The sequence below is a fragment of the Leptosomus discolor genome, chromosome 1 (assembly GCF_034619465.1).
Source record: "Leptosomus discolor isolate bLepDis1 chromosome 1, bLepDis1.hap2, whole genome shotgun sequence".
Taxonomy (NCBI): domain Eukaryota; kingdom Metazoa; phylum Chordata; class Aves; order Leptosomiformes; family Leptosomidae; genus Leptosomus; species Leptosomus discolor.
Window position 1 is genome coordinate 179,642,891 of NC_141391.1, and position 72,089 is coordinate 179,714,979.

General features: G+C 41.0%; 2 protein-coding genes across 5 annotated transcripts; both read right to left on the reverse strand.

The window, feature by feature from the left end:
* Positions 1 to 1,078: 1,078 nt before the first annotated feature.
* Positions 1,079 to 7,299, reverse strand: YEATS4 (YEATS domain containing 4). Of its 4 annotated transcripts, XM_086471871.1 has the most exons (8): positions 7,234 to 7,299; positions 6,941 to 7,060; positions 5,651 to 5,717; positions 5,457 to 5,551; positions 4,621 to 4,734; positions 3,918 to 4,010; positions 3,753 to 3,840; positions 1,079 to 1,640 (listed from the first exon to the last, which is right to left on the reverse strand). In XM_086471871.1, exons 1-8 carry the CDS (start codon positions 7,282 to 7,284, stop codon positions 1,471 to 1,473), a joined length of 798 nt encoding a protein of 265 aa, XP_086327997.1. In that variant the 5' UTR covers positions 7,285 to 7,299; the 3' UTR covers positions 1,079 to 1,470. The 4 variants fall into 4 exon arrangements, with proteins under 4 accessions (XP_086327997.1, XP_086328018.1, XP_086328008.1 ...); XM_086471892.1 differs by lacking the exon at positions 4,621 to 4,734 and having other exon boundaries at positions 3,753 to 3,831; XM_086471882.1 differs by lacking the exon at positions 4,621 to 4,734.
* A 16,251-nt stretch (positions 7,300 to 23,550) lies between these two features.
* On the reverse strand, positions 23,551 to 54,831 carry CPSF6 (cleavage and polyadenylation specific factor 6). Its single transcript, XM_086480270.1, has 12 exons — positions 54,772 to 54,831; positions 46,085 to 46,294; positions 44,062 to 44,165; positions 43,161 to 43,306; positions 42,253 to 42,426; positions 41,289 to 41,360; positions 40,630 to 41,134; positions 39,325 to 39,417; positions 38,172 to 38,287; positions 37,686 to 37,839; positions 36,499 to 36,693; positions 23,551 to 28,919 (listed from the first exon to the last, which is right to left on the reverse strand). Exons 1-11 carry the CDS (start codon positions 54,829 to 54,831, stop codon positions 36,504 to 36,506), a joined length of 1,824 nt encoding a protein of 607 aa, XP_086336396.1. The 3' UTR covers positions 23,551 to 28,919; positions 36,499 to 36,503.
* Positions 54,832 to 72,089: the final 17,258 nt, after the last annotated feature.

Below are 72,089 nucleotides of genomic sequence, written 5' to 3' on the forward strand. Positions count from 1 at the left end.
TCCACTCTGAATAATAAGGTATCAAAAGAAAATTGTATAAATATTTTTTAACTTTGCACTGAAAAGTGTTCTTTCAGCCTTAAAATGTGTAACATACTGTGGCCTGTGCCAGTCTTTATTATGCACAGCTCTGAAAATGGCACCTTCTACTGTACTGAAATTGCCTAGCACATTCTTCTTCAGCTACTGCTTAAAAGGAAATTGTCTACCGAATCAATAAACCAAACCAGCTTTAGAAAAATTTGGATAGTCTGCAGTGCTGGGAAGGATCTGTGCAGACACCACTGGTACAAGCTGTTCCTCAACCTATGTGTATACATAATACCATAAACTAAATATGCCAAGTTTTAATGGTTATTTTTCTTAATTAAAAATGTGTCTACTTATTGAGTGTTGAAACTGTTTAAATTCTAAATCTTTACCAAGCCCTGGTAAAAGCCAATCATCATTTCAAATATGAAGGAATTTGTGCTTCGTTCTCAAAGCACTGACAATATTGTTTTCTATGGCAGAGGGGATGGGGGATGTTTGACTCTCTAGCAGAGGTTACTCAACATAGTATCTTAAAGCAGTAGAAAAGATGCCCAAGCCTTTTCAAAATCACCTCCATCAGGCTCTTTTACCTCTACAAAAGGAGGAAAAAAAAAAAAAAAAAAAGAGACGTTGCAGGCAAAAGACCACGTACTGATTTCTCAGGGGGATCACTTGCTAGCTACTTAATAAATGCAGTACAGTTAAACAAACCTCTACAAAAAAACAGGACCGTAGTAATTTCCTGCTTCTGGGCATAACTTGTAGAATTGATGCTTTTATATGTGTTAAAGCAGATAGGGGGCTAGAAACTCTTATCTGTAGATATACAAGTTATTTAGTATCCTGTTTCCAGAAAGTTTTTTCACTGGGCTGGTATCAGACCGACATGCAGAAATCCCTGTAACCAGACTAAAGCAATTTGCACACGAATGTATTTCAACCTCTGCCTCAGATCAGGCTATGCTATTCACAATTGCTCTTGAAGCCTGCAACTGGACAGAGACAAAAAATATTAAAATAAAAAACTGCATATTTTATTCTCAGCTTTAAAGATGCATCTCTAAACAATCAGTAGAAAAAAAAACAAGTAAAAAAGTAAACACCAGCATTTTGTAAAATCACATTGAACTAATATAAGACTTAATACAAAGTTTTTATACACCACTCAAATGCAGTTAAAAAAAAAAAAAAAAAAAAAGTAGTCTGGTCTCCAAGACCCCTTCTACTTGAAATAAATCGTTAAGTAACCACAGATTTTAACTATAAACCAAGGATACATTCTTTCTTCTTCCATTTACGAAGCCGACCGCCATGTACATCAACCATTTGCAAGTGAAACTCACATAGTCTCAGTTACAAAATTCAAGAGAACACATAAAATTCCATGACTGAAGTCCTTCCGTTTTCAGTACAGGCTCTTTATCTAGTCAACCCTTGTCACATATCTTTAGACTGATCATCTTCTTCAAGTTTTCTGATTTCATTCTTTAAACAGTTGATGGTTTCACGACTTGCTTTTAGTCTTTCTTTAAGCTCAGCAATTTCAAAGCTAGTTTTCTTTTTGGCAGCTTCCAGCTTTTCCCTGGTTTTTACTTCAAGATCTGCAACTGTAGTGGTGATAAAGAAGAATAAATACTTAAGCATGATGAAAAGTTGTAATTATTATTTATTTTAAAATTGCAACAGTAATTTGGATGGTGTGTATCCTGAACAAATCTATTACTGTTAGCCTTAGAAGTGCAATGATTGTAGGAAAATGGTATCCAAAAAGACCGCTGGAATTAAAAAAAAGGGAAAAAAAAAAAAAAGAAAGCTTGTTCTGTGGCCTCATTCAGCAGTTTTGTGGATGGATTTATATAAGTCACTAAATCATTTTCCAGATCTTTTTGAAGATTAAGTAGGGGGAAAAAAACCCTGACATGGCGACACAAATAAATGGGAGATTACAGAGCATTACAAGTAATTTATATGTGGTGCCCAGCGACAGCACGTGAGGCCATGGGCAAATCTGAAACAGAGGAGGTTTCCCCTGAACATAAGGAAACTTTTTTTCACTGTGAGGGTGACCGAGCACTGGCACAGGCTGCCCAGGGAGGTTCCGAGGTGGAGCCTCCATCCTTGGAGATATTCAAAAGCCATCAGGACACAGCCCTGGGCAACCTGATCCTGGTGGCCCTGCTTGGGCAGGGGGCTGGACAAGGTGGCCTCCAGAGATGCCTCTGCATCCTACCTGTGGTTCGTTTTCTATGTACTGTAACCACTTCCTACTCTCCCTCTCACTGGAGTTTTAATTCTACGTATCTAAAAGATTTTTTGCCTTTGCTTTTACAAATATCTGACACTAGGACATCTCGATCTGATTTATTGACATGTCCTATTTTTTTTTTTTTTTTTTTTAATTTGTTCATGAACAAGTTTTTTGACAAAGCTGATAAAACAAACAAATCCATGGAGGCCACAGATACCCTTCATATCCCATACATTACATAATTGTGGGCAGTAGCAAAAAAACACCCAAAATCTTAATTTTTTTCTGCTTCAGTGGCACATTTTAAAGAAGTATATACAAAACACCCACTAAAAGTTTCTATCTACTCTCAGGAGAAATATCCAGAAATTTTAAGTCAGAAAAAAAAGTTTAAAATTCGGACGAGACTTTTTTATTATTCAAATTATTGAACATTTTCTACACGTGAAGTGTAACAACATGCAATATAACAAAAACCCACCTCAAGACTGGCTAAACTGAGGTAGAAAACACATGTAGCTCACATGTCCACACACCCAAACAGACACAGGGCACACTAGAACCCTGGCTTTGTAGGGCTTCAAACTCATAACCACTCTCAGCTCTAGGTATTCACTGCCTAAAAATACCTGACACTTGTTGTTAGTGGAACATGCAGGTAAGCCAAAGGCCAGGTGAGCCGGACTACAATGGCATTAGTTAGTAACTAACAAGGCAGGATCTGGGCTCAATAAATATTACGTTTGCTTTCTGAGAGGAGAAGATGAAATGAAATTTCATCCAAAAAAATTTCATCAAAAGATGAAAATTTCAGAGATGAAATCTAGAAGATCAGAACAGAAATCATCACTAAATGCATTCTATTTTATGAATCAATGCATTTTGATTTTATTTCTTTAATTCCCTTAATATTCTGGTTTAAAGACAGATTAGACAAAAAGGACGCAAAGACCATGAAGCTATACTGAAGACTTATGTTATGAAATCACCTACAGTTACAGAATGAGACAGAAGGGAAAAAGACAGGAAGAGCTCTCAGACACTACTCTTCATCCCCAAGGGCTGCCGTTTTCACTTAAACTGTTCTGTATTTCAGTGCTTAAAGTGTGATCTTTGCTCGCAGTCAACATCCCGATGAGCTGAACGAAACAGTACCACAAATGCAGTGGCCTTAGTTTATTCTGTTTTAACTCATTTCAAAGATGTGAAACTAGGCACAGATCATGCCATCACTCTTCATACTGAATAATTCATAAATCCTCCCCCCCCCGCCCTGCAGGCATACAAATCAGAAAATCTTATGCTTTCAAATAAGTATTAGTATCTTTGCAGAAGTTGAAGCTAACTCAATGCAAAACCATCACTTTTTAGCAGCATCCAAATCCATTGTACTGTCACAGCCCAGAAAAAAAGAAAGTAAACCCAACTATTGGTAATTTATAAAATTAAAATATTCTAATTTTCAACTTACACTCTGTTTCATGCTTATAGGCACCTAGCGTTAGCTGACGAGACGTTGTTAACAGCTGCTGCATCATCGCAGTAGGATCCTGAAATATCTAACAAAAGAGAAAAATACATGGTATCACTAATACTCTCAAAAATAAAGTAAGGACTACATTAAAAATTTTCATACCATTTCGTCATAGAATTCAGAAACTACAGTTTTCTTTCCCAGGATGGCATTGGTATCAGACTGAAAAAGCTTCAGCAAGTGATACAAGGTTACCTACATAAAGACAGAATTTTATTAGCTTGACAGTTGTAGGGAAACACAAATCTTCTTCTAGGTATCAACAAGCAGTATTTGTTCTTATTGAACAATTGTATAGAATTTAAAAGTCTTTTAGGAGTGCAAAGATAAATGTCATATAACTTCAGCAGAATTACTTAAATATTTGTGGTAAACACACCAACTATCCAAAGGCTTCTTGACTCTTTAAAAAATGTCTGGGCAAGTGGTTTAGGATTGGTGTATAAAAACTACTAAGATGACCTTCTCGTAAACATTCCCCAACAGATGATTTAGTTCAAGCCAACTTTGCCAATTAATCAGTTAGAAAGCGCTTTCTGTGACCTTATCGTCCCTTCTTGGGAACGAAAAACAGCAGGGGGGGCGGGGGGGGGACGAGAATAGCTTTGCACTGAAACTTCCCTCTGCGGAGTCACTCTTCCATTACTGCACTGCAAATGGCAGGAGCTGGGGAGGACTGGGATCCTTCTGCCCAGCTCCAAGGAACCACGGACTGCTTGGACCATGGCCTGGGAAGAGGACACACAGCCCACCGTTCTTCCCTTCCACGAACAGGGCCGTGAACGGTCGTGGAAGAGAGCGGTACCTTACGCCGGCTGGTGCTTCCTGGAAAGGAAGAACATGGCAGGCACCGAAACGGCCTTCCAAGAACTGCCAGAAAAGGAAAACACCCAAACAACTTTGCGACAGCTTGCTCAAGCTGCGAACAGAATTAAATACAACAGGTCAGGATGCTACTGAGCACAACAGCACAGGGAGCCCTTTACAGTTTAGTATCAGTTTTCACACATTCAAGAAAAACATAAAATTCAGGTTTTGCCTCATTTGGCCAAAAAAAAAATTAATAAAGGGCTAAAGCAAAAGGATTGCCGTAGTTCACGTGCCAGAAGGAACTCAGTCCTTCTGTAAACATCTCCTTCCCCTAAAATATGGTAACTGAGTTTCCTACTTAAACCTGGATAAACAAACCTGCAAGATATGTCTAAAACACAGGATGGGAAGAAAGAAATTCATTCCAATGCTTTACACAACTAGAGAAGTGTCTTAACCTGTTATTCTTAGGAAAAAGACTAATGCTAGTAAAGTACCTTTGCTGCTTTTTGACCAAAGCCAACAGGAGAAAAAAAAATAAATAAAATAAAATAGCCAAATACCCTGAAAGCTACACGAAAGAGAAATCCTCAGTATGTGCTCAACCCAGGTAAGGTCACGTATTAGTAAACGTCAGAAAAGCCAAGCACAGGAAAAGCAGCCATGAATGCCAGTAGTAGAGCACAGAAATGGGAGAATGTGGCCAACCACTAAACGCATTACAAGAACATGCTTTATTACTTCCATGGCTGATGGGACTTATTTTGACCAGCAATACCCCACAGCACAGTTTTAGGCCATCATAATTAATTAAAAGTGCAATGTACTTACAGGTCTTTCATTTGGATCAATGAAAAATATCTTAATGATTATTTCAAATTCACCCCAGCCTGTTTCAGTGATTTCATATGGTGGTTTGGTAACAACTGCAGTAGGAAACAGAGGTGTTAACACAGGTGATAAAGCCTCAGTGGAACTAATCAAAATCTGAGGTCTAGGAACAAATGCCCAAATGAAAAACCCACCTCTTAAAGGATTACCGTAGCTTTCGTGCAACTTGAATTGAATTTTTTTCACATAGGCAGACATATCCTAAAACAGAAACGTTGTTATCTCTGATTATTGACACAGCACACCAAACTACTGTTCATTCATACCTCCTACACGCCTGTCATTTCTTCTGACGTAAACACTGCCTTTCTTCTGAGTTTAAACGCAGTAAGAAAACAAGCAGGAAAACCCGGCAGTTAGTAGTGGCACACAGGTCTGTCAAGTCTTTTGTCCCCACGAACGCTCCCCAGTTTTCCCCTGGCCTGGAAAGACCACTCCAAAAATGTAAGCGTAAGATGCACTCCCTCTCATTTTTCCCTTTGGAAACCCACCAGCCTTCTGCCCCTTCCTCCCTGCCGAGAGGCAGGGAGGCAGGGAGGGAGGCAGGGAGGGAGGCAGGCAGGGAGGCAGGCAGGGAGGCAGGCAGGGAGGCAGGCAGGGAGGCAGGCAGGGAGGGAGGGAGGCAGGCAGGCAGGGAGGGAGGCAGGCAGGCAGGGAGGGAGGCAGGCAGGCAGGGAGGGAGGCAGGCAGGCAGGCAGGGAGGGAGGCAGGCAGGCAGGGAGGGAGGCAGGCAGGCAGGGAGGGAGGCAGGCAGGCAGGGAGGCAGGCAGGCAGGCAGGGAGGCAGGCAGGCAGGGAGGCAGGGAGGCAGGCAGGGAGGCAGGCAGGGAGGCAGGCAGGCAGGCAGGGAGGCAGGCAGGGAGGCAGGCAGGGAGGCAGGGAGGCAGGCAGGGAGGCAGGCAGGCAGGCAGGGAGGCAGGCAGGGAGGCAGGCAGGGAGGCAGGCAGGGAGGCAGGCAGGGAGGCAGGCAGGGAGGCAGGCAGGGAGGCAGGGAGGCAGGCAGGCAGGGAGGCAGGGAGGCAGGCAGGCAGGGAGGCAGGCAGGGAGGCAGGCAGGGAGGCAGGCAGGGAGGCAGGCAGGGAGGCAGGCAGGGAGGCAGGCAGGCAGGGAGGCAGGCAGGGAGGCAGGCAGGGAGGCAGGCAGGGAGGCAGGCAGGGAGGCAGGCAGGGAGGCAGGCAGGCAGGGAGGCAGGCAGGCAGGGAGGCAGGCAGGCAGGGAGGCAGGCAGGCAGGCACGGAGGGAGGCAGGCAGGGAGGCAGGCAGGGAGGCAGGCAGGCAGGCAGGCAGGGAGGCAGGCAGGGAGGCAGGGAGGCAGGCAGGGAGGGAGGCAGGCACTCTCCCGGACCTGCTCCCGCCTCCGGCCCCTGCCGCAGCCCCGGGCAGGGCAGGGCACGGCCGGCGACCACCGTCCCGCTGACGCCTCACCTCGTTTCTGTAAGGCTTGACGTAAACCGTCCACTGGTGAGTGTGACCATCTTCTTCTCTTTTCTTCCCAAAATACCGTGCGACGTTTCCGTACACGATCGGCTTCACAATGGTAACGCCCTTAAAGAAAACCCAACATCACAGAAAGAGAACCACAACGGCCGCGTTGTGAAAGGCGCTCGCCGAGTTGCCATCCGCAGCCCGACTGTGCCTGCAGAGGCCCCGCGGAGCAACTCCCGCCCGCCGCGGCCGAGCCCCTCCCCTCCCGCGCCCCGCCGGGCCCGGACCCGCACCTTCACCCTGCCCCCGGAGTCAGGCCCGAACTCAGCCATTCTCTTGAACATATTGCCCCGGGGGGGCGCCGCCCGCAGCCGCGCCGCCCGCGCTCAGCTCCCGCGCCGCGGCCTCCAGGCCCCGCCAGGCCCGGCCCGGCCGCCTCCGCCGCCGCCCCGCGACCGCCATCCCCCGCGGCTTCCGGCGGCGCGCTGGCGTCACGGCGGGGGCAGGCCGGGGGAGCGGGAGCTGGGACGGTTTGGTGTCTGCTTTCGGGGTCGTTGGCAGCCTGCGAGCGTTAAGCCGGCGTTCACCGGTGTTGCTGCCGTTCCCACGCGGTGCCCGGTCAGACGAGACACCCTGCCCCGACGGAGCGGGGCCGGCGGGGCCCTCCGTGGTACAGCCGCCGTCCTGTTGTCCTCTAGACCAAACCCGAGAGCTGGAGGTGCGCGGCAGTTCGTGTGGGCCTCTCTTCCGAGTTTCTGAGGGAAAGCAAAGAATTTCCCTGTGGCGGCTTTCGGCTTTCAGCCACCAGAATGAGCAGAGGAAGCCCAGCGAAGCAGGTCCACAAATGATGCAAAATAAACTAGGCTGCAAGAGGATGCTGTATTTCATAGAACCATAGAATCATGAGGCTGGAATAGACCTCTGAGATCATCAAGTCCAGCTGTCAACCCAGCACCACCATGCCCACTAAACCATGTCTAGAAGCACTACATCAACACGTTTTTTTGAACACCTCAAGGGATGGTGACTCCACCACTATCTCCCTGGGCAGCCTGTTCCAATGTTTGACCACTCTTGCAGTAAAGAAATTTTTCCTAATGTCCAATCTAAACCTCCCCTGCCACAACTTGACGCCATTTCCTCTTGTCCTATCTCTTGTTAGTTGGGAGAAGAGACTGACCCCCACCTCGCTACAACCTCCTTTTAGGTAGTTGTAGAGAGCAATAAGGTCCCCCCTCAGCCTCCTCTTCTCCAGACTAAACAACCCCAGTTCCCTCAGCTGCTCCTCATAAGACTTGTTCCCCAAATGCGTTTGTCTTTGCAAGATAAAATATAGAATGAGGCTACTGGGGTGACAACAAACTACTTTCTGCCACCATTTTGTGGTTAATCTGAAGCCAAGCTCCTTTGCTCATGAGTAAATAACTGCATTGTCAGTTGGTCTTCTTGGTAGATAACTATTCAGTTGTGCAAATAGTTGTACAAATAGTTGTCCCCAGCAGAAGGGATATTACACTGTAAGCTAACAAGTTTCTGGTTCAAAGTTGTATGCAAGTAACAACCACAGGGTGAACAGGGATTAAAAAATAACTGACACCATTTCATGTGCTTAGGTGTGAGCAGCTTGTGAGAGTGGTCCTTGTCTTTGTCAAGACATGTTGGCTTAGCAGGACCCGTTATTTACCTTGTTTTCCCACGTAGCTGAATATAACAGAACATATGATCAAAATGTTTTCTTGTTCTTGTAGGAAGGCAGACAGCTTCCCACAGTACTCCAAACAGCAACGGAGGACAGAAGACTCTAAAAACCATGTTCACTACTGGAAGTGGCAGGCCTGAAGAGCATCTGACGTTACTTTTCATTATTGATTCACTTTGGGGCAAAGGAACGTGCCTGACCGTTGGGCTGAAGGAAGCCAGAGGTCCATGTTGACGTGGTTTTGTGCCAGGATCTCTGGATAAGCCCACCAGCTGTCTCTGAACTGCAGGTGACTGAGGAGCGATGCCCGTGTGGCTCCTCAGCAGGCTCACAGACAGGAGAGGGGGGCTGTGCTGACCCAAGGGTAATGAATGGCTCCGTGTCAGGAGGAGATGAGTCTGAGGGGGTTGCTGATTTGCGGGGTTGCTCCGTGCCCCAGCTGCACCCTCTGGTCAGCCCAGCTCTGTTCCTACAATGGACTGGAGAACTCGGGGGACTCCTCCAGGGACCTGTGGTTAGACTCTGCCTGCAAACTGCTCTTCAGAGCCCCTCCTTCTGTGGCCCCCCAAAGCGTGTGCTGGGGGGCTCCTGGCAGATGAGAAGGTGGGGAACACCATGCCTAACCTGGTCCCAGGAAGCAAAAATTGCTTGCCTTGTTCCTTGTGTGAACCAGATCCCACATGGACAGTGCTGCTCAGCTCTGAAGTATGCTAGCTCTTGTTAAAACGAAGCAAGTTGGCAAGACTGGCATGTGGGCCGGCCTTTTGCAAGTGGTCAAGCTTTCACTGTCTTCAAAGAAAAATCAAGTTTTCTGAGGTTTGTGTAACTTCAAATTCATAAACAACTTCTACAGGAACATTAAGACGGACATAACTCTTTACTCTGGAAACATTAAGACAAACAAAAATGGAAATGATGCAGTTCCAGCTGTAAAGAACCCTTTCCCCTCCACGTGCGCATGGCTGCCCTGCAGATCTCCCTTCGGAAAGGGGGAAGGGCGGGCTTGAATGTTGTTCTGCTTTGTATTTTGTTCTGCTTTGTTTTTTCTAGCTAGGGGTGTGACCAACCTTTGCTCATCTACTTGCAACTGGAATATGAGAGGGCAGCCCATCGCAGTACCACCTGTAGAAACAGAGCTCACCTGAGCAGGGGATATTGCTCACGCGCTTGGCCCTCGGGGTCCTGCCACCGTTGCACCACCAGCGGCTGTTTGGCTGTAAGGTCCTTGACTCTGATACAGAAAATCAGAAAGATGATTGTACAGGGAACGCTCATGATAGGGGGGTGGTCCTTTTATTCTTTAATCCAACCAAATATGCAAAACACATGCAATATGTCTTAACTTCAAAATATCCTTGGAAAACCCAACACAGGATTCCTACTCTTGGAAATAAATTCCAATATGCTTCTGTACCTTGCTCTCTATATCTAGAAGCACAAATCAAGCCCAACATATATTTCCACAAAAACACAGAGGAAAATACTACCACATCCAATTTATGCGGGTTCTGACTGTATTTAATCAATGCTGGCCTTCTGAACAGAAATGGAGTGCAAGTAAGATTTCACAAAGGAAACTTGGGAAACCAGCGCAGTGTTGGGGCCCTCTCACTGCCGTTACTGCCCTAAGGGTGAAAATGCAGACACTGAGAACGGCCAAAAAAAAATACTCTGCTAAAGATAACCGTGTCTCTTTGCTGGCTCCTGCCCGTATGAGCATGGGTGGCCCAGCTGCACGTGCATCTCATGGGACGTGGACTAGCGGGTGGGCTGTGGCAGGGGCAGGCAGGGTGTGCTCTGCAGCGGCAGCTCCTGTCCCGCTTTGAAGCCGTCGGTAGCCATAGCAGACAGAGCTGCTCTCACAGGTGGCGCCGGGGCTGATTTTGGCCACTGCAGCGGTGTCCAAACAGACCTGCCCACCTTGCTCCTGCTGCCAGGCATGCTCGTGTGGAGCTTCTTGCTGCAGAAGTACCTGCTCACTGAGGCAGGAGCAGAGGTTTTGGTGAGGGGCCGTGCTCAGGGCTTTGCCTTTCCCTTCTTACGCTGCCTTACCTGCCCTGCTCTGTCCTGTTGACATGCCACTGCAGCTGCGTCAGGGCAGTAGGCAGGAGGAGGGATGGGGACAGTGATTCTCGTTTGAAATGTGAATGTCCCATGGCCAACACATGGATTGCTCCCCAGACCCAGGATCAGAGCCCGTGTGTGCTTCCCTCCGAAGGAAATGGGTTTAACAGCGGCCTGTGGCCACCGCCCGCTACTCCTTGTCTCTGGGTCCCACAGCAGTGCCTCTGCCCGGCCGCCTGTCTTGCTCCCTGCTTGCTCCACAGCTTCACCTGCCTGCCCCGCTCCAGCAGCACAGCCACTGCAGGCGGATGACCATCAAAGGGAAGAGCTGCAGCAAGTAAAATCAGTACGATTAGGAACTGGGGAGGTATGATGAGATGGGCTGCTTCTAGGAAAGGCTTCCTGAAGACCATAGGTCAATTAGACTGTGGAAGAGGAGCAGGGAAAGAGATGGTAAAGAGAAAATCTGTAGAAAATACCTGTAGTCTGTGTCAGCAGAGATGGACTAACCTGATGGGTTCCTAACCTTTAAATTCTGGCTTTCACGTGGACCTGCTCACTTTAACAGAGGTTGTTAAATGGAAATTCCCACCCCATGTGCCCCCTGGACTTACGGAGTCCCAGGCTGTGTCCTCAAAAGTTACTTGGTCCAAGACACTTCAGAGCTGCTGCCAGCTCACACCTCTCATAGCCCTTTCCGGGAGCAGCCAGGGGTAGGAGGCAAAATGCAAGGATTAGCCGAGACTAGATGTTGCCAGGGTAGCACACACAGCCTCTTAACACGGAGAACTGCAAGCTCTCCCACACTTATCTCATCCCTTAACTTTCTCCCACCTCCTTTTGGTTCCTCTGCTCTGTAGTAACCAGAAACGCAGCCTCTTCAGCCCATGGGCATTTCCCAATACTTAAAACATTGCTCCAAAATTGTCAAATTTCTTATACAACGTGGAAAGCCATAGGAGGACAGAGTAACATTATCTCAGAAGAATTTTGTTTAAACTGTCTCAATACCTACCAAAGAGAGACTTGGCTATCAAAACTCTGCTACACAGATTTGTTAGGAAACTATTATCAAGTCCTGGTCTTACTGCACAGTTACTGCTTGTCATAAATCTATTGCCATTAATGGCCTAAGGAGATAAAGCATTCTAATTGGCATAATTTCTATGTTATCCTCTGGCTCTGCAAAGGTGGTTCTTCTAGTCAAGTGCTGAAGTATGGCAACACATCATTTGTGTATCGATATGAGCAACCTCATCATGCTGCTGGCGGTGTGTTCCTGCACGGCATTGGGAGCAATGCTGGGTTTATCAAGCTCAGGGTGCGAGGGGGCCATGGAGCCACTGTCTAGCAAGTGAGATGGAGCATCACGCAGGAGTAACGGGGAGGAAGAAGTACATGCAGCCTCCTTAACACCCATTATGAATCAACCCTCGTCTAAGGTCTCCCCAAATGGTGAAGCATGAAAACGCCTCCACACTAGCCACCAGCACCTATGTATTATTCATGTTTTTATAGTGGAATTAATATGGAGAAGTAGGTCTTACAGCTAATCTGGAGCCCTGAGGTTCATATTGTACACGTTTTTTTTCAGTGGGCATAGACAAGCTGAACTACCACGAGCAGATTTACTTTTTAATGACATTCAAATCTGGTTACTTTTCACTAGACTTTGAAATTCAGTGCTGCTAAATTCATTGTAGAAGGAAAGTGCTGGCAAGAAACAGTGACCCTGCATACAAACTTATTTGATTGGAAGTGTGCCGTTAGGGCAGCTTTGCTTGGGGAATTGCAGGCACTTTGATAGGTGGACTGGAAAATCATCTCTGCCATGTTCGGCAACCTCTTTTAAGAGATCAGCTCTGCAGAATGTCCCACTTCAAACTGCAATTCTGTTAGAGAACAGCAGCTTCTAACACCAACTCTAGACTCCATCTTCCACACTAAGCCCCTTGATGGTGCTGATTGCTTCACGATATCAGCTAGTTCACTTTAACAACTGTAAATTGCACTTTTTTCTCCTTTTTGAGGATTAATGTTGCCTCAGACTCAATCAAGTTGCCTGGGAGACCCGGGTTCTTATCTGACCTCTGCTGAGGGCAATAAGTAACTGGGCAAAGGTACACCTAAATACCACAGCTATGCAGTAAAGGTCTCAAACTTTTCATGATAAATGCAGCTAAAACCTTCTTAGTCTTCAAACTTAGATTTGTTAAACTCAATTATTTTTATCTTCTTATTTATAAGTTGACTCTTAACAGAACTGTGCTGTCACCAACAGGGAAGACACAAAAATCTTAAGACACTCCTGTCTCGCAATCCACAATTAGTATTTCCAAATACCAGGTCAGGAACGTGTGGCTTTCTGTTGGTCAAGCAAAAATATTCCCCGTTACTGCCACATTCCCCTGCCAGTGGTGGTCTGCCTGCTGCAGATGTACCAACCCTGGCTGATCTGCTTGTTTTGCTGCTGAGTAACAAACGGGGTACTTGAAGCCATGGATGGTTGAGGAGGGAAGGGATCTATGGAGGTCATCTGCTCCAACCCCTCTGCGCGAGCAGGGCCACCTAGAGCCGGTTGTCCAGGACTGTGTCCAGGTGGCATTTGAAATCTCCAAGGATGGAAAATCCACGTCTCTGGGCAGCCTGTGCTGGTGCTCGGTCACCCTCACAGTAAAGAAGCGTTTCCTGATGTTCAGAGGGAACCTCCTGTGCTTCAGTTTGTACCACGGCCTCATGTCCTGTCAACCGGCAAACCTGTGTAATCAGAGATTCGCTCCTCACCAGCTATAGCCACGTACAGGAACGAACATCTTTAAGCCACAACAGCCCGCAGCACAACCCGGGGAAACACCTTGCCCATTAGGAAGGTGAATAAGCACAGCCCCAGCAGGAATCTGATTCCTGTTTGAACCAATGCTGCAAATTCCTGTGAAGTCTACTGAAACAGCAGCGTGTGGCAGGAATTTTTGCAAGGTGTCCATGAAGCATGTTCTCGTTAAGCTTCTTAAGGGTGATGCCCTCCAGTCACCCTGCCCACACTTCCTCAAATTGAAAGGAAACAAATCCCAAACCTCCTTTACACCCTTCCCTCCATGCTAGCCCATTACCACCATCAGCACCTTCTCCATGGCCCTTTTACCTCCACCTCACAAACAACTGCATGCTCTATCCCTGCTGTTGCCCACAGCACTGCAGCGGAAGGGAGTAGCCTTGCAGGTGTTGTCCTCTAATCTGTCCTGGAATTCTGGAAAACAATACTGCTTCGATTATTTTAGGATATTCTTATTCCTCAGGAAACTACAGCGTTTTGGGGGATACAAAGGAAGGTTCTGTCTGTCTTTCAACGAAAGCTCAGAAAGGTGAAACAAAATTATTTGCAAGAGCATTGACTGAAAATTATATTTATGGGCAAATCTCCCCAAAATTATCTCCAACTACAATCATCTGGGAACGAACCAATTTTCTAGGTCTTCTGTATAGCTGTTCCACTTTACCTTGTTAGCTGGAAAATAACCCCAACACATCCCAAAGGAAGTAAAACTTGAAAGCATTAGTTTTACTTCCGGTTCAGGTTGATTCTATAAACCTGAAACATGTTATTCAGAATATGCTTTTGTCACGGCTAAGTGACCGCATTCACTACCCACTGACACTTCAAGGCACTCCTGCGGCTGGAGCTGAAAAGTATTTCCCAGCCTATCTTAGTCTTCACGATGGATAGAAGATGCCACTTTCTCCTTCATCTCTTTGGGGTGCAGGAAGGAAAGCAGAAGAGGAGAAACTGCCTTCATTTATTGTCATTCATCCAGGCGGTCTAACACTCTTCTACCCCGAGAACACTAACTAGTATCTTGGCCAGCAACACCCTTCTTTCTCAAAAGTTGCATTTAAAGAAGCCTAATGAACAGCTTCTGACTGTCTTTCAGACCCTGAGGCTATGAACCTTTGGGACTTTATCCTTTATTTTGTAGGTGCTGAGAAGAGCACTCCTCTTTTTCTCTGGTATTGAAAATGTTCCTGAGTGCACGAAAGAGAGAAAAGAGGAAAGGCAATTCTACATTCACACACAGAGAAAAGCTCACAAGAAGTATCATCATTAAAGGAAGACCTGGCCTCAGAGCTAACGGATAAATTCCCAGCTACATGTTCCCTTTTAATCTGGCAGTTCTGACTCCAGATCATAGAGAATTAAAGATGTAATGAACTACACATCAGCACCTGGGTGGCATCAGTCAGACCAGCAGCAAAGGTTCGATGATGTACAGAAAATAAGCAGCTTTGCTTCAGCTTGGGCATATTCTTCGGATGGGTTGGTGCACTCCTAGGTGATGGTAACAAACAGGCAAGACAGTAACCAAACATCACTGCCCATGCTACCGAACAGCGGACAGCATCCCACATTTCCAGTGTGCAGATGCAAGTGCAATCACTGCTTGGATGGCAGAGAACAAGTGTTACCCTGCTGACTCCTATTTTACCATTTCACTGTAGTAAAGCAGCAGGAAATACTGTGACAATTCTACAGCAATTCAGGGGAAGGTTAATTATGACTTGTTTTACGAGTGAAGTGTTGTGGAGTGGTTCTGGCAAAGTGCTTAGGGTGTGCCTCTATAAATCCTGCAACACTGTTTGCTGCAGCTTTATTTTTGGCTGTGGATGTCATCTACGTGGACTTTAGTAAAGCCTTTGACACTGTCTCCCACAGAATTCTCCTAAGAAAGCTGGCGGCTCACGGCCTAGACAGGTGCACACCAAGCTGGGTTAAAAAATGGCTGGACGGGCGAGCACAGAGTGGTGGTGAATGGAGTTCAGTCCAGCTGGCGGCCGGTCACAAGCGGCATCCCCCAGGGCTCAATGTTGGGGCCCGTCTTGTTTAACACCTTTACAATGACCTGGGTGAGGGGATCGAGTGCTCCCTCAGTAAATTTGCAGATGACACTAGATTGTGGGGGGAGCATTGATCTGCTCGAGGGTAGGGAGGCTCTGCAGAGGGATCTGGACAGGTTGGATCGATGGGCTGAGGTCAATTTTATGAGGTTCAACAAGGCCAAGTGCCAGATCCTGCACTTGGGTCACAACAACCCCATGCAGCGCTACAGGCTTGGGGATGAGTGGCTGGAAAGCTGCCTGGCGGAAAAGGACCTGGGGGTGCTGGTTGACAGCCGGCTGCACATGAGCCAGCAGTGTGCCCAGGTGGCCAAGAAGGCCAACAGCATCCTGGCCTTTATCAGAAACAGTGTGGCCAGCAGGAGTAGGGAGGTGATCGTGCCCCTGTACTCCGCCCTGGTGAGGCCGCACCTTGAACACTGTGGGCAGTTTTGGGCCCCTCACTGCAAGAAAGACATTGAGGTGCTGGAGCGTGTCCAGAGACAGTTAGCTGCCCCAGGACAGGACTGAACTTCATATCCCAGGTGACATTTTCCAGTCTGTATTGCTACTTCACTTCATCCTGTGGCCTTGCAACGAAGTATGCAAAGCTAAAAGACACCCACCTGGCTCCCAGCCCCTTTTACCTGTAATTTCCCATGCTGGGCATAGCTTGTCACAGAGAAGACTGATATGGGAGAATGAAAAAGAATTAACTTCCATTTTTTTTAAAACCTCATACAAATATTTGATCACCGAGAGAATACTTAATGGTTTTGTTGTCTGAATGTTCACAGGCTTGAATGTTGTTAACGGGATAGAAGCACATTTAGAGAGAAGAAGAGGGGAGGGGAGAGGAACTGGAGAAACGGGCACTGGATGTGTGCTCTATGCCTACTGAAATAAAGGAAATCACCTCACAGGGAGCAGTCTTCAAAGCAGTTGCTTTCAGAGTCACAAGAAGGTTGTGGCATAGGGCCAGCCACGGGAGAAAACCGTTGTAGGAACAAGTGGAATGAAAAAAATCTGCGTAACAAGATGACAGGGGAAGGACTGGAAATGGATGGGATTGTTTGAACTAGACTGAGTTACTCAGGTTCCTGCCTATAGCAAAGCGCTGGAAGTGCCCTGAAGAACACCCCTGCTGAACCTGCTTGTAGGAGCCTATCTTTGGGGGCTGCTGTGTGTGATCTGCCACCATGACATTACTGTTGAGCCCAGCCTCTGCTCAAGCGTGCAGTTCAGGTGAAGCTTTACCATATGCCGCAGTTGTGAAAGAAATGAGCTGTGTACAGGCAGACGGCTGCTCCTCACAGAGCTGAGTCCTTCACCTGCCAGCCGCTTGTACAGTTCACAGCTCCCTCAGATGGCTCACGGATACTGGCGTATTCGATAAATAAAAAAACTCCCAACTCCAGATTATCAGCAAAATTCCCAGGTGTTCCAGCATCCTTACCCAGGTTAGGTCAATCCAAGATTTAATTCCAGAATTGTGGTTTTAAATTTGCCAATTTTTTTCAAGTTAAAAAAAAGTGGGAGCATTTTTAGTCTTTGTAAAGGTATTATATATACAATCTCACGGGAGCTGACCTTGCAGAAGTGTCATGTAAGACTTTCCTCAAACTTCTTTCAGTCCTGGAAAGGACAAACCTGAGCGGGGGAAGAGGCCGCCGGCTCCAGGGATCAGGCGCAGCTGGAGGTAGCACAAACCTGGCTCCAGCAATGACCGCTATACCACCACCTCTCTTGCTAGACCCAACGGTTTTAACAGACTATTAATTTAATTTGCTGTAACACTTTTTTGGGTTTGTCAACTTGCCAGTATTCTAAATAAGGACTTGAAAATTTAGAAACCTTCCCTTCTTCTTCAGTAATGCACCCAAGCCCCTCACAGTTAAAAATGTGAGCTAGTTATTGCTGTAATTATAACAAAACGCTGAAGGAGGTGATAGTGTGGAGGTTAAGAGTTTTATTTCTATACTCATTTTGAGTAAAAGGCATAAAATAACTTTTTTTAAAAGAAAAATTAACTGAATGGAACAGCCAGGGGATAACTCAAAATTAGGAGGGCACAGTAGGGATCCCACACTACAGAAAAAAAAAAGTTATTTTTCTGAAGTATTATACTGTTACCGCTATGAAAGAAACACCAAGAACATTTTCCGGGACACCAGCTGAGATGGAAGCCAGCCAGCAGATAGAGTTTAATCATTATGGAGAATTTATACTTACACAGAGAAACTCAAAATACAGCTTTTCTTGTCGAGAAAAAGGCTAATCACTCTCGTATGTTTTTATAGCTGCTAATAAAACATTGGTCTTCTCCGACCCTTTTCATTCAAAGTACGTTATGTATTAAGAAAAGAACCCACCAGACAATTCAGACATTATTTCCAACAGTTTCTTCTGCAGGGCTCTGTTGGCCATTCTACACCATTCACCATTTTCGTTACCCTTACACTATGGGTCTTTGAGAAAAGGGGGGCTGTGGACCTACATCTTGCAAAGATTCCAGGCTAAATGATTTAGGAAAGTGAGAACTGCAGTTCTAATTACGTATAGGCTCCAATTAACTTTTTGAGGTGAGAGCCCAAGTCCCTTACAGCTTGACCCATGAATGAGGATTCTGTTTGGGATGAATGGTCTCTGTTCTCATCCCCTCCCACCAGCGTGGAGCTGTAACACATCCAGGCAGAGCCGTGTATTTTTTCAGTGAAGCACAGTCTGCAGATTGTAAAAGGTGGTGAGGGTAGCTGCCTGCCTGCCTGTCAAAAAGAAGCAGAGGGCTAAACAGGGAAAGGGGATACCAGCGAGCTTTTGAAATCAGTTTTACGCATCAGTTTAACCATTCTGAAATACAGTAACTCTGTGGAGCTCCCTGCTCCTTCAGAGGTGAACGCTGCCTGTTCCACACAGGAACCCACCCACTGGGTTTTGGAGATGTGTTCAGCTACAGCCAACATTTTCTCTGCCTATGCGGACAGTCTCTTCCAGGGTTTTCAGTGTCAAAGAAAGGCTTCTGAGCTTTAATTATTTCTTTCACCCAAGTGTGTTATATAGGAAAACATGCACAGGAATTTAAGAGCAGTGCACTCAAAAGGCATCCAAAATAATATGCAGAAAATAAGGCAAGAAACAAGGACTTCTCCATGAGGTGTCAAGGCTAGGACAAAAAAGTAAAACAAAATCAGCTTGTTTATTTTGTGCAAAAAGGAGAAGCAGCAACTGCCATCTTACCTTCTTAAATTTAGGGCAGTTGAGGATTATCACATCTAGTTCTGCTGACAAAGCTCAGAACTCATAAGGAGGTGGATATGTGGGATAAATGACCAGTGTGTGGAGATCACAGTAATTAGACGAACAGGGGCGGCAGACAGAACAATTCATAAGAAAGAGGAGCGGAGAGGTGTTTTCATGCCGCTAGATGGCAGGAACAGACCCTTTTACACCACTTCTGCACATTGCACCATTTTGAAGGTATCCTTCCTTGTGTGACAGAACACCTAGGGGCCCAACTTCGCCATCAATATACAGGATAAACAGAGAAAATCTACTCGGTGAGTGCCAGTGCTAAGTAGATTCAAGTGTTTTGGAAAAAATGGTCAGCAATATATATGTATTTTTTAAAAACTCCTGTTTACACTGGGTCATTTCTGTAAAACTGGGAAACCCTGTTTGACAAGAAATTAATTCTATTTCCCACTTACGCAAAGGGCACAACTTACAGCTACTGCAGCCTGATGGGATGCAGAGTGCTAACATAATTTTCTGGAAATTGTTCAGAAGAGATGAATAAACAGATTCAGATAGTTACAAGGGACAGCAATCTTCAACCTGCTGCAGAGACCTGTATTTCTGCAAATAAAAATGATCTGCAATTGTTTTTTCCACCGTGTCTCCAGGAGCAGAAAAAGAGCACAGTAAGAAAGGCAGAAAGCTTTTGATCAGTTCCTTGAACACTGTGTACTTTGGGTCTCAGCATTAAAAGCATGAACTGACCAGCATCTCCCTCTTTTCTATATTATACATTATGTTACATGAATAAAAGAGAGTTTCTTCTCTGACTCACTTGCAGCTCACACTTAACCAGGAAAAAAGTCTGTCCAGCAAAAAAAGGTAACCCGTTTCATTTAGCACCAGCCCTTCTCGCTCCCTCGGCCCAGGGACCACACCGCACCTCTCAGCTTGCAACATCCTGGAAAATAAACGTGCTGCCCTCCCCTAACTGCCACTCCATCACACTGCTTCTGCACCTTTCACCAACCCCTCATTTCATCTCCAGCCCAAGGAAGGAAGTATGTTCCCACCTCTCTCTCACTGTGGCCTCCTTCTGTTGCCTCTCTAAAGGCTCTCTCCCACAAAGTTACTTCACTTGGATGTGGAGCAGGCCTACCATCTCACCTTTGCCAGCCATTTACTCACGTTTTTCAGAACCAATCACTTGCTTTTGTATCTTCTAAGAGGTAAAATAGACAAAAATTCAATGTGACTGATATATTTTCTTCCTCTTGCAGTCCCAGTTAATCTGTCCATCTCTTACATGGCAAGTTCTCCTGAGCAGCAGCGCCCTTACCTGCTCTCATAAAGCATGAATGAGCATCAACTCTTTAAAATTAAATTCTTCACTATGTTTGGAATAATCTCTTTGTTAGCCAAGATGCATTCAGAAAGTCAAGTAGTGTCATGCTTTAACCACTTTAGAATATGCCAAACCCGTTGTCAGAGGTGTTGAGTGTGCAGACTACACTCCTTTAACAAATACGCTACCAGGTGGCTATCCCTGGAAAAATGCAGAGTTTAACTTGGCAAACATCCTTTTGCAGTTGACTATTTCTGAGAGTGTGATGCTACAGGCCTTCAAAAGGACTTGGGCAATTCCCAATGCAAAACAGCTTCTGGCCCCAAAATTATTAAATCAGGGTTTCCTTGCCTGGGATGTCATGATTTACTTATAGTCCAGCATTTCAGGGTAAGTTGGGTATAAAGACACTCAGATGCCTGCATCGGATTTTCCTCTAATAACGTTTGTAAAAAACATGTCTTTGTGATCGGATGCTGCACATACACCTCTGCCTTTACTCAGCCTGCACTGGACAAACTGACCTTTCACAGCTTCATACAGACTTGGCTTTGCTGACTGTGGTGTTTGATTTGCTTTCTGCTGCTCCTCTCTTTTGCAACTTACCATCTCCCCTGGATCAGCTGCAGTACTATGAAACGGTCTGAAGGATGAGCCACGGGAGAATAAAAAGGTAGAGAACAGCACTAACACTCTGAACCTGAGCAACTCTTCCCACCACAAACGTAACAGGGGTCAAAAAGGACACTTCTAACTGCTTACTCAATGTCTGCTTCCCAGCAGGTGCTTGGATGTCTTTCATTTCCATAGAGACAAATTTCAAAACCTAAACCCTCTCCCCGACCAGTAACCCTCCTCTATCGCCAGGAAGTGAAGCAAGACACCAGCTTGGCAAGAGGAGAAAGTTCAGTTGTGCCTTCAGTGAGGCTGGCTCAGACCGGCTGCAGCAGCAGAAGGAAAGACTCTCTTTGCACAGATATCCTGGGGACTTCACTGTCCCGCTGCCTGGGCTGCAAAACCCGCAGCAAAACATCTGCACAAGAACTCCAGAGCTACCTCACAGAAACAGCTCCTGCAGTCCAGAAATCTGCTTTCAATTCCAGCTGGCGTAAGAACGCACAGAAGGTTCACAGAAGTGACTATTTCAGGTTCCCCTGCTAAACCTCACAAACGCCTTCCTCCTCTCTCTCCTCCCCAAAAACTGCCAGTCAGTATTAAGGACCACACAGCAACGTTACTCACTCAGGAACAGGTTTATCCTGGTGTGGGTCATTCTGAGTTTTGGCATTATATTTTCATTTGCAGCCCTCAGAGGATAGGGTAGATGGGAAGGGTTAGCGCTCTTTTCTGAGGCCAGCCAGCCTGCAGCAAGAGGCGGTGGAGAGGAGGCTTCTGCACCAATTTCCACATGATAGGCACTGGAGGGAGGAGCAAGGACAACAATATTCTGCTGAAGTCTGGATTCCAGCAGGATCACTCCCTCCAGCTCGCCTCAGGCTCTGGGCCTTTCAGTCTGCAGCAGCTACAGAAAAGACACTGAAAAAGTTTGGAGGCAAGGTTCTTGCAAGTAGAATTGAGCAATGAGCAGTTTTCCTAATAAGCATTATCAAATTATTTCCTTATCTCCAACTCAAGGGATGGTATTTCCCCCAGAGAGCTTACGTGGAAGAAAAAAACCCCCATACTTGGGGGTGCTCACCTTCCTCGTTCTTCTGATACCATTTCAAATCATTCCTTGATGATCTGGCATCCTGGTTAGTGAACCTACACTTTAATGCTTCCACAATGAATTCATCCACGTACTACTGAATCCTCACTGTGTTTATCTTAGAGTATACATCCCACGTTTTTGGGGACGAGATGCTTTACAATTCTCTTCCATTCAGCAATGGGAACTGCTCAACACCCTAACCTGCAGGAAAATTGCAAAAAGATACCTTAAAAATCATGAGTTAGAACTGATTTTCCCCTGTGCTCGCCTACTGGAAGGAAACCTGGAGTCCCCTGAACCCCACCAGCCACAGCCCAACACTCCTTCTATCTCTGTCCGAACCTCCACTTGGTCAATGAAGCCTGGCTACAACACTCATGTCATTAAAAACTCAGGTTAACTGTGAAAATCAGACACAGCGCGTAAATAACTAGTGGCCAAGTTAGTTTTGCTATCCTGTTGCTTGCTATTTTGAACAATTAATGTCTGAGCCTTTTAGAGTAAGTGAACGTTATTTTCGTTATTACATGTTCAGAGCACTAGCAAAGAAATCCGGGTTCCTTTTCTAACGAGCATTTTGTTTCCTCTACACAGACCTGTACAATCGCCCACCTTCATTCACTCAAAAATCAGGTTTAAATAAAATCATGAATGTTGTGATTTTCCAAGCCAATCAGATTGCATTTCAGACTTTTTGAAGCTGTAAAGATTAGGAAAAAAATATTTTTCCCAAATGAAACCCAGTGTTCTCATATAATCTTACCACTTCCAAATGCCAGATGCTCATCACAGAAAAAAAGTTGGAGCTGACAACACTATAAAATGGTACCAGTGATCTAAGATGGTACAATGGATATGGCTCATTTTGTGCTACAGTAAATGAACTTCAACAGATATTATTAATTACAAAAAGTTCACCACTAGTATGGCACGGTATGGCAACACTAACGACTTTTTGTCCATAACATACAGATGTGAGTTTTATATAAAACAGTGTTCTTATTTAGCAGCAGAGTAAAACATCTGCCCATGAAAGTCCAGTGCCGCAAGAAGTTCTAAATCATTCCCTGATGATACTGCCATTGGTACCAGACCAACTGTCTGCATGAGATGAGCCAACAGCTCAACCTGCCGCACAGCTATTTTATACCACTTGTTTAACACACACATGCTTTGTAATGAGTAACATTTGCCAAATTTAGTCAACTCAAGAAGCCAGATTAAAATCAAAAGTTTTATCATCACCGATTTAATGCCTCCTATATAGCAAGCCCACAGCTCCAAACATTGGTATGCTAATGTTTGATTCTGAAAATGTAGTTCTAGGAGACTGGAATTGCTTTCCACAGCATGCTTTTGGGTTGTTTTTTTTTGCATTCAGGTGACACAGTACACATGGGTCACTGCATTTTACAGAAAAATGACTGACAAAAAAAAAAAAAGTCTGCACTTCTCACTAATTTCAACCCTGCAAAAACTCTTCAAAGACCAGATAAGAAGGACAACAGTTGGCAAGAACAAAACTATTTCTAGATTCAGAAATAATTACAGCACAGAATCTAGCTACAACATCAGAATGACCACGTTAAAAGTTTTAATGTCTGAAAATTTGAAAAGACTCTGACAATAATGAGCACCGCAAAGATATCAGGCAAGCTGAAATGAAGACAGACAAAAGTATTTTTTAATATAAAAATGGTCTTTATTTCTTCAATACAAGGTAAACTACTATTGCAGTTTAAGACCAACACAAAAGTTGGACAGCAAATTGCTTAACAGTCTCCTAAAGGCTGAAAAAAAAGAGAAACCCATGAAAGCTAAAAGTTATGCAATATTTCAAGTGTAACATCTAAAAAAGATGAAATGATCCCTAAACTTATAGATTAACTAAATACCTCTGCTGAAAATGTATTAAAATCCACATTTGCTAGGATACCATCTTACCTTGTTGAGAAATATAGGTCTCCAGAAACTCAAGTATTCAACAGACTCTTTGGCCTGTATCAGGAAACTGTTTACTACATATATAAAATCCTTTGGAGTCCGACATTCTGACAGGCATCCATTTCCTTACATTTTGCATTGCAATTCTGCATTCCAACCCAGAGAAGCCCCCCCTGCCATATTTTGAAACCATGTCTTGAACAGCTTACTCATACATCCTTGTGCAAAATGGGAATCAGGAAATGGAATGGTACAGGAAGACAATACAGCCTTTTGTTTAGAAAGTCAGCAGTGTTGGTAATCGTCACAAAAATGTTAACGGTTTAGCAAATAGGAATGTATTTCACCTTCAAAACACTTGCCTTTTTTTTTTTTCCTTTTTTCTAAAAAAAATTTATTTTAAAAAAGGACACCTGCAGTAGTAAGGAACTGAATTTGCAATCACTTGTATTTATAAAAGCACACACATTCCTCATTTTCTTACATTTGAAGATCAAGGGAATGTCTGTTTCATAATGTAATAATAATATGCACAGTTTAAAATATTTTCTATTACAAAATACAGTATACAAGAGGGTGAGGCCAAAGTATATTACTTGAATATACTCCAAAGTGTTAGCAGGAATCATGTAAAAATCACATTACATGGTATGAATAGATGGGAATTTTTACAACTTAAATGCTCCATTTAATTGGCATCAAAGGTACACCGTTCACTAATTTCAAGAGACTTCAGCAAAACTAGTGTATTTCCAAAGAAGCTTTAAAAGATTTCAGCACAGGCATAGGTCATATACCAGAATCTAGAACCCACTGCAACAACTGGGGCTATAGAAAGGATTCAAGAACTAACAAGTGCATAATATACAAACATAATGAGCTGCTTCATCACATTTTGTCCAACATGGGAAGGGAAAAAAAAAAAAATCCCATGAGAACATCAATTTGAGGAACTTCTATGCTCCGAACTGCTGCTTAATAATTCAACCTCTAAAGCTAAAATAAATCTGTAAGTACACAGCATATCAGATCTTAATTTGGGGGGGAAAGTAACGACAGCAAAACCAAAAACCCACCTCAACACCCCCACCCACCCCAAATCTGTCTGCAATATTAATTGCAAGGCATCGTAGTAAACAGTTGCAAAAGACAGTGTTTCTACATAAACACCATGACTAATTAGCATGCTGCAACCACTATGTTTAAGACCTGTGCAGTCAATTACCAAAATAATTTAAATCCTAAATAAATCCATGTCACTTCTTTCCTACATCAAAATACTTAGTTTGGAAAGAATTTAATTTGCTTTAAGTATATGCACACTGACCTGCATTTTCCTTCTCCAAGATCTTGAAGGGTTTATCTTTCAATGCAGAAGCAATTTAGTGTCTTGGACTTTTGAAGAGTACCAGTCTTAAACATGCATGTTTTATACTTGAAACTACATGACTGACGGTATCTTAATGAGCATTATGTAAGAAATTTAAGGCTGTATCTCAGTTTACACAAGAACCAATAGTAACTTTTAAGAGGCTATGTATGAAATTCTATAAATAAAAATAGGAGCAAAGTCTGTTTAACCTGTACACAGACAGCAAGTGGGTAAGAAAAGGAAATCAGGAATTAAGTATTTCTAGAAAGAATGCCATGTATTTTTACTAGAAACACATATGACAAGTATATACAACACCGAAATCTCCGATTATCCACATACAACTAGGAACACATTTACAAGGGTTTGGGTATGCAACTGAACAACCAGGTAAAAAAATACACTTAGAAAAACTAAGCCTCACCAATTTCAAAAAAACAAAACCAGAAAACACTCACTCTTTAAAAAAAAAAAAAAATCAAGCTAACGCCTAAACTTAGTAAGATACCTTAAAGTTTCACACAAAAGCAGATATCCAAGCTTATAAGCCACACTGTAAATAAAAATTTGAAAAAGTTCTGACAAACACTTTTCAAAACGCAATCAGAACTAAAATTATTGGCACAGAAAGCAAAAAGGGAGTGAGGAAAAAAAAAAAGACTGTACAGTTTCCAAAATGCTATGTTCTTCTTCTGAAGAAGTATTTTTGACCTGTCAAAACATATAGTCCAGTAGAAATTTTACTTAAAAAAACCCAAACCTTTCTACTTCTAAAAATCAAGTTTCTAGTAAAACAACTTCTGTTGCTAAAGCACCACCACCCCTCACAGTCCCTACTTGTTGGTTTTGTCTTTCAAGATAAAGGACACAGCCTTACAATATTATTGTCAACATTACCTATAAAATCAATATTTGAAAGAAATAAAGTATTTCATTAAGAGTATTTGTCCTTTCATCAGCAAAAGGAGATGAAATACAATTGGATGAATATCAAAGAGCACAGCAGTAGCCATCATGGCATCATCACCAGTCAGCAATACCAAACTGCTACTTCCTGAGTGTGCACAGGAAATTGCCAGTAATGTTTAATACACAGAAACCTGGTAAAAATTCTACTACAGATTCAGTTATACATGATGTGCATTAGGCATATTCCTTTTTGGTGTCTATCAGGGTCTTTGGATTTTTTCTGTACATTTTTTTATTTTGCTAAAAAAAAATCTAACAAATGAAACTCACAATAACAAGAGGGTGTTATCTAAATTGCAACACAGTACATTTATCAGTTAAAACTATTCAGAGAATAGGCAGAAATAAGGGGCTTAATATGGGGACTTCGTCTCTCAAGTCACAATGATCACTCAGTTTAACCTATGTTATTTCCCCCCTGCTATTCCCTCCCTGCTATTTCCATTGCCAGCAATGGAAATCTATATGCGAGTGAGAAATTACACTCTGTGTAAAAAGAGCAACAGTCTCCTTAAATCTATTTCAACGTGGAGTAAAATATCAGTTCCTGCATAAAAAGCTTGTAAATTTACTTTTTTTATTTTAAGATTTAATTTATCTATGCAATGGAACATTACTTACCTGCCGCCTCTGCAGTATTAGCTGTTCCCCATGTAACAGCTACAGGCAGGTTATTTCTTCCTTAAGCTTATTACACACAGCAGTAAACAATGTTTTTAAGTAAAGAAAAAAAAATTACAACAATACTGTTTGTAACCAACACCTATTCACAAAAAGCAGGAAATGAGCCATGACTTGTTTGATACAACTTTCAGTTTTACAAAATTTTAAAAGGCAGTTTTCAGTTTCAAACAGGATTAAACAAACATGTCAAATATCTTCTCAGTAGCAAATAGTTCAACAAACACCAGTGATCCCATGCATGAGGAACTGAGGTACACACTTTAAGAAAAAAAAAAAAAAGGAGGGGAGAGAGTCTGAAGCTGTAGCCAAGTCCAACAGCATCAACCTGGCTGCGGGAAACCTGGCTGAGTGGTAGGTGACAAAAATATTTCAGACTTCTGCAAAACTTTCGCAGTTGCACAGGCTACTGGTCCCAACTCAGTAAAACACAAAAATCACGCACGTATGCAAATACAGTACTTAAAGCATATGTTTACATTCCCTGAAACCTAGGGAATGTAAGCACATGCTTTAAATGCTCTGGAAAACCAAATGGTTTCCTGAACAGCATAACATTTTAGGTCAGCTGTCAAATCTTCAAAATCAGTAAAAAAAGAAATCAAGGGTGGTCTAAGAGGAGTTGCCTCTTAAAGCCATCTGAGGTCTTGAAACTTAACTTAAAACATTAAGTGCACTATTTGAATAAGTGAAAACTCCAAAAATAATTCTGTGACATAACGATTTACAATAGACTAAAAGTGAGCCTTCATGCAAGGCTGCCAGGAACTAAGTTTTTGCAACTTACATGAACTCTCTATTCACTTGCATTTCACACTTCATGAAATTTGAAACAAATTCTTAAATTTGAAGTCAACTTTCACTGTGAGGTCCAATAATTTGTTTTTAGGTAAATTTACAAAACCTCATCTGACAGATTTAATTAGCGCCACTTTTCACTACATTTAAATATTGCCCATCACTGAACAAGGACATACAAGTGTTCCTTCTCTTGTATATGCATGTGTGAATAAACCCCGAAGTATTAAGAAAATACCAAACCCATAAAGTCTGAAAAATGGAAACATCTGTTTTCTTCTGGCACATTTCTAATATACAACTATGTACAGACTGCTACAGCCTTGGGGGTGGAGAGGGAACACACACAAGCACTATAAAACTGTAAACAACTGCAGGGTTTTGTCTTGTTTTTTAAACCTAACTTTTCCACCCTTTCTTATGGACAGTTTAAGTTCATACGAACAGTTTAAGTTAACTGTAGCATCAATCAGGATCAAGGCTGTACGAGGGAGAAAATTTTCGGTGTGCTAAAAATCACAGACCTAGGATCACCTCTCCTCTAAACAACAGACTACAAAGAGCTGCAGTTTTTACAGTTTTATATGTCAATTAGCAAATTCACAAGCCACCTAGGTAAACACTGCTAGAAAGCAAAATAGCATTAAAGGTTTTATGTAACCCCCTGTTTTCATATCAAAATGAAATGTGTGAGAGCAACATTAGTATTTTTAACTGACTGAATGCAAGATTAGGTTGAGGCATATGCAAGAACTATTGCGATGTTTTTAAAGACAGCATCAATGTTTTCATTGTAACATTATCTTTAAATATTGCTGAACACAAGACTTTCCCTGAGGTGTAAACATCAAATAACTTGAACAGCTTTACACATCAGCCCCATTAAACAGTTTATTACAACACTACATCTACTGTAATCAGTGGTGCTGTGTACAGACATTATCATATGAACAGTTTAACATGAACAAACTACTATAAAAACAAGCATTTACTTGACTTTTTCCAATTGCTTGCACATTATAATTGCCAAATGTATATAACCAGTAATAAAGTTGCAAAAGCTATAAGGTTTAAATCACACAGGTTTCCCTCAAATAAAACAGTTAAGCAACATAAAAAAGTAAAAGAGCTACTGGTTACCATGTATGCAGATTTGCTTTATTCAGATCTATTCCTGTTCATTTTATCCATGAATCCTTACAGGCTCAGTTCAATCACATGAAGCAAACTGCTGGACAAGCATCTTTCCTTGAAGAATGTATCTTGTCTTGCACGCTGTTCCTCTTCCTTCAGCTGTAATGTGTCAAAATTTGTGATGTAGATTTTGCTAGTCCCCATAATACACAGAAAATTGTTGGCTTATCTATACATACATGACTCGTGCATTTACTTCACCGTAATGTAAACTAACACAAAATACCCAGAAGCAGTAGCTACTTGTTTGTGCACGGGATTGTTTTCTAATACAGTAGTTAAAAATAAAATTAATGTTGTTGTACAACAAAGTTGGAAGAATATAAATTTCACAGTTGAAGTATTGAATGGTAAAAGAAGAAATAGCTACTGTTCCTGTGACTGATGGAAACATTTATATAGAACATTTCCTAAAGTATGCATTCTGCAAGAGCAAATGAACAAGCACGTAAGGTAGTTTTGCCACAACTAGATTTTTACATTTTTACCTGCCCACTTACAGAAGTTTTAAGCTGGTTTGACATTTAAGTAATGCACTGATTGTATAATGAAGTGGATGGCTCACAGCTCAGTAACATTTAAACGCACAGAGTATCTGATAGCAGTACTTCAAAATTTTCAGACTAGTGGCAAGCAGGATGGGCTTCACATCTAAAAATACACGCTTGCAGTTTAACCACAAGAACCCACTTTTCAAATAATACAATATAGATTTGCAGGTTTCCTCATCTACTTGCCCTAGAAAAAAACCCAAGCCCTACTTCCTACTCTCATCTATTTTGGCAAATTAAGGAGCCACATCATTCAGAGTTAGTTACTGTAAGAGTTCACAAAATACTTGCGATGGTATAATTCCATACGCTGGATTTCAGTTGAATTCCATTACAAAACAATTAGCTATCTTCATTTCATTAATAATTCACAATTTTCAACATTCAATAATTTCAAAATAGTTTAAATAAAATTGATCAAAAAAACCAACACATTAAATTGTTCATTTGAAAAACAAGACATTTAGAGGAGCAATTTCATGAACGTGCACCAGTACACAGCTGTCAAATATTCTTCTACTAGTATAATAATTTCAAAGCAATCGGGAAAACAAAGTACCCAATTTTTGCATGAATAATTGACAGATTTCTTCATCCTTTCCTCAAAGTGACTGCTAATAACAACTTTTAAAAAAACCCCATGTAACCACATAGGATCTATACACTACAGTATGCACATAAACTAATCCAAATCCAAAGCAGTGACTGGAATTTCTTATCTTAATCGCCGACTTTGTTCTCAAGTCATGAAGGTAACGACCAGTAACTACTTTTGGGGAAGCTTCTTCCCCAGAGACTAAAATTCCCATAGCTGTTATGTACTTTTAAAATTAATTAGTAGCAAAGTGACAAAGCGCTGCCTCCACAAGAAAATGTGTTCAGAGTTGTGAGCTAAGTTAGCGCAGACAGGGGAGAAGCTCAGTCTTTTAGTAGAGAAAGTAACTATATGACAGCTGTGAGACTGCGTGTCAGAATTTGCTGCTCTCATCATACAATTGCTGCGGCAAGAATTATGGATCTTTATCACTTCTATGGCGACAGTTAACAGATCCAAAGCACCACATATATATGATTTATAATACTAGCATAAGAAAGCTTCAGTTCCTGGGAATAATTGGCTAGATATGGAACTACAGGAACTTCAAAGAACGCATGATAAACTGGATTTAGGATTAATGCTTTGCATTATAGGGCTCTTAAGAAGGTCACCACACTGAACCTTCATTTCAAAAACCACGACCAACTAAAATCCAAAGTGGTGTACATTTTGGTTCCAAGTATTCTGCCACTGCATCTTGGCAAAACTGGAAGCCTTTGTGGTTCCAAAAGGAATAAATAAATCTGTATGGATTATACCGTCATGCTCAGCCCTTTTCAGTATTCTACAAGCAAGTAGAATATTGAAGTAAGAATCAACTTAAAAAAAAAAAAAGATTAAACCTCTAGTCAGTACTTCTTGGCAATGCTGTTTTCCATCTGCCTCAAGCTCGTATAAGCTACTCGTCCCAAGCACGTTTTAGGTTTGTACAATTTAACACCATACAGCAATCAGTTTCTCAGCATTTCTACTAATAAAACCCAAATTTCAGACTTATCTGTTAAGTAGTTATTTTGTGGTTTAAAAGTTAGGGGTTTATGCCAGAACATTTCACAAATGAAATCCCAGAACTTAAGTGATCAAACCTTTTTATATATATGCAAGATGCAACTTGAGCATTTTTTTTTCCACAAAGACAGACTCTTACAACAAAACCCAACAGATTTCTTCTATATGTAAAGCATCTTGCAGTACCAACTCTAACTTTTCCCCTTTAATTCCAATTATCCAAATAAGCATGTAAAAGCTTTAAACAGCTTTTAGAAGTGTGAAAATTCTACAGTAGTTTAAACTGTATGTGTATAGACCCATCAAGTTTTGTTATAGTAGTGTAATTTCTGATTATTTTCAGAGATTGGATTTCAATCTCTCAACATGTTCACATTGCAGTAAAATGCATAATACACATTCGTCATTATATCCTAATAGCTCCTAAGAATTACTTCACGTAACTCTCCTTTATTTTATTTTATTCTATACATAAAGAAAAAAAAAATACACAAAGCAAAAATCCCACAGAAATTATCAGCTTGAAAGCCAAAATTTGTTTTAACTTAACCTAGATTCCAGAACATAACAAACCTCCAAATACTGAGATGCTTTAGCTGTAACACAGTGAGAAAGAAGGAATCTCGAGCTTGACTCTACATATTTGTCTTTCTGTGTGTAAGCTGAGATACATATGTGATTCTGTTTATCATACATGTGCAAATACACTATTTTACCACCACTAGCACCTTCTTCCATTTGTTGGATATTTTTCCCCCCCCTATTATTAGTGTACTTACCTGGTATCTTTGTTCAACCTTAGTGTATAATTTAAGATCAACACCAGAACAATTTCCTGATTTTATAAATAATTTTACAAGGGAAGAAAAAGAAAGGTCCCAAACTAGTTTCATTCATCATATGTCTTTCTCCTACTATACCAGCCTGTCTATTCACCAAAAACAACGGATGAACAGAGAGGTGCGTTCAGAAAACTCAATCTTTCATTCACAAATTAAAGAGATGTGAATTATTAGCAAGTATCTTTCACATTAATATATGAGGAAGACACAAAAAGGTAGATCAGGCTGCCACAGGAAAACATAAAAATGAAGATCAAGATCTCATTTATCTTTTTTTTTTTTTTTTTTTAAGAAGTCTTAGATCTCAAACCACAATGAGCAAAAGGAAAAAAACAAATGCGTTCATTCTTTGGAAAACATTGCATCAAACAACATTTTCAGTGACAAGTAATTTCTTTATGTTTCAAATGTTATAAAGCCTTAAAGTTTCTTGGGGAACTTTCACACAGCTCAAAGTTGCAAAACTACCGATTTCACAAACAAAAGAAAAACGCACAGGATGTGGGGAACACAAAAATATAAATATGTCTAAAGACACCTCAGAAGACAACAAAATTACAGAAACATGTTCATGGAAAAAAATGAATAAAATTCATGACATTATGCATTTGAAAACAAACAACAGCCTAAGATTTTCAGTTCATTTTTTGAACCATCTTATCACCCTCAAGAAAATGAGGGAAATCACTGAACATTAAGAAACAAACTATGTTTCTGTAAAGCACCAGAGTAGCCACAAAACAGACTCTAAGAAGCACATAAAACAGTGGCACAGCTTCCTCTCTCACTCTACAGTAGATTTCAAATACTCAATCAGATGCATTAGCTCTCTGATGAATGCTAAATACAGTAGAATACTGCCAGCCCCACATATGTGCTTCCTCAAAAATATGCATTTTAAAAAAAGAGATTAGGTAAGTAACATTCATAAAGCTTAATACAAAGAAGATCTGAAATAACACTAGACTGGTACAAATATCCAGGTCTTGAACAGTGTTACCACATGATTCACTTAAAATTCCGTTATTAACTAGAAGCTTATTATCGAAATAACTTACAAAAATAGACATTTTCCTATTAATTTACAAGGTTTCTTAAAAGGCTAGTTTCATTCTTCACTTGATGTTTCAGTGGTTGCTAACACACTGTTACAGGACAGTTGCTACTTATACAAAAAAAAAATATAATGAATACTACTTAAACTATGAGTACCATTTTCCCTCCTACTGACACCAAAAAATTCCGCCTATGTTGGGTCTTAGATCACTCCAAAGCCAAAACTATTTCACAGAGTGCTGAGAGCAGTTTTTGAAGAGGCATATGAGCCTTAAACTTTTAAATTATTTTGCTTACAGTGGTTTGAGAGCAGAAAAATCAAAGAAAAAACATGAAATATGGAGTACAAAGTCTACATACATATCAACTGTTACAATGTTGTGGTTTTGTCTTTGCAATTCAGTCCAAATCCAGTTTAAATAGGAAATAATCAACCCAATAACAAAAACATAAAATGAGAAATTTAACATTCAGCAATTATAGAAATTCAGACAGATTAAGATTGGGACAATGTATCAGCTAGGAATACATCATTGAGTATCAATTAAACTAAAAAAAAAAAATTCTGTCTAAAAAAAAAGTCAGGACTCATGCTGATGAAGTTACATTACTATTCTGTTTGTACACATTAATTTTACTGTTAATCCTTCTAAATATCATTCCATTGGATTCGCAGTTTTCTTTACTGATACAGGTTAGCCATTTGTCTTAAACCCATTGTTCTCTTACATCTATAGGCTTTCTACAAGCAAAGGCAAGATGCTTCAAGGAAACATTCAGTTTATAGAATGGATTATCAATGCACATGAAGCCTTACTCAAGTGAAGGCACAAAAATCTTGCAAGAATTTAATTTTAAATCAGGCAGTGTACAAACAGAAGTGTAAATACCTGCTATGGTACATCTAAACTTTTTAATAGAGTTTTATTATTATAAACACATTTAGTAAGTGATTCCAATTTAACCCATCTCTATAAATGTAATACAGTACAAACTGAATTTCACTGTATACAAAAATGTTCACAATGGACCTTTAAGATTCTTCTAAACTAGATGTGTAACATTTTTTTTAAAATGCCAGTACAGTATGACAGTTATGACTATAGGTACACAATAAGGAGAAGTATAGGTGCCATTCATAGGGTGCAGGCACAGAGGCAACTTCATGTTATCTGGCAAAACACAGTAATATGGGGAGTAACGCTTTGCAGCACTGCTGGTATTTATTAAATGCCTGAGACTGTTAAATCCGTTTATGAATATTAATCAATGTAAAGAACAAAACAAAAAATGTATGGCAACATACATCTTAGTGAAAATGAAACATACAAACCAGGAGGTAACTGTACTTCTTTTATACGTGTGTGCGTATAAATATATAAAAACAAAACTGCAATAAAGCCCTTCTTCATTAAGACAGCAGCAAGACAAAATGTTTACAACTTAACTTTAAAAAAAAATACCAAATGCTTTTATTTACATGCAGAATACTAAATTTGCCCTTTAAATAAAGTTCTTAGGACCTATTTTCTTCTTTGCACAAGGGAATCTTACCTATGCAACCCCTCTGAAAGGAAAGAGATGTCCCAGCACACAACAAAACTGAAGGATGTTGCATACATATATCCCACCTGAACGGAGACTGAAACCACAGTCTCATTTTAAAATTGTGCTTTGGCAATGATAAAATACAACCTAATGCTATTTGGTATGTTTTCTTGGGGTGACAGGGTAGGGAATCTGTACTTGGCACAGAAACTCCATATCTACACGCACAACACTAAATACACAAAAATTAAAGCTAGATTAATATGGTATGCCACAGGAAAAAAAAATTATCTTAAATTCCAAGTTATTAACAATTTTTAGTATGGCTTGCTCATCTCCACCAGAAGGAAAACGCTCTGGAAATGCATCCATCACTCAGCTCAATGGTTACCTCCTATTAATAACAACTATTTGCAAATATCACAAATACTCATTTATCATAAAAGGTAAAATCCAGTTCAACAAAAGAAACTACATTTACTTTTGTTAAATCTGTATTTTTATGTTCTGATACTTTACAAAGAAGAACCACAGTTGCTATTTTTGTATTTCTACTTATTTCTATACATTTCTACCAATCCATTTTTATGACAAAAAGTGGCATTAACAGATACATATACTGCCAACTTTATTTCAGCTGCCACGTTCCACCTTCCTACTTAAGCTTTTGACTCCCCTTCTCTAGGTCAGTTACTGCTTTGTGTGTCCCCTATTAGTACATGAACCCAGGACAACAACCCACTTAATAGACTAGAGCATTTAGTATCAGAATTTGTTCTCTCCCAAAGGAGTCAGTGACACAGACGTCTGACTGAAAACCTGACATTCAACCAAGACAAAATTATATTTTCACTTAGGAGTATACTAAATTTTATATGATTTCCAAGAAGTATTGCTCTATTTAACTTCCGTAAATTAACTTCCATGAATAAATACCACATGCAAATCTGGAAACTTAATCCGAGGGTGATTGTAAGACATGGAAGCTGGGCAGACAGGCAAGCCTGCAAGCTTCAATTCTAGTGCAGATGTAGTGAGAAGTTCTTCTAAAAAGCTAAAAGACCGCTGCAGATAAACTAATAGGTAGGGTTTTTTTCCAATTCTCAAATATAAGGAATCATGGGTAACCTGAATCCCCAGTCCTCAAAATGGTACATTATATAATAATGTGATGAACATTTCTATGTATCTGAAAGCTCTCAGCAGTACACTGAAAAAAGCATTATTTAGCATGCTACTCCGTAGCTATCTAGACATTTGATGCATGCAAGACTGCAGATACATGAAACAAAAGAACACATTAGTTTGTAAACAACCAGAAAAGAAACAATTTGTTTACTAGCCTTCAGAAAATGACTTTACTATCAGAGTGAATGAAAAATCAGGGTGGTGGGGAACAACTGATCATAAATCTTATTGAAGATAATACCTGAATTTAGCTAGAAGACAGAAGATATTCACAGGTCATATTTTACAAAACAAAGCCAAGCTGGCTATATTTCCTAAATTTGAATAAAACTCACTGGGGGGAAAAAAACAAACCAAACCAAACCCCCAAAAAAACACTCCTGTACTTGTGGAAGGACAGCAACTGTATGCACATGTGTTCCCTAAATTGAAATAATCCACACATGACATAGGAAGGGCTAAATGCTGCAGTCCTTACACAAGTAGATTTTAAAATACAAAGTCAGTATTTTAAAATACAAATAAATACAACCGTAAATTTCATATAATCTTCCAAGATTACAAAGAGAGCAGACTTATCAGTCTGGCTTACCGCTTTTTTAAGAATTGGTTTAATTGCATTTCGTAAAACTGCAAACGTTAATACCACCTAAAATTAAAAAGGCAGCATGCAAACAGCAGAAGATAACCACACGAATACTCCCTCCCTCCCCAGACCAGTTACCTGTCATTACTTACCTACGTTCATGTCAGATGCTGCAAGAAAGTGATTCAGTACATACTGCAGGACCGTTTAAACGCAGACGTTAATTGTGTAAATAACCCCAAACCTAGAGTAGTTACTTTTAGTAAGTCAGTCAGTTCAAGAACACGAAACATATGCTCACCTTCTTTAACGATGACGATATTCTCGCTCTCTGTCTCGTTCTCTGTCGCGATCTCTGTCGCGATCACGATGCCTCTCCCTTTCACGGCTTCTTTCTCGATAATAGTCATCGTGGCGATCTCTACTACGTGACTTGTGGCGCCTACTTTTTTCTCGTGACCTACTGTGGTCCCTCTCTCTGGATCGCTCACGTCTTCTAAAAGAAATTACTTCATTAAATTTTTCTTCAAAATACAAGCCATCCGCATGCCAATTTTGTACTCTGTTTATGAGCATGAGCTGGATCAAAAAAGGGTATGTGAGAAGTATCCGTTCACTGTGATGCAGATACATTTTTGTAGATAACATGAAAGACGGTTGGTATAAAAGCTGGTGGCTAAGAAGTTACACAGAGTAAGGTGCATCCACTTTCTAATCTATCTAGGAGAAGTCAGAAAGTACACGGAGGATGAGATGGCTGAAATCAGCTGGGGGAATGCACCATACCTCAAACGATCACAACATGGCTGCCAATCCGTCTACTTAAAGTATGTGCCAAAACCAGCTGTCTCTGTGTTTTTAATATTTGAGGCCAACTACTGCTACAGCACCCAAATGAACCAGAGGCACACTGTTTGTCCTAACACTGAAAGGGGCATCATTTAAATTTTGAAAGAAATACCAATCTCGTACTAGGTAGAAGAGCCCATGAACTTCAAATCTACCTACTCTCGATTTTTAGACTGTACGACAAAGGACAACAGGCAAAATCATTCTGCCCAACTTCTTTCCCCAATTCAAGCGTATTTCTACTGTGACAGGTGTGGCGAAAATTACTTTCACGCAAAATGAAAACTGGCATCAAATATCCTCAATCTTAATTTACAACAGCAAATTCTAATAAAAATTATGCACTGGACTTCTTAATTGATAAAAAGATAATTCTATGTTGAAGTTTACATATTGCAAGAGTACCATGTAGGAAAGGATACTAAATAAAACTAAGAGATAAATTTAAGCTAGTCAGATCAATTTTCAAGAGGGTTAATTAAAAGGCAGCTAACTGCAAACCTGTTTGGTTCTTTCACACATTTCTTGTGCAACTCAGCAAATCACTAAGTTTCTTACATGACTTAGTTTCTTCTCTGTGAACTAATCCTGCACTGCACCTTCCCTTTTACAAGGGCAGATGGAAGAGGAAAGTTTTACCTGGATCCAGAACCATAAGACTTCGACTCAATTCCATGAAGGCAGTCCTGAAGAGAGCTAATAAGAACTTTACAGCGATCATCTGCAGACACTTTGGACTGTTTAATTAAGGAAATTGCAGTTACCAAGGTCTCTATAGCACTTCCATAGTCCCCTGAAAACGATATAAGATCATGATTAGAAAATAATGCAAATGAAAATATAGATTTTTATCTGTAGTAGTATTACCATTTCAAGTCTCTTCTCTTGAACAGCCACCGAGATCACTTACTGTAGAACCAAATATTAAAATGCTGTCCAGATCAGTTCTCAGAAGGCATTCTCAGAAACTAATTGGGCACAGTACAAAATCAGTCATAGGTTGTACCTAAATTCAGCCTCCTATTAGGAAAATGGGGCTTCAGGGCTGTCAGTTTCCTAACAGAAAAACTATAAACTCTTTTCACATGGGTAGAACAGCAAACACATTCATGGAGTTTTACTAACCAGCACTGGCATCTGATACAGCTCTCGAAATGGCACTGCTTGAGATCGCCCTATTTCTATTCATGATTTCTTCAAATTCTGCTTCACTTAGAGGTGTCCTCGCAGCATCCATTTCTCTGCAAGCAATAAAACTAGTATTTAAAAGGTTAAGAAAAACTTCAGGAGATATCATTGCAGCTTTAACAATCCAAGTTTGCAACTTTAAGCAAAGTGACAAACAGAAAAGAAAGCAGGATCTGGGTTTGGTTTTGGTTTTTGTTAAGGACCATTTTACAGTATAAAATCCTGAAGGCTAAAAAAAAAAAAAAGAAAAAAGAAAAAAGGTAAAAAACAATTAAGACATTGCTGTATATACAGACTTATTCTTGTTCATCCCATCTATTTTGAAGATTCAGCAGCACTTAATATTGTGCTTTACAAATATTTATAATTTTCATAAAATCCTTGAAGGTATGTAAGTAGATATTATCCCAATTGAATGGATGTGGAAATACATGTACATAGGCAATGCGACTTTGAGCAAAATTAGAGATCATTTTCATAACAATACTGGAATTAGAACTATATGATCCTGTTTCCCAGATCTTAACTAAGACCAGAATGCTATAACTTACGAAAAGCAAATACAGTCTCTCATCTTTAAAACGCTCAATTTTCTGAATGATACTTCAACATATTACAGCTAATTTTGGTTTTATATTGGTTTGGTTTGGTTTGTTGGGTTTTTTGGTTTTGTTTTTTAAATTTCTGGTCAAGTTCAAGGTGCTCCAATTTGATCTCCAAACCAGCCACAGTAAGGAGGAAGCAATAAAGCAGAATCCTCACACTCATTACACCTTTTAACTTTAATTATAAGCTACCTATATCGGGTTTCCAACGTAACAGAAGTTAACCTATACAAAAATTTTCCCAAAAGTTTTGCAGTGTCCTATTAGCCAGTCTCTGTATCATATAGAAAATTTGGAGAAATGTGTTAGAGACAAATGTTGAGACTGTTAAACCGGCCCACTGCTTGGTATTTCTAGAACAGTGTTAGTTCTTCTGGTAGAAAGAAAATGCAGAATAATAAGCAATGCTATCCTCTTAATTGCAAGAAGTGGAACAAGATCCTATAGCCAGTTTAGCATAAGAGGAAATGTCTAAAAATTCATACCTCCCTGAGTTTTGAGTATTATTTTTCGTGTGCCTCCCATAGAATGGAATATGTAATTTTTCTCTTATGGACATGTTATTTCCAGTGAAACGCCTATGATATATAATTAATGACAATTTAAATAGTTATGGATGATAGTTTTAACATTATTAATGAAAATACTGGACAGTAAGTTATACTGTCCTATTCCCACTCCTTCCCTCCCCAGACATTCTATAAACTGCAGACAACCTCGACTTCGTCCATCAAAAAACAACTAACACCTTATCTTTTTATTATTTCAGGCAATTGCGCCAAATACTGAATTGCTATAGTTTCTGTATGAACATAGTATGTACAGATGCGTGAGGTTTTTTAAAAATTTGTGATAAAGGAATCAAAGCAAAGCGTCTTTGTAGAAAACATTTTAAGCAAGAGAAGTGTCTCTCATGCTAGCAGTAAAATCACAAGTGAAAAATCCAAATGAGACTACGTAAAAAGTGTCTTCCTTACAGTTTATCCCAAAATTTCCCGTGAATATGAATATGGTGAAAACCAAGAAACAGCAGCCAGCCAGAGATGCTTGAAAGCACAGATGAAAAAGATGTTCCAAACAAAATGTGAAAAACTTGACAAGTCAGAGAGACTCAAAAACTCTGTCCCAGATAGGATTAACCATAGGAAAAGACACTTGCTACAAACACAGCAAGATTGCACCAAATGAGCAGAAGCATCTTGGCAAGAAAGGAAGATAAAAGTCTTCAGTAAATTCACGCCTGGCTTTTGAGACAAAGATTAACTTCGAATTGAACCCTGAAGAAAAAAGGGACAAGCAGAGCTGCTAAATGATGAAAATGGTATGAGATTGGTATGTACCCAACACACGCACATATTCAAACAGGAGAACTCCAAAGAATTCTAAAAAGACAGCTTGCAAAGCACGATGATAAAGGTACAAGTCAGAATTTCAAGTTAAGAGAGAAGCACAACCAGAAGCTGCTGCGTAAGAAGTGGTATTAAGTTTGTGTGTAGAACACATGGAATGATGACACTGCCAAATACAAACAGCGAAGACAAACAGTTCAGAGCCGAAAAGGGAAAGCGAGATTACTGGTGTTGCATTTCAGGATTTTCTTACTGCTACAAACATGTTTCCGAGAGATATTTCACAGACAGAAGTGAAAAGGGGCAAATTAGAAGACTGTTGGGAGCCCTTCCAGCCCTATTTTTCTTTATTTCTAACATCTGCAGTAAAAAGGAAAATCAAATGCTTCCTCCAAGAGGAGTAAAGTCTGCTACCAAGCACATTACACCAAAAGTACTCACCTTCCAGGTGGCCCATAGTCACCTCTGTCATATGGTGGAGGTCGGCCATACGGATCTGTCGGAGGTGGGCCACGACTATCTGAAGTAGGTAGGCCACTATTGGCAGGTGGGGGGAAGAAAGCTGGATTCACATGTGGTGCAGGTGGTGGAGCACCTGGAGGTGGCCCAGGGAGATGTGGAGGAGGAGCAAGAGTCAGGGGTGGCCCAAGAGGGCCAGGCGGACGAGGGGGAAATGGACCCGGAGGTGGAGGTGGACCCTGCTGAGGTGGTGGCGGACCTGGTGGTGGCCCATAGCCTGGAACTGGTGGTGGAGGACCTGGAGGAAGTGGCCCAAGTGGAGGCTGACCAAAAGGCTGTCCTGGAAACAGAACTGGTGGTGGTGGACGGTCACCACGATTAGGAGGTCCAGCTAATGGAGGTGGGAGGACCTGACCAGGAGGTGGAGGGCCTGGTGGGCCTGGTGGGCCAGGAGGACCTAAAGGTGGACGTGGGGGAGTTTGTCCAGCTAAAATAAAATAAAAAATAAATAAAAAAATAAAACAAGAGTTAATAAATATAAAGAAATAAAACTCAGCAAAATAATTAAAATTCTTGCCTTTTTTTATTCTTAAAGACAACAACAAAACAAAAACAACCTCACTGAACAATTTGAAACTTACACAAGACGTGCATGGTCCCACTTTGGGTCCAATAGCTCAGAAAATTTTTAACAGTTGCTTGACTACGAATATCTAGAGAGAATAACATTAACTTAAAAACTGACAATCTGGCCCCCCAGCCTCAATCACTTAATCACCTGCTATTGTTACCAAAACCCCCAAAAGCTTAAAAAAACTAGAAAACATTGCATTCTGCTTTCACCTGCAGCTAATCTTTCATATGGGGCATATGATACAATATACATTAAAAATATGGGAAAAGCTGTATTGGAGAAGGTAAGGTAAATGCAGTATCCAAACCTAATTTCAGGTCCTCATTAGTGGTTTTTCAATTTGACCATGTCCCTTTGACTGCTAGTAGACAATCTACTACTGAATGACATTTATTAAAAATACTTAAGCTGAAATGAGAACTTCACTGCAATGCAAGCCTGATGGTTTAACAGAGATTCCTCATGTATCAGATACCTGACTAAACATGAACACCTCCTCTTCAAATTTATGGTACTGTAAGTGCCAACTGACCTGTCAGTAGGCATGAATCAAAGCTGAATTTTGATGATGTGCAAACTTGTAATGCAATAAGGAACAGAGATTATTTTACGCTCTGCAACACAGGCATTCTCACCCCACATAGAAAAATCAAAAAATCTGAACTACATTGCACTAAAGACAAGTCTACTTGTTATCATGATCTATCTTAATTTTTTCATACTTTAAAAGCATTGACACATTATAAAAAATGTCTCTTAAAAACGTTATTATATTGCTATGAATTTAGGAAGTACAACTCCCTGTTTGAATATCAACAAAGAAATACTGTCAAATCCTACAATCCAGTGCGAACGCTGATTATAACACACTACTGAATTGTCCTGGTCTTTTTAATTCCCCCAAGTCAGTATGCCACATTAATACAAGAAAACATAAACGAAACTGAAATTCCACATATGAACTATTTTACCTGGGAAAGGTGGTGGTGGCCCTCCTGGCCCTGCCGGTCCAGGAAATCTGTCTCCACCTGGAATGGCACCTGGAAAACGACCTCGCCCTCTATTACTAGGTGGAAATGCTGCTCGTGAGCTTCCTCCTGGGGGACCAGCTTTACCTTCCCCAGACATCTGACCAGACTGTGTGGCTGCAATGGAAAAGCAAAAGTGTTATTACATAAATCAAAAGGTTAAAGCTTTTTGACTCTTGATCTAAAGTTTCATGCAGCACTAAAGCATGACCTTATGAGCACCAACTTGTTCCTCAGTACCCAAACCTAAAGCTATTTGGTGAGGAAAAAGTACTTTGGTAAAACATGGCAGTGTTCCAGCATCCCCACACTAATGGAACATCATCTGGGGAGACTGTCAGTCCTTCCTCGAATGCAGCCCAAGGCCACAAAGGAACATATTTACACATTAGAACTGGGAAGCACCAGACAAGGTGCCCGAGGAAAGTACAACACAGGCTCTCTCTCTTCTCCATGTTGCTGTAAGCACAACTTATCCAGACATAAGAATTTAAACCAATTTGTCTACAAATGTTAAATTTCTAAATGCTGTTGTGCTTTTTAAAAAATAAAACAAACAAACATCCACAAGATGAGAAAGCTTCTCCAACTATAAGAGTTTCGCAAAGCTGCAACCTTCTTTCAGTGAGTGCTCTTTCTCGCCAAAGCAACAGATCTTCAGTATACCGACTTATTTTCATTTTTAAGAGGACCATCTTTAAACAAAGCTGCAAATTCATTCACCTTACTGTGAAAGTACTTCATAGCTATTTTAAACCCTGTGGCAATGATCAGATGCTGAGAGAAAAGCTGCAGTACTATTTCTGGAATAAACTTCTATTTTTCCAAGACAATACATGAGAAAGTCTTACTTTTCCTTGACTGCATTTCAAACTGACTCAGAAATTGTTTATTACATGGAGTCACAACAGGATTCTGCCCATGCAATTCTCTTTTAGGCAATAAATCCATCAACTTTTTGGAGGATGCTTCTGATCCCACACCCACAAGGGCAAACCTGAAAGAAAGAAAAAAAGTTACACCACAGTTTTTCCATTTCCTGGATAGCCTAATGCCTCACGAAAAAGATTACATACAGTAAGCAAAGTACTACTTGAAAACTAAATACAGAAACTGTTTCACAGGTCTTAGCCCAGTTTTAACAATAGATACAGTAACTCATTCTAGGACATATAAGAACCACAAATGCAGGTACAAGATGCATCAAAATATATCACAACAAAGGCAGCTTTTTGGTAGAGTATCAGTACACTATGCATGAACTCATATGATCAGGTTATTATTAAGCACTCCGTGTGCTCTCATTGCTACTACGGAGAGAGAAAGGCACATTCACGCAAGGAAGATTAGGCTGCCAGTGAAAAACGGGCTCAGACACTCACTTTCAACAGTTAACGGAAAATAAAGCATGTAAAGAAAGATTTAATAATGGAGGTTGGGGGAACAGCATTTGCACTATGAAGAACAACTATCACCACCACGCTAATTGAAATCTAGGAAGAGAACCTTAATGAAGATTGCCAACAAGATTTAACTCACAAAATAATGAAACACACAATACCACCATAAAAAATTATGCCTGAAATTTAAGTCATTAGTATGAAATTATACACCCTATCATAGTTGGATAGCAATAAACAAAGACTATCAGTTCACATACTGACAATTACGAAAATTGAGAACACTTTCCCCATTTCCATCCTCCCAAACTTTTAAGTCGATTTACAGAAAAAACAAATGACAACTTCTTACCCTTTAGACTGGCCATTAGCACGATTCTCAAAAAATTTTATCTCCAAAATATCATTTACCCCCAGTGAATGAACTGCTTCAGTTAAGTCTTCATCTGTTGTCCACTGAAAAATATTTTTAATATTAAACTATGAAAGCTTATTGAAAGCACCATGAAAAGGGCAACTAAGTTTTCCATGCTTTTGTGTCTGTGTATGTAATTGGTCAAGAAGAATACTTTATTCATGCTGCCAATACTTTCTGAGTTTTGGAGTGGTCATTGATATTTTACAATCTCCAGAAAATTAATTTAAAAAATAGATACACTTCCCCATATGCTACATTGCATCAACTCTTCCACACAGTGTACTAGCTGCAGTATGCCAAAAAAAAAAAAAAAAAAAAATAATCTGTATTTGAGTAAATTTTGTTTTCTGAGAGCACAAGGCTTCAACTGAAGTATTTCAGTAACTCTTACTTTTTCCACACCCAATACTTATTTTCTCTCACTGATTCTATTTCCACAAAACAGTCAATTTTAAACTTCCTATTAACCAGGTGCTCTTTATGAGAACTTTGACTAATGAGAGTTTAGTGAATTACATATTATTCGCACAAAACCAGCAGGATTTACAGACAGAAGAAGGGAAACTAGTACAGAAACTATGGTTAGAAACAACTGCTTCCACTTAACCAAACCTAATTGCCATTAACTTCCTATTAATTACTGTGTAACATTTGAAAAATTTCACTCATATCCAAAGATACACAAATGTACCAATACTTAGGGTTTTCTTCCTACTTCTGTAACTCCATCACCTCTTTAAACTTCATACAGGAAGTGCAAAACAGGTTTTCAAGATTCTGAACTACTTATCTGATCTCTCTCACATCAAGGCTGCTTTTAAAAATTGAACAAATTACTTCCCTGATCACCAAATGCAAAGAAAACAAACACAATAGCAGTGCTAAATCAAATAAATGCACTTTCTGTGGACAACTACATTTGTGAATCCAAATAATGAGTAACTGGTACAAACTGCTGCACATTGGGCCACCTGCCTTAGAAACCGTGACATTTGACTTGGATGAGTTCAGATAATTCAGATGCATTTTACTGATTCCATTCACATATTTTAGAATGGTACAACTGTTAAATCAACTGCTCCTTTACTTACCTATTACCTCCTGAAATGAGGATACCGTAACAAGTAATGAAAAAAAACACCTAACCACCCATAAAGCATTCTTTTCCAAGTTTAACACTAGTAAGAAATTCATCAGATGGGAAAAAACCTTGAATGAGAACTTTCCATGCATGGACTTGGAGGAATTCGATTTCCAGTAAACAGATATAAACTCCAGCTACTGACCAGCTTTTGCACTTTGTTTGCTTAACTGCAATTGATTTTAAAATGCTTTAATACTAACAAAAGTAATTGCCTTAAGGGCAACTGCAGTTCACTGAGTTACCCCAAACCTGTTACTCCTAGGACAGCAGAAATAAGCCTCAAAGCAAATTCCTGAAAAAGGTTCTGTCGCAAGAGTCACTGCCCTGGAAAAAAGGAAGTGGAAAAAGGCCCTGGGAAAAGGTGAAAAGTAATTTCAAGAAAATCCCAGATAACCTTCCACCTCCTTTTTAAACTAAAAACTTCAGCAAGGGTTTACTAAAAAAATAGGTTTGTTCAGTAGCCCTGAAGTTATCTGCAGACATAAAATATTTGATACCTTAAGCCTTTTCTCCTCTTTCATTCTCTGAAAACCTTAAGATGGTAGCACAAATACCACTTTGTAACACTTAAAACACAAGAGGAAACTTTTAAGGTTCGCATTTACTGAAGATTTCCTCAATTTCTTATAGACATCAAGACAGCTCTAGACAGGTAGAAGGAAAAAAAAAAAACCACAAAAAAACCCCACTTGCTTTGTTGTACTCTTAATACTTCATCTAAAACAATTTTAAAGCAAAAAAAATATCTACAAAGAACTACATTCATAATTTTAAAATTCCTGGCTACACCTAAATAGTAGTAAGGATACTTACCCAAGTAAGATTTCCAATGTACAAGGCAATTCTTTTTCCAGTATACGTATAGACAACATTTGGTGCAGCTCCTTTACCTACATCATCCCCGACAGATGGTGGGAGAGAATCCATGTAATCACGATCTTCTGGGGCATCTCCATTATTCGCAGATGGAGAAATAACATCATCATATAAATCAATCTGATCGTGTCCACCATATTCAGCTTCCTAAAATAAAAGACACCTTGATTACATTTTAATATTAAACACTCTTAAAACTTACTCAAAACAAAACGCTGTGATAGCCGCCATGTTCCACAGACATAGTAAGTCTGATCCAACACCTAAGCAACCCTGATGAGAAGTTAACCCCCAGTTTCAGCCACCTTAAAGTATATAAAATTCTTATGACTTCTATTATATTCTAAACTGACAGAGGGAAAAAATATCCACAAAGAGAGACCTCTGGCCACTGTTTTGCAGTACTTTCGCCCTTGTAATATAAACAGAAATCCGAAAATCCCACAAGCCCTACTCCCAGAATTAGACACATGAGCAATCACGAGCAACATGCAAAATGAGAGGCTAATATCCATTCTCAAGCAAATCTTTCTTCCATCAAAACATTTGGTAGGGTGAACACACTGCGCTTCAAGAGCCCTACTGACAAAGGCAGCATTCTACCTTTCAGATTTCTACGGCATTCCTAACTTGATTTTTATATCCTCATTCGCAGAGGGGCCAGACAGGGACAGAACTCTATTTTGTTTCATTAAATTTAATAAACCTGAGGGTTTGTATTTATTAAACATTTCTTTATTCATGGGCTACAGAGGGACTATTCTACAGCATCAAGGCTGCCTCTGGAACATTTTGGTTCAGAAAAGCACGGTGGGGTTTTGGAGTGAATCGCTCCTTTCTCCCTTGGGTTGGTACAGGTTACAGCACAGCTCTGGCCAAGTGAACTAAACTCCTTTCAGAGGGAATGGAAATGAGTTTCTTTCCAGAAGCTCTGCTTCATGTGCTCAACAACTTCATCCTACCTGCTAAATGGGAACAGATGGGTCAAGATCAATCAGTGGTCCTTCAGACAGCTTTGAATCACAAGCATGGTACAAATATTTGGGCCAAAAGGCCAGACTAAATTTAGTCTGAAGCAGACCATGCAAACAGTGTGTTAGGTAGATGGAGGGGCCTGAGCTCCAGCTGCCTCAATCTGCTGATGTGCTACTACCAAACCACACTACTTTTTATTATAGAGACAGCTGTACTGTCATCACCGAAGCCAATTAAGAGAAAACATATTGACTGTAAATTATAAACTCCCTTCACAAAAACATGTAAATCCTTTTTTTAAAATACAACGTAACCTTCACCAGTGGGATTGCTTAATTCCAAATATGAATGGAGCTGGGTGTTGCATATTTGCATTAAGGAACTATTTTTAAAACAAAGACTTCTTTTGATACTTGCCATTTTTCATACTATACACTGTCACTCAGCATATTCAACAGCGACCAACTCCGCAATCAGATGCTGCTATCCTTTTTTACTATCCTAGCAATCACTCATGATTGAACAGCCCAGTCTGTGTGAGAGAGAGGCACTATCTAACTGTCTACTCACAGGAAAGCAGTAACTTCTCAGTGAACAGCAGCAGCCTGACAAAGCTTAGGAGAGCCTAGCAGTGTTTAACGTTAACCTTCAGCTTTTACATTGACTTCCATAGGTTGCTTTGACACATATAGGAGCTGGACTTTAAAAGCCTGCAGAGGGTTCCTGGACTCTTCCACCCAGAACAGAAACTGCCTCACCAGGTTTTGATATCAGCGATATTTCAGCATCCACTATCTTGTGAATCTAGAAACCCACACAAACATCCTAGATAGCATAGTTCAAGGTACTGGATATGGTGACTAGAGAGAATCAAGTTGCATTCTACCAAAAAGAGGCTGCAAAGCTAGCAATCTCGACTGAAAACTCAATATACCCACAACCATCATCAGATGCTCAGCTGTCTTGAAAATACAAAAACATTCACTATCAATTGCTACTCATACAGTGAGAGTAACACTAAAATAGTAAAAATAAATAAATAAAATAGCTAAGCTAAGTTTTGGCATTGTCAATCAAGTGGATTTGATCCTCCATAAACTGCACTGTCCCCATACACCCTGAACGTCAACAGAAAATGTATCTTTCTTAAGATAAGTTTATCATCATTAAATTAAGTAAGGGTTTCATATTTTCACCTGGTCCGTCCAGTTCTCCTTCTCAGTTTGATTCCTCCTATCATCATAGCTCATGAAAGTAGGTTGGAAGAACTGCCTGGGACAGGTCTGAACTCGACATCTCACAGTAAGATTAAGGATGATGTCACAAGGCAATTAAGGAAATCCTCTGCTAAATGTGCAGTGATTCCCATCATCTGTATGTACGGATGATGACTTCAGGGAAGCAGAATTTAGTCTTGGTAGACAGATCCAAACAGGCAGCCACCAGCCTTACAGCAGATGTACACTAACCTATCTCTCTGAGGAGGCTGAGGTCAGCATGGCCACAACACCAGAGCAGGCAGCAGTCCACAGCTCTGCGGCGCTCCCCTAGTGGCAAGAAACTCCCCTGAAACAGATCAAGTTTCTATCACATCGGCTTTCAGGTCACCATCAAAGGAGTGAGAGAATTACCAGGGCAGCACAGTCTTCATGTAATTTTGGGGATGGGCCAAAGTGCCCGATAGCATCAGTGCCTTAATTTAAATCAATAAAGACACAACAGAAAAGCTGATGTTGTTCACCATAATCCCTTCTTACATCGTGCTGGTTTTGCAGCCAGCATGGAATTCATTCAGCCACCAGTCTGTCAACAAGGTGTGTGGTTAGATGATTATGAATTATCTGAGTCAGCAACTGCAAGCATAGACGGAAAAGAGGCGTCTCGATGGTTGTTGCACAAGATCCAACAACCCTTCCTCCTCCTTCATACGTGTACCATAGAAACTTACCCAAACACATCCTTCTTTCCCAGATGCAGAACAGTAAGAAAAATAATCCAGGAAGCGTTACTTCTCTAGTCTTAGCTATTTCAACAAATGCTTTGCCTGAACCAGGAATTGGTTTTGACCTCTTCCGACTTCCTTAAGACCATCAAGCACAAAGAGAAATTACTTCTGCTCAATTATAGTCACTCACAACCTTACAGATAAACATGCTAAGAAACAAAGTCCGCATCATTATTCTGGCCTCCCCCGCTACAACCGACTCACAGTAGCAATACATTTCCAAAGCCCATGTCTTGCCTAGACCACAGTCTGAAATACTGGGTCATTTGCTCTGGAAAATCAGGACTGAAATGCCACATTCTATGCTATTAAGTGGGACTGAGTGAACAAAAAGGGTACTGAAAAGATATGCTCTCAAAGGTTTATGCCAGACTAGCTGTTACACTTTCAGTTACTCAGCCCTTCTTCCTCAATATTTTGTAATTTAATTACTGTTTGCAGTGTTTTGCAACATTCAAAAATAAAGCCATAAACACATGGAACATCACAGTCATGTCCAGAAGGGACAAATTAAAAGTGTTATTTCTTTTTGGAACCTAGCAGCCATACGCCTCTCAGTTGTGGAGGAGAACTGGTCACTCCCTTTGCAAATGCTGTTTGGAAATGGACTTTTTTTTAAAAAAAAAATCATGTCTTTAAAATGTACATACATCTGAGATTTGCTTTTTCCACTCAACTGTTCAATTTAAGAGTTAAAACACTAAATTACACCTCCAAAAAGACATTTTAAAAAAAACTGGTGATGTAAATAAAATTTCATGAAAAAAATGTGCTATTGTTTCTGAAAAAACATTCAATTAAGAAAAAGCAAATTATCAAGGTTCTCCCTTATCGCTTTTTCCTTCAAGTTACAGTATAAGTGGTCGAAAACTCTAAATACACATTAACATTCTCACTTTAAAAAAAGTTTGTAGGTCCTGAAGAACAAGTTAGAGACACAAGCAAAAATCTTTCTGGTTTTGATTAGCTGCCTGAACACAGACAGGAACCTTACCAAAATAGCAGGCCTTTGATGTTTTTAAAACAGCACATTGTCCATAGCAGAAACACCTACCAGGGTGGACAAGTTTGTTAAGACTATAAGATTCACGTTTACTCTACAGGCCCAGCTCTACAACTGGCACACCACTAAAACTTAAGCAATCTGATCCCTTGTCAAAAAGAGTACCTAAAAATTCACAATTAGTCAAAAGTATAAATTAAACGTAGGTAGTATCACTATTTGCATTAGAACAAAGCTAAGAGGCACCAGATGAGATGGTCTCAAGCTTTCTTTGTAGTTTGGTATCTGCAAATACACAAAGGTTATCTCTTCCCCAGGCCCCCTTCAGCAGATCAACAGAAGTGACAAAATACATATGCAGTAAGATATTGCACATACCTTTTATAATGAACGCAGATCTGCCAGCTTGGTTTTTTACAACCAGGACAGTCAGCCCTTCTGAGCAGAAATTTATTACACCACAATATCTCCATCCCCTCCCATAATGAGACAACTGTTTTTCTCATACAAAGGCTGTTCTTATTAACCTGTTTTATGTGGTCATTCAGTGCTAGCTTTTATTATTTATTACACAAAAAGAGATTTTTCTGTGTTACAGACAAGAAGTCAAGAGAATAACTAACATATTCCTAAGATTATCTGTAGCCACAGAGGTTTCCGGATAATTAGCCTCTTAGCTGCTTACTCCATCTAAATCACTTTTATTATCCAGTCACAAAATACAAAGTCAAAACTCTTTCATTTCTAATTTGTTAGCATTTAAATATCAAACTAGAACACTACGGGCATGTTTAGATGTATCCACAATGCAACTATGCAAGTATACTCATTACAGTATAAACAAAGCAAGCGCTTTTCCACAGCATTAAAATAAGAGATCCTTAAATTGTTTCATGTCCTCTGCTTGGTCAGAAGGATTTTTATATGAATACATATGTACAGTTTATTACTGTTTAATTATGTGCATGTGGGGGGGGGGGGGGGGGGGGGAGGGGAAGACCAAAACCTTGGGAAATGCAAAGCTGATCAGAGCATCAGAGAACTTGACAATGCATGGTCACATCTTCATCACTGCTGGAAAGTAACCCAGTTTGCTGGCCAAAGCTCCAGGCAACCTTGAGTCAGACCCAAGCTGGCCTCATGCACAGGCTCCTCATTATCTCAGCACCATGCACTGATACTCTAGGGTTTTGTGTACAAAACCACACTCTAATATCCGCTAAAGCGCCCCTAATCTTACTGCAGTCTTCTGCCATCAAGAGAATGCCAGCCTCAGCCATTTATATGTGGATAATGCAGTTCTCATGTGCAGCAAAGATCTCTTTCTTTAAGAGCAAGGTGCGCAACATGTGTTGGGAGATGGTCAAATTAAAATATGCCACAAGATACCTACTTCTTACTGGTCACAAGCAAGGTATGCAAGAAGTATTACATTTATAAGACTCTCCTCTCAAAATGAGACTTTAAGTAAATATGAAAAACCGCCGGCTGGGGAGGCTAGCTTATGGCTGGAAAATGACTCAACCAAGTCCTTAAAAAAAAAAAAAAGGAAAGCACAATTTAAAAAAAAATAAATACAACTGGTGGGAGCCAAATTGAGTAAAGCTGTAAGCCCAAGGACAAAGAATGCGATTATGATGAACACAAAGTTAATGAAACTTAAGAGGCAACACTGACATAGTTTTGATAAGCTCCAGATGGAATGGAAAAAATGCGTTTTCTCTAAAAAGATCTGACTTCAAGACAAGTTAGTCAGCTCATTGCAACCAACACTAAGTACAACCCAAGACAGTTCTCAGTTGTCATTCATCTTAGCCAGCTTGCAAACCCATGGTCTTTACTTCACCCTTATAACCTGTGGTTCATTTAGCGCTATTCAAGCAGAATATCCCTCCTCCCCTTCTCCTGGAAAAAAGATGCATTAAAATAAAAAATCCCAGAAGAGCTTCAAGGATGAGTACCTTGAGGCCATGAACAAGACAAAACAATGAAAAGAAGCTCATCCAGCCACAAGTTCTAAATGACCCATTTACTACAGATGCAAACAAAAGTTTTGTCCCAGTTTCAGTATAAATACAGCTATACCATACCCAGAAGAATGATAAAGCTACACAGTGTATTTTTCAGTCCCTGCTACTGGCAAACTAGTAGAAAGGGTTCCTATAGTCCAAATTGAACAAATACTGGTAAGTCAAATTAAAGTAGGGCAACACAATCAAAAACAATAGCTTAGTGCTTACACATGAAGCAATTTTTCCTTACAAACATGGTGTTCCGTAAAATGCCCACTAAACAAATTAATAATGCAAATCACTTTCTCCCTACAGCATTCTCTCAACTGTGATCTACAACCATCCACAGATATGCAGAACCATGCCCCATCTCAGCAATTTAAGCTGTCAGCTTCAAATCAGGAACAGTAATTCATGAATAGAAGTTTCTAGACGACTCAACACGATGATGTCGGAATCAGAAGTAGCAGGTAATACCGCAATCAGTAACAACTAGCCTTCTTTCATACTTGACAGAAGGAAATGGGAACTTGCAGAAGTGTCAATCTCTCCCAGTAAAACTTTCTATTTCAAAGTAATATAGTTCAACTGAGCAGGTCCTGAGACAACACGAAAGTCACAAAAATGAAACTTGGACAAGAACAAACAGTAATTTTTTTTGGGGGGGTGAAAAAAGAAAACAGAACAAAAAACAAGCAAGCAAAACTAAACAGAAAAAAAAAACCCCACAAAAAAACCCACCCAAATCCAAGCTGAGGGAAAAGGAGTACTAGCCTCTTCTCACTTTTCTGCCCTGTATTTTGCAAGGTTCACAAACTGAGGAAGCAGAATGCAGAAACGCAGTCCCAGCAAGACAGCAACTGGGGTAAATACAGTAAAAAGAGTAAAAGAGTCTCCTGACTGCTGGAATACGCTAAACTAAATTATCACAAGACTCTCTTCCTGTGTACCATCATCCTTCCTTGCACCATGGCTACAGGGAATACCAAATTAACCACAACCCGAGCAGACCAGGACCGTGTGAGCACAACAGAGCATCCCTGTCACTTCTGTTCTGGCACTATCTGTCTGCACTATACTTACAGCACAGAACTGTTCTACTCAAGGCTTCCACACACACGAATTTACACAAACACCACTGGATTCAACTTAGTTCTTTTTGAAAAACTTGATTTGTTATCAGTGTTTTACCTGGAACCGACTAAAACAAACACAAGTTATTACAGAAACTGAAGATATGTACTCTTCCGCTAAATGGTATTTGTCCTAGGGTTCACCCCCCATTTAAATCCATGTAATGGGTCCCAACTGTAAAGGAGAAACCTTCACATGTAGACAAGCAAAGCAGTCCTCTCCATCATCTGCTCTCTGGTATGGCATTCTTTTACAGTATATCTTTACTAATCTTATGAATTAGTTTATCAATAAATATCTAAAGAATTAAAGTTTCCTGAGATAGTTGCAAGTTGCTATCCAAACCAACTGTGACTTCCACTACCTATTACCTACTTCCCAGTTCTCTGCAGGGCAGGCAAGCATACAATTGGGCACCACCCAGTAAGCCCAGTAAATGTGCGAAAGTGCAGTTGTTCTTGGTTATTTATGCTCTAAGGCAGGAACAATGCAATCTGGGGCAACACAACCTGCAGAAGTGCAAGAGTCACCAACAGGACAGATGGCACACAAAACTGCTATCAACATCAGGTTTCAGTAGGAAAGCAGGCACATGGCTTTTTGGGAAAGATGAGGGGTAAAAAAGGAACTAGAAAAGTGGACTAATCGTAATCCAGGGGAGTTCTGTTTATTTCATCCGCACTTCCTCACCGAAATAGAGCTCCTCCTCTAAAAAAAAAAAAAAAAAAAAAGAGCTGCGTGTCTTTTTTAACCAGGAGAGACTAGACAAGAATAAGGAATAAAAATATTTTAACAGGAAGATAGTTTCTCCAGTGCTGCAGAATAAAGCTGCACTAGTTTCGCCTCCCCCACAAAGAGCGGCCGAGAAACTGCTACCGCTCGGCGGCTTTTTTATTCATTTGCGAACAATGGCAGTATTTCCCCTCCGCCGCCGGGAAGGAGCTGCTCTCCCCGCCGCATCCGGGAGGGTCCCGTCCTCTACGGCCTCCCCCGACCCAGGGAGGGAGAGAGGTCTGGAACTGCCCCTGCACAGGCACTTGAGAAAGGAGGGAACGAAGGAAGAAGGGAGGGAAGGAGGGCGGGAGGGAAGGAGGGCAGGCGCTCGCTGCCGGCGCCCCGCGGCCCCTCTCACACCCTGCCCGCCAGCAGCCTCCCCTCAGAGCCGGCGGCCGGGCAGCGCGGCGCTCCCCGCCAAGCCGGGCCCCGAGAGCCCCCGCGGGACGGGACGGGACAGGCCGGGCCTGAGGCGAGGCGAGGCGCGAGGCGAGGCGCGGCCCGCGCCCGCCCCCGCGCAGATCCGCGCACTCGGCGGCGGCGGGAAAGCCCGGCGGCGGAGCCGGCCGAACAATGGCGGCGGCGGCAGCGGCGCGGCTCGGCCGCCGCGCTGAGGGCCCTGCAGGCGGCGCGGCGGCGAAGGCGGGCGAGGGAAGGGGAAGAAGGGGAGGGGCCGGGCCAGGCCGCGCCGCGCCGTGCCGTGCTCGCCGGCCGCGCGTACCTGGTTGAATTCCTCGCCCACATCGGCGTAGATGTCGATGTGGTCCACGCCGTCCGCCATGATCCCGCCCGCCCGCGCCTCGGGCCGCCGCCAGCCGCGCCCGGCTCCGGAACCGCCGCCGCCACCGGGAGGGGGGAGGGAGGGAGCGAGGGGGCGGGGCACGAGGCGTCACTTCCGCGCGGGGAGGGGGAGACTTCCGGCAGTGGCGCAAGTGGCGGCCCCGGGAGGTGGCGGAGGGGGGCTGTCCCGTCCCGCTCCGCCCCGGGGGCGGTGGGGACCAGACCGGCCCGCCCCGCGGCGCCTGCCGCTCCCCGGGCTTCGCCGCGCGTTAGCCCTTCCCTGCGCCGCCATGTTAGGCGGCGGGCCCGCGGTGCCTCAGCGTGTGAGGGGGCCGGGGGGCTCGGTGCCGGCGGGGCCCGCGGGGCCCGGTGCCGGCGGTGCTGGGCCTCACCGGGCGGGGTGTACTGCAGAGCCGCTGTCGGGGGCTCTTCTGTCTCGGGGGATGGGGCTCATGGATGCCCTGCTGGGTGCTTACTGGTGTTTGTCGCTCAGCTTTTGCTCCGAGGAAAGTGCTGCCCAGCGGAGGAAGAGCGCGTTGATGAGTGCTTAGTAGCCAAGGGCTTTAATTGGCGGCTGTAAAATGAAGCAGAGTGCTTCATCTTCAAAGCAGGGCTGCACACGCTGATGTCTGGACTATGGTGTGATGTTCAGAAAGGGCATGAAGAAGTGCATGCTGTTCTGTGTTTAGCTGGAGCCTGAAACACTCTGCCGGTTTTAACTTGGTTTAAGTGAAGAAAATCAGTGTTAAGAGATATTTTTTTTTTCATGCATTCAGAATTGTTAGGGTTGCAAAGACAACTTCAGATTATTTTTGTATGCCCATTACCCAGAGCCATGTTTAAGCTCCAGGTTGTTTCAAAACCAGTGAGTGTCTCCTGGAGCATAATGGATGATATGCACAATGTTCTACATCGTAGATTATGTTCTATGTCATATGTTATGTTGCACATCCAAAAATAAAGCTGCTTTTTTCACCTTATTATGAGCTGACAATAAGAAGCTTGTGTTTCTCAAACAGAATTAAAATAATGTAAAAACGTCACTGCAAGGAATGAAAATCCTAAATGTTATTTTTAGCTTGACTCAGAAATTCATTTTCCATGACTGGGAGTACTTCACAGTTCCTGGATGAGCATCCATGTCCCAAACTGTCCTGACTCCACATTGGGTCCAGGACTTGGGTACAGACTGTTCCTGTCTACCTTGCTGCCCCCATGATGTTGTCTCCATTGGGAGGAAAGATGAACAGATCAGAAAAGAGCTGAAAAATCAGCAAAGGGATATGCTGTGGAGCACACCTGCCGACAGTTCAGATATATTTCAGACATGGAGACGCTTAGGCATTATTCCTGGTGTTCTTATCCAGCTTGTGTTGCGTTAAAATTTATCATCTGCAGACCTTGTGTTGTTCCTGGTGTTAATAATTCTGGAAGCCAGAAATTGAGTTTGATTTCAACTCTATTAGAGTTTTCTGATTAGAGGAACTAGCAGATTCCTTACCCTTTGGAAAAGTTCAGAGTATTACCTCAAAAAAAAAAAATAAATTTAGAGGTGATAGTTAGGAACAAACAACAAAAAAAGAAGCCGTAACTGAACTTGTAGTGTTGGTTACAATTATGATTGATAATGGTGTTTGATCACAGGTGAAAAGTACAAGTTCACATCTATGAATGCACAAGTTGCATGTGAATTAAATGATTCCTTGGTTTTGCAAGGAAGAGTCACTTCTGGATTTGCCACTATGCCTACAGGTACTGTTAAAGGATTGAGATCTAGTTGGGATCGTGTGTTTCTTAATGACGAGCTGATTTAGTGAGTAGTCTTCTACAGAACAAAATGAAGCACTGTGCCACTTAATATTTCTGGCCACACTGAAGAAAGTTACTGAAGTCAAGAAAACTTAACCCTTGCTGTACTAGTGATCTGACAAAAATTCACAGGAGAATTTGCCAGTTGTGTGCGGGTGAATGTTTTATATGTGTCTGAATATCTTAAGAAAGTTATGCATAGATTGTAGTGATGTTTAAAAGGGCAAGGAAATTAAATGAGAAAGTCGTTGCAGTCACCTCAGAAACCACCCCAGGGATTGCCTCTAGCATTTGAAGGACTCCGCCGGAGGTCTCTGAGGAGGAAAAGATGTTGCCTCTTCTTTTCTCTTTGAGATACTGAAGGGTGATCAATAAAGCCTTCAGACCTCCCCCTGCCCTGTTTCATGCTCAGGAGGCTTTTCCACTTTCGAGCCTTTCTGAATAGTTTGAGTTGCTAGATTTACTGCCCACAGGCATTTACAGAATAGGCTATGATCATCTTGTATACATGTCGTTAAGCAGATTCTGTAAGCAGTGTAGGAGACCAAGTCTTACACAAGCTGTTCTATTTACTTTGTGCTGTGTTTTCCTTCTTTTAATGAGTAGACCCACTAAATATATCTTCATCTTTCTTGTGGTCAGCAATAACTTCTTTGTGATTTATTATCTCACTATGGAGCATCTTAAGAGTTGATCCACTCCAGTGAAAATGTTAATGCTTCATGTTTTGTACACATCAGAATCATTTAGACCATATATTGCCTTCACCCAGTAAAATTCAGGAGGCTGAGGGGAAGCATGGGCTGAAAGAGAAATGTGGTCATGAAAGGAAGAGTTGGTGGTGGTACAGCTTGGTCGGAGAGTAGAGTCCTGGTAAGGTTTGTCAGGGACAGCAAAAGCCACAGGTCGTGAAGTAATTGCACACCTTCCAAACCCATAGCCCAATGTGAGAACAAGTGGCGGCAGGTGAACTGGTGTCTTCCATCAGTTCCTCTCTCACACCGTGGGATATTCGTTCATCTGGCAGCAGCAGCTGGAGCTCCCTTGGTATAAAAAGCAGGAGGAAAAAGGGACGCTGGCAGCTCTACATGAGAAAGTGGCGTATGTGTTAAGTCACTGTTTCTCAGGTATCCACAAGAGTCTATTTATTTGTATATTGTTCCTTTGGTCTCTTGTGCTGTAACGATTCTGATTTCGAACATAAAAGCAGCAGCTGGTGCTCTGAGAACCTTGTGATGCATGTCGTGTTAGCCCACAAGATCTCTCCACACTTTCCTCTCCAAGGCCTTCTGGAGCTTTTTCTACTAGGATGTTACTGCTGGAAGACAAAGGGGAGGAGAATGCTTTTCCCACTGCTCTGTATTTTACGTGATTACTTCAAAATACATTTAAGTGTATTGCTTTAAGTGAGAGTGGCAGAACCAGTTTCAATATAATAACATTTTTTAAAAGTAATCTCTTTTTGCTAACAGCAACACAGCAAAAATATATCTTTACATTAAAAAATTAATTTATTTTGGAAATTTCCCTGAGAATCAAGACTGAGAATGGTACAAGAATTTTCAGACTGGCTTTTTATTTTAACATCAGAGTAAACTGTTCATGAAGTAATGTTATAGACAACAAAGTGAAAAGATGCAAGATAAGAAAAAACGCTGTGTTAATCAGGATACTGCTCAAAATCAGAAGAGGCCTCAGCGTAGTTGAGATCTGCAATGTATGTTTTGTTGTATAAACATACGTCCTAGCTATGTTAGTCCAACTGTGTTGAATATGTTTTGTTTCTTTAGTTGTAGTCCTGAAGCTTTTGATCTTTCCAAAGCTGCCTGGAGCCACTGTGCACATTTCTTTCATTGTTTTTCTCTCAGTAAAATAATCCAAATGGTAAAACCCTGTACACTCTAAACTGTAAGAAATTGTCTTTTCCACTGAAATGCCTCAGTTTATAAAACTGCACAGACAACAACTGAAAAAAAAGTTGTGGTGTTCCAAATGAGGTGGCAAATAGGCACAAATCCTTGACTGCAGTAGTTGCTTTCAAAGGCCAAAATTTCAAGTTTTATTAACTCTAATGTAGCTGCAGACTGACAATGAAAGGGACAGTCATGTTCCCATTCCCAAACAAAGGTAGCAACAGCCTGTGCTGGGAAAGGGGGAATATTAGCTCATCTGTTGGTTGTGGCTCACAGTATAGATTGCATTAAGTGTAACATGAAACTGCATCTGAAGGGCGTCTACAAGACGTCCTACTGACACAGCTGTTGTAGGAAAATAGCTGGTGTTATTTGTGTCTTGCCCAGAGTTATCTTTTTGTAGATATTCAATTCTTCTGGACTCATACATGTGAGCAGTGTTCCACCGTTTTTTCCCGCCCTATAACTGCCCATCAGTATTCTCTTTCTCTTGGTTCAGCTATTCACTCTCAGAGCCAGGTTGAAAATTATGGGTAATCAGAAGGTGATTCACAAAATGGCATGGATGTCCCAACCCTCAGGGCAGGAAGGTGTATTAGGGAAGGTAAATATAGTGCAGGAGGTGATAATGGATTCAGTTGCCCCATTTGAATTCACTTCCATATAAGCTGTTCATCAGAAGGCTCAATTACCTCCAGAAAAAGTATGAAATTGAATTTCAGGATTAAATCACGCACTTTCCTTAAAAACCTCTCTCCTCAAATTCGTTTTTACCCTTAAGATCAGCCCTAATCTATTTTTTGCAATACCTTTCTGCAGTTAATCTCCTCTTCTAAATTGATTGAAACCTCCTAAACATGTTAAGTGCATTAAACACATCCTTCTTTCTCTGAACAGGCTATACGCATTACAAACAAAGGAACGGCACTATCAAGATCACTTTCAGATGATTTTAATTTTTCGAGGAATTTAAGCTCTGGGGTAACTTATTTGCATAGGTTTCTGTTAATTTTCCTTTTCAATTTCTGTTTACTTCTGATATCAGGAGTCACTCTGAATTTGAAAAAAATCTTCACTGTTCACTCCTGTATTGCACCTGCCCTAGCACTCTGAGCACAGGCTGGTACAACACTGTTCTGCAGGCTTCCTCTCTTCCAAGCTCAGCTATTTAGAGATACAGTTTCAGAGAAGAGAAGCCTCCTCCATCACTTTCAGGTTTGTTATTCTGAAACTTGTACACTTCCAGATTTCAGCAGTGGCAATATCTATCGTTACTGTGTTATAAATAAACAGAGCTAGTCTGGAACTGAAAAGCAATGTTTTTTATTCAAACAGCATGCCAACTGGTCTCACACTGGTCTTCATCCACGTCTACACAGCTCTGCTGAGAAGTGTCTGTGTGAGCAGTTTGCGATCGTCAGAGGAGGGGACGTGCCCACACCGGTGGCCTCCAGGAGCTCATCGCTCTCACTGCCAGGATGCTGTTTTGTGTGGTGTGGCCAGTCCCCATCCTGCTGCTGGGATTGCAGCAGAGGGGTTGCGTGTCCCGTTCGTACCACCGAGATTTTGAGGAGCGGCTGTGCTGGGGTACGGCGGCAGGTGCAGCAGGCAACTTTGCAGGAGTGCAGTGGGGAACAGGGATCTGCAGCTCTCCCGGGGGGCGGTTCAGAGGTCTTCCTCCAACATCCCCTGAGAGTGCCTGAGGGATGAGGCTGTGCAGATAGCCCAGGGATTTGGTCTTGAGGATACTGCAGAATAGATCACCTCTCCAAGTCCCATGGCAGCTTCTTGCTGCCCTACAATTCAGGGTGGAGGGGACTTGCCCCAGAGGAGGAGCCATCAACCGCTGCCCATACCGTAAATCCCAATTATGTGTACACTGATTACAGTTGTTACAGGGCAAAGGCTTAGATTTAAAGACAGCAAAGGGAAGCAAATAAGCTAAATATGAATTGATGAAAGCTGTATGCGCTGGCAAGCTGGCACCGCCAGACTTACTGTCCGAATACTTGTAATACAGAAAAGTTGTGGTTTTTCAAGGCCGTTCTCAAGGAGTGCTTCAGCATTGCTTTCACATATCTAAATAGAACATGCTTTTGCTGTTAACAGCTTAGTGGCAGAAAAGTATTCCTGATTCTCAACAACGCTATTTTTTTAGGAATTATAAAGGTATTTTAGGAATAATTAATTTTCTTACATAATAATTAACTTCTGGTGTGTAAGGTCTCATTCTGAATCAGTTTTAGCCCAACTTCATTTTATGTTACAGAAAACAAAGTACTCATTTTCCATTTTCCCAACACTTTGAGTTTATTATGTAGTTTGCAAATGTTATAAATATACTCATTAACTGTCTCTCTGTAAGTTAGGTATACCATGGTATTTATTTTAATCAAAGGAGACATTTGGGCTTAAATTCCCACCTACCGAGTTTGTGGGATCTGGACTCAAGTGCCAGCCACAGCAGTATGAGCTGAAGTTGGTAAATGCTGATGGAATTTAGTACCTTTATGTATTTGAGCTACTCAGAATGAGTGGACGTTATTAAAAATATTGATTTTCTCTTACTGCAGGTGTGAGGTCATAAGCTATCATCACTAAAGAAGAAAAAAAGAAGTAGAAAATTTCAGAAATATTGGAAGAACACCTGAATGAATGCAAGCGATCACAAAAATCATATAATGTGACTCATTTAAAATGCAAGTAGGTAAATGCAAACTCCTGTTTTGTCATTTTGTAATCCATCTGGGATGACTGAAAATGAGCAAACCAGCAGAATAAATTAGAATCTATATGAGATTCATTAGAAGGTGGGTATCATCCTAGTATTAATCTGATACTCGTTTTATTGCAACAGAAAAGGAAAGGAAATGTATCTATAACTGTAACTTTGTTTCGTGTGTGTGTCTATTCCTTTTGTTTGCTTGGTTTTTTTTTAACTAGAAATAGGTATTTTTGTTATGAACTGAGCACATACATATGAGGAGCAATGGAGAATTTCGCGGAGAAAAATAATAAATTTGTATTCAAGTTTCAGGCAGAAGTCATGTTTCTGTCAGACATTTTGCACTGAAATAAAAATCAGACACGAAGAAAAAAAAAAAAGAAAGAAAAGAAAGAAAATCAGAAAACCAGGATCAGAAAACAGGGGGTTTGTCAGCCAGATATAAAATGGCTCTAATGGCTGTTTCTATGGCAACTAAAAATGAAAGGCTCTGAAGATAAACTCAGCATTTTTTTTCAGCAGGGACATCAACATTACTGTCTACTGGCACACACTCCAAATGATATTCTCTGCCCCAAACTTGAGCATGTAAACATTCAGTATTACCATCATATAATTTCACACAGTTGACCTCCAACAACTTCTATGGGTAAGGACTGGTCCCTGGTAGAGTCTCAGCTGCGCTGCCCTGAGCAGTGAAGCAGAGCCCTGATGGATCTCTTTTCTGAACTAGATCCTACCGGTGCTCACCCATCTTTTATGTGTGCCAAAGCCAACTCAGGAGTTTTTTAGCTCCTTAGAATTACATCCCCTTTAGTTAAGATCAGTTTATTATACATCATTGCTATAAGATTCACAGTGTCCTTCCAAGACCAGTGTCCTCCAGGTACTTAAAGTGGACACTGCCACCAGAGGAAGGGGAGCTGTCCTTCTGCAGACCCTCCGTCTGCCTGCACCTCCCTTCTGTGCCCAGGCAGGTTCACGATACAGTTCACTCCTGACTGGGCAGGATGGACGAGACTTTCCTAGTTCTGGGTCCCTCTGCCTTACACGGCACCCCAAATTTGCTCCATCCTCACCAACGCCTGCCCTGCCCGTGTTATCACAGAGCATGCAACACAGACCCACTGCTTCCTGCGATAAAAAACCTCTGCTGGTAAGCTGCAACACAGCCATCCCATTCTTTAGACTCTTTGAACTGAAAAAACCCACACAAAAGAGTAATTATGTCTTGGGGCCACAACAGTACTATGTGTGATTGGTAGAAGACTGAGGACCAGGTGTTTTGTGGGGAGGAAGAAGCCGTTCTCCAGAGGTGACCAGCCGTAAAGAGAGTAGCTGCAGGTCCTTCTGCACTACTCGGCACTCTCTTAATTAGCAATTAAGTCATCACCCATGTAGACTGTGGCGAACTGGGTCAGAGCAGTGGTCTGGCTCGAAATTACCATGGTAAAAAGACTAAAGCTGACATGAGGCCATATGAGCCTTTGTGTGAGCAGATGAGAGTGGCGGGAGCCACGCACACACGGGTCAGGGAAGGGCAGGGTGACCTCTTTCAGTGGCAATTCTGGTTTACGCCAGTTCCAAACAACTGTGAAACAACAGCCTTGCTTAGCACCTTAGCCTGCCTTTTGGTTCGTTAAAGTTCCCCCCCCCCCCCCCCCCCCCCCGAATTACTGGTGCCATACCCAATGAAAGATAACCATTTTTTTCCAGGGTACTAGAAATGTGTTGAACAAAGGACTTTCAAAGAAGAAGGCCTTCAAGAAATGAAGTGTTTTCACACCAGCTTACTAAAAAGCCCAGCCTCAAACTCAACAGACTGATACGGAATTAAATCCTTAGGAAGCCCCATCTGGGACAAAACCAACTCACATCAGTCTTTATATGAGATGACCTCTCAGTGAACTGCAGTATCATGTGTTTCTTTAAGGTTTGTTTTCCATTCCTCAATAAAAATTCCAACAGGAGAATCATTCACAATACAAGCAAAAAGGAGAAGGGCATTCAATGCAGTTCACTGGAAGGAGGGAGTTAACCAGCTGTAAATCTCTGCTGCCTTTGCAGTGCAACTGTCAGCTGCAAAACGGTTTGAGAAATCAGCAGGAAGGGCAGGCTGGTTTGGAGAAGTAGGTAGCAAAAAGAACAGAGCCCTGTTAGTCTAAGACATGAAGCAGTGTAGTCTTCTATTGAATTTGATGTTCAGTGACTCAACCACATGCATTTTAGATGTGAATCCTCCTGACTTTACTTGGAAGCTGATGCAAAGGTTTTGAGGAAAATACGAAATGCTGTTTGGCTGCAGGTTCAGTACATTAGTGGATGTTGTCTGGAGTATGAACAGAAATCATAGACTACAAATGCCCCCTCACTCTTCAGGGTGAAGTTTTTTTCCTTTGCATTTAGAAAATTAAAGCCTGATACAGAAATAGTGCTAGCACCTTATTCTTCATAGTGGTATGTGATGTAGTTACACATTTACATCAATGTAGAGCATCTCTGAAACATAATTACTTTTGGTCTATTGAGCATGTAGAAAAATGATATGATTGTATGTCATTGACTACTCTGCAGACTACAGCTGCACGATGAACACATGGACTACAAAACTGTGGGCTGTGTGTTGGCTGTTCCTCTCCTAAGAGCTGGTTATGTCCCAGTTGTGATCCCAACGTGCCAGAAGGCTCTCTGGAGGCTGTTCTGTATCTGTCTGCCCATTGCTTGAATCAGGGGAACCATCTCTAACTAGTGTCTGTCCCTGCAGCATGTTGTAGTTGTGTACAGAACTGCAAGATTTTCAGCCCCACTTCTGTCTTTGAAATCCCAATGTCAGTGTCCTGTGATATTTTACATATGCTCATCACACTGGAGAGTTGGGGGAAGATATGTATGGAAGTGTACAGCTTTGCATCCCTGCTGTGGCAGATGGGCACAGAATTCAACTCTGTGGCATCTTTTGGGGGAGGGAGGAGATTAAGGTTATCAGAGAGTACATTTAATAGAACTAAGTGCAGAAAGAATCCCTCTTGCAGCAGAATGGTTCATGTCTCGGGGTACACTCTTCAGCAGCTGCACTCTCAGAAGTTTCAAAAGAAACTGTGAAAACGCCAAACCTGACTGGTATAGGAAAACACAACAGCAGAAACATTTTCTTCTAATTTTAGTATTTAAAGACTGATTTTTTTGCCATCCTGAACTCCAAAGCAAGTTATACAACCTCAAAAAGTCTTCATTGTAGTTTGTACTTCAGTCTGGTTTCCTAATAGTGTGTTCTAACTATGTTGTAACTCTGGGTGTCACTTCTGTTGTCCCACAAGTAGGGTCCGGTACCCAGTGTGCCAGAAGCCAATCGTACACCCAGAGCTGAGATATTTATTTCGTTCAGTTCTGCGCAGAGAAGGGTGCTAGGTGGAAAATCCACAAAGCTAGCACCCCTCCTTGTTTCGCTTCACAGTTTATATACTTCAATATATATGCTTCAGTATCCTCCGCCTTCAACACTCCCCAAGTATTGCATGAATTTACATACACTTACATAACTTACTCGATTATTGCGCATATGCTCTGAGGGTATCCGTTGTTATGCCGACTACTCCAAAACTAATATAAACAAAATTAATTAGCTTACATACTTTCAGGGATGTCATTCCTTGAAAGTGTTTTTCCCTGATGAGTTGTCCTTGCCTAAATCACATTTGTTTCTGTGGAAAGTTACTGACTTCATGCCTCTGGGGCACTCCTACATCTTGCAGGCCTTTTGGGGGTAGGATGTTCCTCTTTTATCAGTCTTTCAGTTCTTATTCAAGGGCATAGTCGTTAGTAAAGCAGGCATTGCTGAGACAAGGTAAATAACTTGGCTTAGCTAGCCAGATACAAAACACCTGGTCCGTCAGGCAAAAGACAATGGGCCCTGTGTCTGTGAAAAACCAGCTTAGTGAAAAATTCCACTGGCCGCTGTACATCACTTTTATTTATATTAATATCTGCTACTACTTTGAGGGCTTCTGAATTCATAGCTTGATTTGATTACAGCTACAGTGGAAAATAATTTGAAAACAAGCTAAAGACAGAAATTTTGTAATATATCTGAACTGTCTACTACAGTAGATGGCACTGTAACTTAAGTCAAATGAGCAAGTCAGCTGAACTGGGATCTTACAGACCTCTAAATAATGGGATTCTTTGTGCAATTTTAAAGAACATTCCAATAAAGTAAGTAAGGATCAGGCCTGTGGCATGCATCTGTGTTGTGGCCAAATTCCAGTTTTAGATTTTTCAGGTCAAATTATTTCCTTAGGAAAACTATGAATCATGAATTTGTATAATAGTTTTTCCATCTGCTTGCCTTTCTCCACTCAGAGACTTATTTTTGTTCCTTTTAATATTTCACCTGAAAAAACATACATCTTGTTTTCTTTATTAAATTCTGTGAAAGCCTTTGGATCGCTATCAGCAACATACAACGTAATGATCTAATCTTGCTGTCTTATTACTGACTGAAACAATCATGTCTTGCTGTAAGTTGGGATGATCAGAAGCTGGAATGATACTGCACATACTTGATATTTGTACATTAATTTGATCTATCTGAGCTAGAATGTATATCTGACACAATACCCGTAATATTGGAGCACCCTGAAATGATTTACTGCTTGTACTCTCATAATATCCCAGGAGGTAGGATAGCAATTGTAGCTTATATTTCCAAATAGAAAATCAAAGAACAGATAGACCAAATAGCTTCACCTCATTCACACAGGGACTGTGTTAGAGTGGAGTCTTGCATTATATGTGGAATATATCTATATCTCAGATATACATAAAGCACATTTTTGTTCTGTGTATTCCGTTTGAAGAAAATAGTTCACATTCCTTTGTGCTGGTATTTAGGTCGTTCTGGTGTTTTGAAGAATGAAGGCTTGGTCTGAAGCAAGTCTTGCTGTTAAGCTCTATACACTTTGGAAAAGGACCTAAATACTGGATATCTGAAATAAAGATGGTTGCTTTAGACAAACCTAAGGCATTTGTATCGGTTCCTAAACCTCTTTCCTGTCTATTGAAAAAATTACAGAGTTGTAAATAAATTAATTCTCTGGTTTGATAATGTATTTCAAAGACAAGTTAAATCTCCCCAAGAAGCAGAGAAAGAAATAATTCCACAGGAAAGAATACAGGATGTAAGCTTCCCCAAGATGTATCGTTTTATTGTCCAGTATATATTGAAATACAGCTATGGCAGCTACTGCATTCCGTCAGGGTCATCACTTTCTTCAAGATAATTTTGGATATGTATGGACCTTTGTTTCTTCAGTAATACACAGCCAAAATAAAACCAGATCTTGAGGTGTAAGGTTTTTTATTAGTGTTCAAGAAGAAGTGCAGAAAGAACTCTGGTATTTTTTATTATATTTTGTTGACGTCTGTATGACTGTGCTCATCAGACGTATTATACTGCTGGTAGTACTCCCTATAATGCAAGTATATTAAAAAAAAGAATTTAAAGACAACAAGATCTTTAGAATACTATTAGTTTGGTAAAGAACTCACAAAGCCTTTCCAAAAGCTGAATCTTCTGTGATTTAAGTTTGCACTAGATTGCCAGAATAAAAGCAGAGAGCACACTTTTATGCGAACAAGGAAAATCCTCAGAACTGTTACTCATAATGGACATTTTTCATAACATTAATTTTCTTTCTTACCTTGACGCATAAACAGTCATGTAGGAAACCTCAAATGAGCAACTATTCAAGATGTAATTTGAAACAGTATACAAGTGGGCCTGGCTGAGACAAATAACTGAAACAGTAAAAGAGTGAATCTAAATAAATAAATGCAAACTGCAGGCATGGTTTTTATTCCAAAAAGAGCAGTTACCAAAGACTATTTTAAAACAAAAATTTACAATGCAGATTTTGAAGGGAATTATATCCACCATGAAATACGGTAAAGAGAACTCATCTTTAGTTTCACAGGTGTCTTCTTTCTATGGAACCTATCTTAAAAATGAATCTAATAAGGGTTTTCATATACTTCATGTTTAAGGTCCTTGTATAATTATTGGAGATAAACTTTCAAGCAAGATTCCCTGAGCTAACCTGCAGAGGATCCTCACTCACTCAATTAACAGGGGGCTCCTGAGCTAGATGCTTTAATTCAAACAGTATGAGTGTCCTCAGGCTGCTATAATTTTCACTGAAACATTACATACTATCCTAATAACTTGCTTATTGGATGTTACAATTACATCATTAAACTACAAAGATGAAATAAATGGATGAGAATCCTTAGATCCAGGGTACTGCCTTAAGGAATGTGTCTCTGGAAAGTTTATGGTTTAATATAAGCCATTTATAAATACAAGTAAAAGAATAAGCTTAAAAATATGTTCTTATAATAGTGGTTATATTAATGTTATAGGCAGAATTATTCTTTACATCTGCCCCTAACAGATTTACAAATTAAAACAAGCTCACCAGGGATGTACTCAACCTATTGTTTGATTCTGCTTTGCCAGAATTATCTAATTAAGTCCCTTATTTCTTCCACAGGTACTGTGAGGTTATGAAAATACTTGAAAAAAATTATTCATTAGCAACTCCATATCAGTCGGCAGTGTAGCTGCCCTGCTTTTGACCCTCTGAACAATCTGGGATGACTCAGACTCACAATTTTACTTTTGGGAAGGTTCATTTTAGACTGCTTACATAGTTGGGTTTTTTTAACACGTTATTTGCATGTATCTTTTCCAACCGCTCAAAACCAGCACTGCAGTTTTTTTTCCTAAAACAAGAAACTAGTGTCGACACTGCCTATCCCTGATCTTCACTTGCTTCTTTTCTAGTTCTTCTGCTTTCTCATCATCTGGGGCTGGAAAAATTTAGTCCTTTAGACTTCTTTTGTAGGAATGTAACACCTACGCAAACCTGGTATTAAATTGAGGCCTTATGATTTAAAATGTTCGCTAAAAATCTGAATTAGAATACTGAGCTGCTATGCACTCTGACTCAGTTTTAATCTGACAATGGGTGAAATTCTCTACCTATATGATCAGGGAAAGGTAACCCATAGATCACAATGAAAATGGTTGTACTTCCTATTATGGAAAGGAAACACATTTTCTCATACAGTCAAATGTGTTTCTTTATCTAGAACTACTTTTTTTTTTTTTTTTAGATAAAAGTAATTGCAAACAGTAAGTTTATAATAATTCTTTGATTTCACAAATTACCTAATATATGACTGTATTGACCATGACTGACATAGGATTTACTGACATTTTTTGGTTTTCTTTATTTTTTAAGGGAAAGTCAACATTTGAGTCCTCAGTAGATGACTGTTTTGTTGCTGTTGCACCTGTTGTGGTGAATTTAACAACCAAAAGCCAAATAAAGCACATTTACTTAACAGAAAAGCTTAAGAACCATACAGGAACAGAGGGAAGACCTCAATCTGACACTTGCATTTGGAGACAGCAGTAACAGGCAATCACATGGTTTCTTGCATTTGTAATTCTTGGTGCTGTGCCAAAGTGATCAGAGTTGTCAACAGATATTTTCCCAACTTCAAAAGCATCTCCCAAACCCTCAGCAAACTCTTTAGCCTTAATTGAAAACACCTCATTGCCCGTGTTTTCTGAAAGGAGGAAAAATGTCAAAATATTTATATTAGAGACAAATTATTGGACAAATGATGCCCTGTAGATAATTTGTTGGGCCAACAGAATACTTGGTTGGAAAGGGGTGATTATGAAAAAAAGATTTATGGCTTACATGGTTCTCTGCACTGGATTCAAATCTCCTACAAAATTAACATTTTTTTTCTGGTTCCTCTTCATGCTGTGTCATTTTAATGCCTATGGTGATGGAGATGGGGAGAACGTCAGGGAGAAATATTCTGAAGAAACAGCAGACATTTCTGTTTGCTTTCGTACATTTTAGTTAGTGCTTTTCTACCTTATAAGAATAGGTGTGAGCTTTTAATTATTAGTGGCATCTCAAAATAGGCTAAGCACGGGGTAAGCAGATAGGAACTCTGTAGAAAAACTAGAAATTAATACAATTGTTCTGGTTAGCAGCAGCATTTCTAACACATGCAAACCTCAGGAAGCAAAAGGGCTTCTTGCTGAGATGACAGACACAAATGGTTGATTAAATCTAGCAGAGGAATAAAAGGGCTACTTTTGTACGAGGTAGTCGATACCTCTCCCAGTTACAGCAGAGTGCTTGAGTTTCTTAAAAGAGCTTTTGTTATGTTCATGCTCACATGGGGAATGCTTAATGTGGATAATCTCTCAAATCACTATGCAATCTGAAAGTTTATTTTTTTCTGGAAAGGTCACTGTGAGAGCTCTTGAGAGAGAGAGGATGAAAAGGGTGTGATCTCTGAGAAGTTGTAAACTGAGGGGGGAGGAAAATCCTGTCCTTGTAGGGCCTTGGAAAGGAACAAAAGGAGGAACAAAGATAAACCAGAGAACACAGGGGAATACAGCAAAAACGTCACAAGCAGCATGAAATGTCTTCTGTAAGGGAATCAGTGGGAGTTGTATGCTATCGGTGTCTAAAGCTGGCAACAGAGATTCTCAGGACACCAATGAACACTACTTAACTGAGGGGAGATATCACCAGATGTTTCTTCTCTCTTGCATTCATAATTCTTTTGTCTGTTCTGATTTATCTCTGGTTTATATCCTCTAATTTTACCCTTCTGTGTGTGAGCAGGGACACCTACTCTAAAAGCATCTTTAGTCATATATAGTGTGAACTTGCAGTTATGGTCACTGGAAAGACTGAAATATTTTCCCTCAGCATTTCAGGGAGGAAAAAAAGATAACCTAAATGTGTATTTTTAAACATATTTTGTAAAAATATTTACACTCTATGCATTGTTAGTTTGAGTAGTTAAAATTATCACAAACACTGTAACTTCAAAGAAAAACAGGGTATTGTATTGATTGTGTTGGCTTATACAACCAGGGCCTAAAATGTGTCAGAGTGAAGATTATCTAATATTTGACAGCAAAAGTCCCAAACCCTCTAAAAAAAAAGATAGATAGATAGATAGATAGATATGTTTATATCTCTTCACTGTATAGTCCTAGAATCCCAGGATTACCTGATAACTGAGGCTGGAAGGGGTGTCAGGAAGTCTGCAGTGCAGCCTCCTGCTCCGATCAGTGTCAGCCATGAAACCAGACCAGGTTACTCAGGGCTTTATCCAGTCAGGTCATGAAAGCCTCCAAAGATGGAGACTGCACAGCATCTCTGGGAAATCTGTTCCAGTGTTTGACTCTCCTCAATGTGAAAAATGTGTGTGTACACATTGGTGTATGCCAGTGAGACAATATTGTTCTTCAGGAAGATGTACAGGTCAGAAACATACATTAGCTTCATATCAATACTTCTAAATATTCATACCAGGATTCCTGAATTATGTTTTTTAACTGCATTGTATGGGTGTATGTCTGTATATCATACTTGTATATATACTTGAGAATGCAGAGGACTGCTGATTAAACAGAGAGCCTCAAACATGCCCAGCTAGCTAACATCCAAACCAGATTAACGTCTAAAAAAAAGGCTAGAATTTGTACATTCAGGTGAGTATTTTATGATATGTAATACAAGAAACATCTGTGGGTCCAGCCAGCTTCTCATGAGAGGAAGTTCTGATTACAAAGCTGTCATAGCAGTATACGCTAATCTATATACTTAATGGAAATTTCAAGGAGAGGAGAACACTGAACAGTTCTCACCCTCTGAAGCTGGGAAGTGATGCGAATCGCAACCCTTCAAAACCCCAGAGACAGAACCCTAATGATTCATGAGATTAGTTTAAAAATATGGGGGTTAAAAATAGTAAATGTTCTTTTTGTTGGTATGCTGGTTTTAAATCCATATAGTTTACATTTTCTGGCTACACGTGCCTGAAATCTGTTGAAAAATGCAGCTACTTAAAAAGCAAACAGCAACTGGGGCCGTTGTATAATCCAATGAAACTATAAGATTGGCTTTATACTGACAAATGGGGCCTTCACACTGCAAAAGGGTCTTGGTGTAAGTAAGAGTCAGGCCCAGGAGTTTTAGTCCAACCAGATCAATACCTTCTACAGCAGGATGATAATTAAACCCACAAAACCTAAGGCATGAGTTTCTGCTTTTTATTACCAGAAATCTCAGCTCAAGAAAGAAGACATCTGATGCTTTGTTCTGAAACACTGAACTCCTGATCCTGCTCTATAGATCACCCCTCTTTCCTAAGTAATGTAGAGAGGCCAGCAATGAGAAGACGGATGGGTCTGACATCGGCTGCCTTCTGCATGCTACCCGGCTCGGCCTAAGAGCTCGCCTGACAGCAGTGCTGTGTGCAACAACTGTATTTCTGACATACTGTCCTCTACTCTGTCCTTGCAATGCCCTTTGCACTGTGACTTGGTGGCGGTGCTGGAAGACAGTCCTATAGCTGTTTTCCTGAGTGCCTGCCTGCTCTCCAGAAACTATCTCAATTACATAGTGTTTAGGACTTTTCCAAAATAACTCTCACTTTTTTCAGGGTTTAAAGGTTTTAGGGTGCCGGTGAAAATCTTGTGACAAACCAAATCCTAACATTCTTCCTCAGATATCATTTAAATTTTACTCAGTCAAGACTCCCACTGACTTCACTAAGTCTTTTGAGATTTGGCCCTATCGCATTAGTATATTGCAATCAGCTATAAAAGCAGCAACGGAACTGAATCCCAGAGAGTAAAATCAGAGTAACATACATTATTTCCATCCAAGTAAAAAGATCTTCCAGGATTTTATTTTCTGGCCAAAT

What these genes read in the sequence shown, in the direction of transcription:
- YEATS4 (XM_086471871.1), bottom strand. Translation starts at nt 7,284, where the DNA reads ATGTTCAAGAGAATGGCTGAGTTCGGGCCTGACTCCGGGGGCAGGGTG. An exon ending in TCAAGCCTTACAGAAACGAG is followed by an intron (nt 5,718 to 6,940) that starts GTGAGGCGTCAG and finishes TTTCTGTTTTAG; the next exon opens with GATATGTCTGCCTATGTGAA. An exon ending in CTACGGTAATCCTTTAAGAG is followed by an intron (nt 5,552 to 5,650) that starts GTGGGTTTTTCA and finishes TTCCTACTGCAG; the next exon opens with TTGTTACCAAACCACCATAT.
- CPSF6 (XM_086480270.1), bottom strand. Translation starts at nt 54,831, where the DNA reads ATGGCGGACGGCGTGGACCACATCGACATCTACGCCGATGTGGGCGAG. An exon ending in GCTAATGGCCAGTCTAAAGG is followed by an intron (nt 43,307 to 44,061) that starts GTAAGAAGTTGT and finishes TCTTTCTTTCAG; the next exon opens with GTTTGCCCTTGTGGGTGTGG. An exon ending in AATACTCAAAACTCAGGGAG is followed by an intron (nt 38,288 to 39,324) that starts GTATGAATTTTT and finishes TATTGCTTGCAG; the next exon opens with AGAAATGGATGCTGCGAGGA.